The following is a 72,089-nucleotide window of genomic DNA, read 5'->3' on the forward strand; positions in this document are numbered from 1 at the left end:
CTCCGTTACAGAGGGACACATCAAGAAGCTGCACAGAGCCGGATACTTAGCCGCGAATATCGCGCATCGGCTGCCCACTGCGGGGCAGATCGTTCCTACCCCTGAACCTCATGAGAGGGTAATTTTCCTCCACCACTTCCTCCACGGAGTGGGGTTTCCCCTCCATCCATTCGTCTGTGTTCTCATGTTCTACTACGGGCTGGACTTCCATGATCTGGCCCCGAACTTCATCCTCAACATTTCGGCATTCATCGTCGTGTGTGAGGCTTTCCTCCGCATCCGGCCCCACTTCGGCCTGTGGTTAAAGACCTTCAATATCAAGCTGAAGGTGGTGGGAGGCCAACAAGCAGAATGCGGCGGAGCCATGGTGGGCAAGATGCCCAATGTTATATGGCTTGAAGGCTCCTTCGTGGAGACCATAAAGGGGTGGCAATCGGCGTGGTTCTACATCACGGAGCCGCGCGACACCAACTGGGTGGCTTCCCTAGAGTTTTGATCCGGAATCCCCACGCGGCTCACCTCCTGGAAAGAGAAGGGCATGTCCTGGGGTTCATCGGTGGAGCTGGACAGACTCCAGAAATGTATCCGGAATATGGCAGGCAAGAAGCTCAAGCTTGTCAACATAGTCCAGGTCATGCTCATCCGCCGGATCCTCCCGTGTCAACAATGGGATTTCAACTTGTGGGAGTTCGACCCGGCCCAGCTCCAGACTCTGAGAGAGCTCCTCGACATGACGCACAAGGATGTCTGGAGGGTGCTGTTCAAGGGCGCCGAGGTCCCTCCCTCTCTCACCGAGGACCGCGGGCTAAGCACGAAGCGCCTAGCGCATTCGGTGAGTTCTATACATCTGGTAGGATATTTATTCCCCTAGCTTAACCATGTGCGGGGTCTGAGCTCCATGCCTTTGAAAGGACAGGGTGGAGACATTGGGGCAGATTAACTGTCTGGCCCCTCTGCCCGAAGACACTGCGGACGCTCTCCTAACGGAGATGCTGACTCCGGCTCCTTACAAGGTGCCGGAGAAGACCAAGAAGGCCAAGGGAACCCGAAAGAGTTCCCGACGCCAGGTGTTATCGGACTCATCGTCCGATAACTCCGCGATGCACTCCTCCCCCGAAGACGAGGAGGAAGATGAAGATGCTCCCCCTCCAGTCGGGGGAGACAAGAAAAGGAAGGCCGTCCCAACCGGGGGGGGGGGCGAAGGGTCCAAGAAGGGAAGGACTCTCCTTCCGGACTACTCCACCACCGCCACCGAAGGCGAAGACGAGTGGCTGCTCAGGGCCAAGCCCCTGGCGAAGTCGTAAGTATTCGGATGCCAGAGTAACTCATAGCATACCTTTGTCGCATTGCTTCTCCTAACACCGCATTATGATTATGCAGACCGCCACGAGCTCGTATCGATGTATCTTCGTCGGACGGCTCCCTGGGCTCGTCGGATATGGATAGCGATCCACTTCCGACCGCCACCTCCCCTTGCCCTACGGACAACACCGAGGTATTGTCTCAAGAGGCACCGGGTCGAGGGGAGACAGTCCCGGAGGCGCTTCAAGGTGACCTTCCGGATTCTGGGAGCAGAGGGAGCAAGGCTCCCGAGGGCTCCGAGTTCGGCCCTTAGCCGAACACCGCGCCAGAACCTCCGGTGGTTCCGGACTTAGGCAGGCGGCCTCCTTCCAAAAGGGGCAAGACGCCTGTGCCGGTGACCTCTGTCCATCCAGAGGCACCGGACAGTCTGCTGGGAGCGCTTCGCGGTGCTTCCATCGATGAAGAGCACCGCACTATTATGAGTGCGGTGATCCAGAAGGTTCAGTCCGCCAAGAGCGGACTGACTGAAGCCTGTGCCACCCTTCTAACAGGCTTTGAGGTAAGTATTTGAAATATAGGAAAAATATTACCACATAGACAGTAGCCCTTGATGCTCTGTTCGGTGTTCACAAAGAAAAGCCGAACAGAGGATCAAACAATATCGCAGGAGTCTAATATAAATATGTCTATATGCGTATGCAGGCTTCGTTGCTGGCCTCTGCCGCACTAAATGCGGAGGTCGCCGCACTGAAGCAGGACCTCAAAGGGTCCAAGGAAGAGCTCGGCCTTGCCAAGAGGCAGCTCGGGGAGAACAAAGGTAAGTAGTACCTAGTCTATGGATATATATAAAAAGAATGCGATTGCAAAATGACAGGATCATCGTAAATTTGCCAGGGGCCACGACCGAGGTGGCGACCCTGAAGCAAGCGCTATCCGAGGCCGAAAACAAAGCGGCCAAGGAGCGCACCAAGCGGGAAAGGCAGGAGGCACGGGTGGGCGAGGTGCAGCAAGAGCTCCACGCTCTCGTGACGAAGCACGAGGCGTTGGAGCTTGACTTGAAGACGCGAGAGTCCGAGCTTGCCGCGGCCCTTGAGAGCGCAAAGAATGCCAAGGCCGAAGCCCAAAAGGCCCTCTAGGAGATTGATGCGATGAAGAAGATAGCGGCGGGTAAGGCATTCTATATGCAAAGCAAGCATGTGAAAGAAATTACTTGTTACTTACCCGAACCCGGAGCTCTCCATGAGCATTCGCAGATTTGCCCCGCAGCATGTCGGATGCCGCACAGTTTACCAGGCCGAGGAGGGAAGCTCAACGGAAAAGCTGTTCTGGTCTCAGTATACTGGGACCGAACACCCGATGCCTCTGAGAGACCAGCTGAAGCAACTGGTCGAGCTGCACAAGGCGGCCGAACAGGCCATGAAGGGCTTTATAGTACGGATGCGGCTTGGCGACGCCCTTCCCAACAGCTACTTCGGCCTGGTGAGGCGGCTTGTGGATGCCTACCCATGACTGGAAGTCATCAAGCGGTCCGTCTGCATCGAAGGTGCACGCCGGGCTTTCACCCATGTGAAGGTGCAATGGGCCAAGATGGACGCCGTGAAGCTGGTGAAGGAAGGGCCGCCGCAGGGCAAGGAGCATCGCCACCCCGAGATGTACTATGAGGGTGTCCTGAATGGTGCCCGTCTCGTAGCGGACGAGTGTGCAAAAGATGTAATATTTGAATGAACTTGCTCATGTAATCCTGTATTATGAAAAACTTGTTCATATGCGCTATGCAACGCTTGTCTGAATTTAAAATATTGCCTTCTGTTCGGCTGTTTATCAAATCTGAGAGATGGCTAGTCGTCGGCTTCTGCCCCCATGCCACGAGTGCTGGGGTGTTCGGGATAAACCTGAGCACTCTTGTTCCCATTGTTGGGTCCTTCGAGGGAGGTGCTCAGCACAACGAACAAGGCAATCGGACTATAATGCGTTATCACTCTCACTTAGCCATAGAATTCTATAATTTTAAATTTCGGCGAAGCCCCTAGTATTCGGAAGGCCGAATTTGGGGCGCGATACACGCCTTAAGCCGGACAGGGCTGACTCCTCGCTCTAAGCGGCATAAGTCTTTAGCGACTCGAAACCTCTCGAACAGCGACCAGTCTTTCGCCTTATCATGACAGTCAGTTTTAGCTTTCTCTACTGAGGTGCTTAGCCCAGCAAAACCGAGGCACAATCGTAGTAGTTCTCCCAGTGCTACCTTAGCCGATATAGCGGAACGTAAGGTACCAAAATATGGGAGCCGGGCAAACCCAACTATTGACCCAAGACATGATTCGGAGCTGATGCATATAATGCTATAAGTTCGGGGTGTCGCACTGTCAAAAGTGTTCGGACTTCTTACGCCGTATTATGGGGTATGCTTAAGCCCCAGATACGTCTCCGTCGTATCTACTTTTCCAAACACTTCTGCCCTTGTTTTTGACTCTAACTTGTATGATTTGAATGGAACTAACCCGGACTGACACTGTTTTCAGCAGAATTGCTATGGTGTTGTTTTATGTGCAGAAAACAAATATTCTCGGAATGACCTGAAACTCCACGGAACATCTTAGAAAAAACAATAAAAAAATCCTCGCCAAAGATGAAGACCAGGGGCCCACACCCTTCTCACGAGGGTGGGGGCGCCCCCCCCTAGGGCACGCCCCCTACCTCGTGGGCCCCCTGGATGCCCTCCGACACCAAATCCAGCTCTATATATTTGCTTTCGGAGAGAAAAAAATCAGAGAAAAGAAATCATCGCGTTTTACGATACGGAGCCGCCGCCAAGCCCTAATACCTCTCGGGAGGGCTGATCTGGAGTCCGTTCGGGGCTCCGGAGAGGGGGATTCGTCGCCGTCGTCATCATCAACCATCCTCCATCACCAATTTCATGATGCTCACCGCTGTGCGTGAGTAATTCCATTGTAGGCTTGCTGGACGGTGATGGGTTGGATGAGATTTATCATGTAATCGAGTTAGTTTTGTTAGGGTTTGATCCCTAGTATCCACTGTGTTCTGAGATTGATGTTGCTATGACTTTGCTATGCTTAATGCTTGTCACTAGGGCCCGAGTGCCATGATTTCAGATCTGAACCTATTATGTTTTCATGAATATATGTGAGTTCTTGATCCTATCTTGCAAGTCTATAGTCACCTACTATGTGTTATGATCCGGCAACCCCGAAGTGACAATAATCGGGACCACTCCCAGTGATGACCATAGTTTGAGGAGTTCATGTATTCACTATGTGCTAATGTTTGTTCCCGGTTCTCTATTAAAAGGAGGCCTTAATATCCCTTAGTTTCCAATAGGACCCCGCTTCCACGGGAGGGTAGGACAAAAGATGTCATGCAAGTTCTTTTCCATAAGCACGTATGACTATATACGGAATACATGCCTACATTACATTGATGAATTGGAGCTAGTTCTGTGTCACCCTATGTTATGACTGTTACATGATGAACCGCATCCGGCATAATTATCCATCACTGATCCGGTGCCTACGAGTTTTCCATATACTGGTTCTCGCTTATTTACTTTCCCGCTGCTACTGTTACAATCACTACAAAATACCAAAAACATTACTTTTGCTGTCTTTACTTTTGTTGCCGCTACCACCACTATCATATTACTTTGCTACTAAACACTTTGCTGCAGATACTAAGTTTCCAGGTGTGGTTGAATTGACAACTCAGCTGTTAATACTTGAGAATATTCTTTCACTCCCCTTGTGTCGAATCAATAAATTTGGGTTGAATACTCTACCCTCGAAAGCTGTTGCGATCCCCTATACTTGTGGGTTATCAAGACTAATTTCTGGCGCCGTTGCCGGGGAGCATAGCTCTATTCTTTGAGTCACTTGGGATTTATATCTGCTGAACACTATGAAGAACTTGAGAGATCCAAAAACCAAGATCTATCCCTCAACTACGAGGGGAGGTAAGGAACTGCCATCTAGCTCTGCACTTGATTCACCTTCTGTTATGAGTAAGTTTGCGACACCTACACCCGCTTCTGCTATTCGTTATGATATGTCGCATGTTATTGATGATGCCACTTCTGCTATGTATGATACTTATGATGAAACTACTTCTATGCCTGACACTACTGTGCCCCTTGCTGAATTTCTTGATGAACAAATTGCTAGGGCTAGAGAAAAAGAAATTATTGAATCTGAATATGATGATGATAGTGATGATGGAAATATGCTCGTTATTCCTGAGGGTTATCTTTTTGATATGGAATCTTCTACCGCTATTTTAGCTTGCAAGGATAGATATGAGCTTAAGAGGTTATTAGTTAAATGGAACAAAGAATCACTTAGAGATAAAATGAAACCTGACCCTGCTTTTGCTACTTCACCTATATGTGTTCCTGATAAGGATTATGAATTCTCTATTGATCCTGATATAATTACTTTGGTTGAATCTGATCCATTTTATGGCTATGAATCTAAAACTGTTGTGGCACATCTTACTAAGTTAAATGATATAGCTGCCCTGTTCACTAATGATGAGAGATCGCGTTACTTTTATATACTCAAAATATTTTCGTTCTCATTAAAGGGTGATGCTAAGATATGGTTTAATTCTCTTGATCCTGGTTGTGTGTATAGTCCCCAGGATATGATTTATTACTTCTTTGCTAAATATTTCCCTGCTCATAAGAAACAAGCTGCTTTGAGGGAAATATACAACTTTGTGCAGATTAAAGAGAGAGTCTCCCACAAGCTTGGGGGAGGCTTCTCAAGCTACTTAATGCTTTGCCTGATCATCCTCTTAAGAAACCTGAAATACTTGATATCTTTTATAATGGACTAACCGATGCTTCTAGAGATTACCTGGATAGTTGTGCTGGTTCTCTTTTCAGGGAAAGAACACCGGATGAAGCTAAAATTCTATTAAATAATATGTTGACAAATGAAAATAATTGGGCACGTCCTGAGCCAGCTCCTGCTCCAATTACTGAGCCTATTCCTAAACCAACTCCGAAGAAGAGAGGTGTTCTATTTCTCAGTCCCGAAGATATGCAAGAGGCAAAGAAATCTATGAAAGAAAAAGGTATTAAAGCTGAAGACATTAAGAATTTACCTCCTATTGAACAAATACATGGTCTTAATTCACCGCCTGTTGAAGAAACATATGATCTCAATTCTTTATTTATTGAAGAACCTCCTGATCCCGATATCCCGACACGGGTAGTAAAGGTAAATTCTCTCTATAGATATGATAAAGCTGAAGTCCCTCCTACTAAAATTGCTAGTCAGTGCTTGGATGAGTTTGATAACTTTATGTTTAAGCAAGACGACTTCAATGCTTATTTTGGTAGACAATTAATAGAAAATTCTTATATGATTAGACGCTTGGGTGATTATATGGCTAATATTAAAGGTGAACTTAACCTTGTTAGCAAACATGCTTCTATGGTTACCACTCAAGTAGAACAAGTACTTAAGGCTCAAAAAGAAGTGCTTGATGAAATGAATAGTAAGAAAAATGATTATGCTGTTAGAGTGGCTACTAGAACTGGTAGAATGACTCAGGAACCTTTGTATCCTGAAGGCCACCCTAAGAGAATCGAGCAAGATTCTCAAAGAAATAATATTGATGTTCCTAGTTCTTCTAAAAAGAAGAAAAAGAAAAATGATAGAACTGTGCAAACTTCTAGTGAACCTATTGTTGAACCACCTGATAATCCAAATGATATTTCTATGTCTGATGCTGAAACACAATCTGGTAATGAACATGAACCTAATGAAAATATTAATGATGATCTTCATGATGATGCTCAACCTAGTAATGACAATGATGTAGAAATTGAACCTGTTGTTGATCTTGATAACCCACAATCAAAGAATCAACGTTATGATAAAAGAGACTTTGTTGCTAGGAAACATGGTGAAGAAAGGGAACCTTGGGTTCAGAAACCCATGCCTTTTCCTCCGAAACCATCCAAGAAAAAGGATGATGAGGATTTTGAGCGCTTTGCTGAAATGATTAGGCCTATCTTTTTGCGTATGCGATTAACTGATGTTCTCAAAACAAATCCTTATGCTAAATATATGAAGGATATCATTACTAATAAAAGAAAGATACCGGAAGCTGAGATTTCCACCATGCTTGCTAATTATACTTCTAAGGGTGGAATACCAAAGAAACTTGGAGATCCCGGAGTACCTACTATACCTTGCTTCATTAAAATGAGTTATATTAAAACTGCTTTATGTGATCTTGGAGCTGGTGTTAGTGTTATGCCTCTCTCTTTATATCGTAGACTTGACTTGAATAAGCTGACACCTACTGAAATATCTTTGCAAATGGCTGATAAATCAACTGCTATACCTGTCGGTATCTATGAGGATGTGCCTGTTGTGGTTGCAAACGTTACTATTTTAACGGACTTTGTTATACTTGATATCCCGAGGATGATAGTATGTCTATTATTCTTGGAAGACCTTTTCTTAATACTGCAGGGGCTATTATTGATTGCAACAAAGGCAATGTCACTTTTCATGTTAATGGTAATGAGCATACGGTACACTTTCAGAGGAAACAACCTCAAGTTCATAGTATCAACTCTATTGGAAAAATCCCATCGATTATATTTGGAGGTTTTGAATTTCCTCTTCCTGCTGTCAAGAAGAAATATGATATACTTATTATTGGGGATGTGCATATCCCCATTGAGGTAACCTAGTGTTATTCGAAATTTCTCCGGTTTCATGCTAATCGAAATGAGTTTGTTAACAAGACTTGATCAACCTTGTTAGTGGATTCTTTTTGATGAGCATGAGATGGATGAAACTAAGAAGCACAAACTTTTGTACCCCACTTTTACTTTCTGTTATTTATATTAAATAAAGTAAAAATAGTATTTTTTTGTCTGTTTCCTGACTTATCCGTGCAATATAAAAAACCCCAAAATAAAAGTCCTCGGAATAACATGCCAATTTAATATGTTTTTTCGGGAATATTTGAGGATTTACTGTGCAAAAATTACCGCGAGAGGAGCTGCCACCTGGCCACGAGGGTGGTGGGCGCCCCCCCCAGGGCGCGCCCCCTGCCTCGTGGGCCCATGGTGGCCCTCCTCCACTTATCCCAGCACCCATCTTCTTCCTCTGTCTCACACAAACCCGAAAAACCAACTCAAGCACGAGTTCCAGCCACTTTTGCTGTGATTTTCGATCTCCTTGCTCAAAGCACCTCTCGCAAAACTGCTTGGGGAGATTGTTCCTTGGTATGTGACTCCTCCATTGGTCCAATTAGTTTTTGTTCTAGTGCTTTATTCTTTGCAAATTTGTGCTGCATATGTGACCATGTTCTTGAGCTTGCATGTCAAATTTATATGGTTCCAAGTAGTTCTAATGCTTGATATAGGCTCTAGGCACTTGTAGGAGTAGTTGCTATCAGTTTTATTGAAGTTGGTTCACTTTTGTTTGAAGTTACTAAGAATTTCAGATTATTTCAGAAAAATAATGAGGAGATTTTTGAGGGGCTCATCGAGCCAAAGCTCGAAGGAAAAGGCACCGAAGCCTAAGTATAATTTGCCACGCACCGCGGAGATTCGGGCGTGTGAATGGCCTTCTGATGATTTCTTGAGAGCAGCCGGTATCTATGAAGATTTTCATGAATTGGCTCACAATGCAGGCCTCACCGCTTTCCTCCACGACCAATGCAATCAGTATCTCTTACTCACAAATACTTTTGTGCAAAACTTTCATTTTCATTCTAGGAACTCACCACCTACGGTGGAGTTTCATTTATATGATGAGCATAAGGAGATGTCACTTTATGATTTCTGTCGGATTTCTTTAGTCCCTTTTGAGGGCAAGACAGAAGAACCACATCATGATGATGTGGCTAGGTTTATTGATACTATCACTGTAGGAGAAACTAGGAAGGTTTCTGATGCATGAATCACTAGCATACATTTTCCCGTTTTACGTTACTTTGCATTATTTGCTAGTCGTTGTTTAATTGGACGTGGAAATTGTGGAAACCTTAGCATCCCTGATATAATTATTCTGCACCATGGTTTATACAGTGATAAGACTTTTAGTATGGGCGGTATTATTGCTAGACGGTTAAGTATGAACCGTACGAAAGGCCCCATCTTTGGAGGCATCTATGCTACACGCCTAGCTGCACATTTTAACATACCTATTAGGCATGCTGAGAAGGAAGAAAAGGTGTTGCCCCATGTTTATCTAGATCATAAAAATATGGTGGCACATGATTTTATTGTTAAGAATAGGGAAGGAGAGCTTAAATATCAATTGTTCTTTAACAAACATCATCCTAAGACTATTATCTCGCCTGCTCCTTCTTTGTTTAATTTTGTAGGACCCTACCTCATTACGTGGGTTGCTGTCCAAGCTTACAAGAATCCTGCACCAGCCCCGGAACAGGAACCACAAGATGAGCCTCCACGACAATCTGTTTATTTTTGGGATCCAAAGATGACTGTCAGCCAGTGGCAGTCAGAGTCTTCTTCTTCATCACAGTATGATCCCAACTATTCTTCCTCATCACAGTACGACCCCAACAACTATTATTATGGATATCCGCCAGGCCAGCCATGGCCATAGACCAACTTAGGCCAAAATCCTAAGCTTGGGGGAGTACGTATTTCTCACCGACATTACATTTATGTTCACACACACTCATTGCTAAATGTCGGTGCTCATACTTTTTCATTGTAATATCCATGCTAGTTTATGTTCTTTTTCCTGCTTTCTTCTTGTGTGTTTGTTAAACCTTAAAAAGAAAAACCAAAAATATTAGTAGTAGTTTATTTTTCTGTTGTAGTAGTAATAATTAAAAAGAAAACCCAAAAGTATTTCCCGTTCTTCTTTTGCTTGTTGGGAGCTTTCCCGTGTAAATAGTTTTATTTCTTTTCTTTTCTTCGGGGGTCAGTAGGAGAAGACCATAATTAAATTGTTGAAGTGGCTCTTATATGCATTATTGTTAATTTAACCAAGAGCCCATATTGCCTTGTCTTCTCCTGTTTATTGAATGCTCACAGATTCTAGCTTAGTCCATTGCACGTACACTCTTATTATTATTCACACCATTCGGTTGTGCAAGTGAAAGGCAATTATGATGATATATGATGGGCTGACTGAGATGAGAAAAGCTGGTATGAACTCGACCTCTTTTGTTTTTGTAAATATGATGAGTCCTTCATTCTTGATTCAGCTTATTATGAATAAACATGTTTGCAATGACAATTAGAGATCATAGTTGCTTGTGCCATGCTTGATTAGCTATGAGTTATAATGATTTACCTTGTGTGCCAACATGCTATTGAGATGATTATGATGTGGTATGATGGGGTGGTATCCTCCTTTGAATGATTTAAGTGACTTGACTTGGCACATGTTCACGCATGTAGTTGAAACAAATCAACATAGCCTTCATGATATTTATGTTCATGGTGGATTATATCCTACTCATGCTTGCATCCAATGTTTATTAATTTTCATGCATGTACATGGCTGTTGTCGCTCTCTAGTTGGTTGCTTCCCAGTCTTTTGCTAGCCTTCACTTGTACTAAGCGGGAATACTGCTTGTGCATCCAATCCCTTAAACCCCAAAGTTATTCCAGATGAGTCCACCATACCTTCCTATATGCAGTATCTACCTGCCGTTCCATGTAAATTTGTATGTGCCAAACTCTAAACCTTCAAATAAACATTCTGTTTTGTATGCTCGAATAGCTCATGTATCAACCAAGGATATCCTTATCTTTCATGTTAGGCGGGTTATTCTCAAGAGGAGTGGACTCCACTCCTCACTCACAAGAAAATGGCTGGTCACCGGGATGCCCAGTCCCATGCTTCATGCAAACTAAATCAAAATTAATTGCAAACAAAACTCCCCCTGGGACCTGATGTATGTTGGAGGCACTCGTTGTTTTGAGCAAGCCATGGATTGATGCTTGTTGGTGGAGGGGGAGTATAAACTTTACCATTCTGTTTGGGAACCGCCTATAATGTGTTTAGCATGGAAGATATCGCCATCTCTTAGTTGTTACGTTGACAATGAAAGTATATCGCTCAAAATACAATTTATCTCTATTTCAAAACCGAGCTCTGGCACCTCTACAAATCCCTGCTTCCCTCTGCGAAGGGCCTATCCATTTACTTTTATGTTGAGTCATCACCCTCTTATTAAAAAGCACTAGCTGGAGAGCACAGCTGTCATTTGCATTCATCACTATTAATTTATATTGGGTATGACTATGATTGGATCTCTTTTACCATGAATTACAATGTCTAGTCAGTCCTTGATCTTTAAAGGTGCTCTGCATTTATGTCTTGCGGTCTCAGAAAGGGCTAGCGAGATACCACCTTGTTATATCATATTATGATTGTTTTGAGAAAGTGGTGTCATCCGAGATTTATTATTATGACTTGCTAGTTGATTATGCTATTGATATGAGTAATTATGAGACCTGAGAATTATTGCAAATGTGGCTAGTTATGATCTATGCTGAAAACTTGAATGCTGGCTTGACATAGTTACAACAACAAGAGCAAACAGAGTTTGTAAAAGTTTTTCTTTCTTTCTTTCAGTTTGTCAACTGAATTGCTTGAGGACAAGCAAGGGTTTAAGCTTGGGGGAGTTGATACGTCTCTGTCGTATCTACTTTTCCAAATACTTTTGCCCTTGTTTTGGACTCTAACTTGTATGATTTGAATGGAACTAACCCGGACTGACGCTGTTTTCAGCAGAATTGCCATGGTGTTGTTTTATGTGCAGAAAACAAATATTCTCGGAATGACCTGAAACTCCACGAAACATCTTAGAAAAAACAATAAAAAATCCTCACCAACGATGAAGACCAGGGGGCCCACACCCTTCTCATGAGGGTGGGGGCGCCCCCCCTATGGCGCGCCCCTACCTCGTGGGCCCCCTGGATGCCCTCCGACGCCAACTCCAACTCTATATATTTGCTTTTGGAGAGAAAAAAATCAGAGAGAATAAATCATCGCGTTTTACGATACGGAGCCGCCGCCAAGCCCTAAAACCTCTCAGGAGGGCTGATCTGGAGTCCGTTCGGGGCTCCGGAGAGGGGGATTCGTCGCCGTCGTCATCATCAACCATCCTCCATCACCACTTTCATGATGCTCACCGCCGTGCGTGAGTAATTCCATCAGAGGCTTGCTGGACGGTGATGGGTTGGATGAGATTTATCATGTAATCGAGTTAGTTTTGTTAGGGTTTGATCCCTAGTATCCACTATGTTCTGAGATTGATGTTGCTATGACTTTTCTATGCTTAATGCTTGTCACTAGGGCCCGAGTGCCATGATTTCAGATCTGAACCTATTATGTTTTCATGAATATATGTGAGTTCTTGATCCTATCTTGCAAGTCTATAGTCACCTACTATGTGTTATGATCCGGCAACACCGAAGTGACAATAATCGGGACCACTCCCAGTGATGACCATGTTTGAGGAGTTCATGTATTCACTATGTGCTAATGCTTTGTTCCCGGTTCTCTATTAAAAGGAGGCCTTAATATCCCTTAGTTTCCAATAGGACCCCGCTGCCATGGGAGGGTAGGACAAAAGATGTCATGCAAGTTCTTTTCCATAAGCATGTATGACTATATACGGAATACATGCCTACATTACATTGATGAATTGGAGCTAGTTCTGTGTCACCCAATGTTATGACTGTTACATGATGAACCGCATCCGGCATAATTATCCATCACTGATCCGGTGCCTACGAGTTTTCCATATACTGGTTCTCGCTTATTTACTTTTCCGCTGCTACTATTACAATCACTACAAAATACCAAAAACATTACTTTTGCAGTCTTTACTTTTGTTGCTGCTACCACCACTATCATATTACTGTGCTACTAAACACTTTGCTGCAGATACTAAGTTTCCAGGTGTGGTTGAATTGACAACTCAGCTGCTAATACTTGAGAATATTCTTTGGCCCCCCTTGTGTCGAATCAATAAATTTGGGTTGAATACTCTACCCTCGAAAGTTGTTGCGATCCCCTATACTTGTGGGTTATCAGCCCCTAGCGTATTGGCCGTACCAGAGTGTACGGGTGCTAGATGTTGTGAATGAACATATATATAAAAAGGAAGAATGCAATAATAGTCTTAATGCTATGCATTGTTTATTCAAAAAGGTGCACTAAAGCGGAATGATACAAGTAGTGCGATAAGCAAAAAGTAGGATTGTTTGACATGTCCATTCCAAGGGCAAGCTGAGGAATAGTATTAAAGCAAATATTTCACTCGTTGTCGTAATCCACTTGGGAGTCCCGTGGTGTGACGTAGCTTTCTGCCTCCTTGGTTGCTGCATCATGTGTTCGGCAATCATGCTGCCGGACAGGGTTTCCAGAGATTAAATTCCTGAAAGAGAAAAATAACAAAGCGGGAAGCCCCTAGTGCGGTTTAAGCCGCGACTTGGGGCGTGCCGCAGTCGTGCCCCCCTCCCCGCCTGTGCCCATGGTATTTTTAATGCATAATTATGTACGCGTGGCATGGATTTTGCCGTTTGGCTGGGACCGGGGTGGGGGCCGCATTGCTATGCGAGCTCGGAACATGCCAGGCGGTCTTGTTGCCGATTACTCCGGGCGCGCTTGAAGGTGTCCCGGTCCTTAATCGCCGAACTAGTGGATTGCCTTAAGAGGCTGCTTTGTGCTTCTGCTGCGAGGGCCGCAGTGTGCTCCTCCGTGCGGAGAGAGCGCTCTGTGTTCCCATTGACTGTGATGACCCCCCGAGGTCCTGGCATTTTGAGCTTGAGATATGCATAATGCGGTACCGCATTGAATCTTGCGAATGCGGTTCGCCCGAGCAGTGCATGGTAGCCACTACGGAACGGGACTATGTCGAAGATTAACTCTTCGCTTCGGAAGTTATCCGGGGTCCGAAGACCACTTCCAGTGTGACTGAGCCTGTGCAATGGGCCTCTACACCTGGTATGACGCCTTTAAAGGTCGTTTTTGTGGGTTTGATCCTTGAGGGGTCGATACCCATTTTGCGCACTGTGTCCTGATAAAGCAGGTTCAGGCTGCTGCCGCCATCCATAAGGACTCGAGTGAGGTGAAATCCGTCAATGATTGGGTCTAGGACCAATGCGGCGAATCCACATCCCAATCCTGCCGGACGTGGTTCGGCCAGGATCCTCCTGACAAGGAGAGAGACCTTAATGAGTTCAGTATGTCGCTGAAGAGCGAGTGCTGAAAAATATCCGCGGAGGTAAAATCCATGATCGGCGCCCAATCGGATTCAATAGGAACGGGCGCAGGCGGTTCGGAGTCCGTGGCCAGAGAGGGATCCGGCAGTTTGGTAACATGGCTCTCGTGAAGGGTAAGGTTGATATTCGGCTCGATCGCCGCTGAGGATACGGCCTCCGTGATGGGGTCTATCCACCCGTCCATGGATGGCGCAACTGGCTCCGAATTGAGGCTCAGAGCGGGTGCCGGTGTGATCTCCTGAATACAGTCTGATGGTAGAGCTAAATCGTACTCATCGTGACCGCGTGGCACACAAGGCAGGGGCTCGAATCCGTCGAAGATCAAGTCTTCGCGGATATCGGTCGTGTAGTTTAAGCTTCCAAACCTGACCTGGCGGCCAGGGGCGTAACTTTCGATCTGCTCCAGATGGCCAAGCGAGTTGGCCCGCAGTGCGAAGCCGCCGTACACAAAGATCTGTCCGGGGAGAAAAGTCTCACCCTGGACTGCATCGCTATCGATGATAGTAGGAACCATCAAGCCTAACGGCGACGACACAGAGGAACTCTCAATGAAAGCACCAATGTCGGTGTCAAAACCGGCGGATCTTGGGTAGGGGGTCCCGAACTGTGCGTCTAAGGCGAATGGTAACAGGAGGCAGGGGACACGATGTTTTACCCAGGTTTGGGCCCTCTTGATGGAGGTAAAACCCTACGTCATGCTTGATTATTCTTGATAATATGAGTAGTACAAGAGTTGATCTACCACGAGATCGGAGAGGCTAAACCCTAGAAGCTAGCCTATGGTATGATTGTATGTTGTCCTACGGACTAAAACCCTCCAGTTTATATAGACACCGGAGGGGGCTAGGGTTACACAAGGTCGGTTACAAAGGAGGAGATATGCATATCCATATTGCCTAGCTTGCCTTCCACGCCAAGTAGAGTCCCATCCGGACACGGGACGAAGTCTTCAATCTTGTGTCTTCATAGTCCAACAGTCTGGCCAAAGGATATAGTCCGGCTGTCCGGAGACCCCCTTATCCAGGACTCCCTCAACCGCCGAATCAAAGTATGACATGCTGGTAAGCAGTATGACTATTATCGCCCACAACTCTTTGTGTTCTACTCGTGCATATAACATCTATGCATAGACCTGGCTCGGATGCCACTGTTAGGGAACGTAGTATTTCAAAAAAATTGCCTACAATCATGCAAGATCTATCTAGGAGAAGCATAGCAACGAGCGGGGAGAGTGTGTCCACGTACCCTCGTAGACCAAAAGCAGAAGTGTTTAGTAACGTAGTTGATGTAGTCGAACGTCTTCACGATCCAATCGATCCAAGTACCGAACACACGGCACCTCCGCGATCTGCACAAGTTCAGCTTGGTGACGTCCCTCGAACTCTTGATCCAGTTGAGGCCGAGGGAGAGTTTCGTCAGCATGACGACGTGGTGACGGTGATGATGAAGTTACCGACGCAGGGCTTCGCCTAGCCACTACGATAATATGACCGGGGTGGAAAACTGTGGAGGGGGGCACCGCACACGGCTAAAGATCAACTTGTGTGTTTATGGGGTGCCCCCCTCCCATGTATATAAAGGAGGAAGGGAGGAGGCCGGCCGGCCCCTAGAGGCATGCCCAAGGGGAGAGTCCTACTCTAAGTAGGAATCGGCTCCCCCTTTCCTAGTCCAAGTAGGAGAAGAAGGAAGGAGAGGGAGAGGGAAAGAGGGGTCGCGCCCCCCTCCCCTAGTCCTATTCGGACTCCCCTTGGGGCGGGGCACGCACCACCTCCTGGCTGCTGCCCTCTCTCTCCCCTAAGGCCCACTAAGGGCCATTACTTCCCGAGGGGGTTCCGGTAACCCCTCCGGCACTCCGGTTTTATCCGAAACTATCCAGAACACTTCCGGTGTCCGAATAACATGGTCCAATATATCAATCTTTATGTCTCGACCATTTCGAGACTCCTCGTCATGTCTGTGATCTCATCCGGGACTCCGAACAACATTTGGTACATCAAATCACATAACTCATAATACAAATCGTCATCGAACATTAAGCGTGTGGACCCTATGGGTTCGAGAACTATGTAGACATGACCGAGACACATCTCTGTTCAATAACCAATAGCGGAACCTGGATGCTCATATTGGCTCCTACATATTCTATGAAGATCTTTATCGGTTAGAGCGCATAACAACATACGTTGTTCCCTTTGTCATCGGTATGTTACTTGCCTGAGATTCGATCGTCGGTATCACCATACCTAGTTCAATCTTGTTACCGGCAAGTCTCTTTACTCGTTCCATAATGCATCATCCCGCAACTAACTCATTAGTCACATTGCTTGCAAGGCTTATAGTGATGTGCATTACCGAGAGGGCCCAGAGATACCTCTCTGACAATCGGAGTGACAAATCCTAATCTCGATCTATGCCAACTCAACAAACACCATCGGAGACACCTGTAGAGCATCTTTATAATTACCCAGTTATGTTGTGACGTTTGATAGAACACTAAGTGTTCTCCGGTATTTGGGAGTTGCATAATCTCACAGTCATAGGAACATGTATAAGTCATGAAGAAAGCAATAGCAATAGACTAAACAATCATAGTGCTAAGCTAACGGATGGGTCTTGTCCATTACATCATTCTCTAATGATGTGATCCCGTTCATCAAATGACAACACATGTCTATGGCTAGGAAACTTAACCATCTTTAATTAACGAGCTAGTCTAGTAGAGGCATACTAGGCACACTCTGTTTGTCTATGTATTCACACATGTACTGAGTTTCTGGTTAATACAATTCTAGCATGAATAATAAACATTTATCATGATATAAGGAAATATAAATAACAACTTTATTATTGCCTCTAGGGCATATTTCCTTCAGTCTCGCCAACTATTGCTTCTACAACTATCGCTAACGCATAGTGATAAAGCAAAGCAATTACATGGCGTTTGCATTTCATACAATAAAGGGACAACCATAAGGCTCCTGCCAGTTGCCGATAACTTTTACAAAACATGGTCATCTCATACAATAACGTATATCACATCATGTCTTGACCATATCACATCACAACTTGCCCTGCAAAAACAAGTTAGACGTCCTCTACTTTGTTGTTGCATGTTTTACGTGGCTGCTACGGGCTTCTAGTAAGAACCGTTCTTACCTACACATCAAAACCACAATGGTGATTTATCATGTTTGCTGTTTTAACCTTCAACAAGGACCGGCCGCAGTCAAATCTGATTCAACTAAAGTTGGAGAAACAGACACCCGCCAGCCACCTTTATGCAAAACTAGTTGCATGTCGGTCGGTGGAACCGGTCTCATGAACGTGGTCATGTAATGTTGGTCCGGGGCGCTTCATCCAACAATACCGCCGAATCAAAATAAGACATTGGTGGTAAGCAGTATGACGATCACCGCCCACAACTCTTTGTGTTCTACTCGTGCATATCATCTATGCATAGACCTGGCTCGAATGCCATTGTTGGGGAACATAGCATGCAATTTCAAAATTATCCTATGATGACGCAAGATCTATCTAGGAGATGCATAGCAACAAGAGGGGGAGAGTGTGTCCACGTACCGTCGTAGAACGAAAGCGGAAGCGTTAGCTTAATGCGGTTGATGTAGTCGAACATCTTCTCGATTCAACCGATCAAGCACCGAACGTATGGTACCTCCGAGTTCTGCACACGTTCAGCTCGATGACGTCCCACGAACTCTTGATCCAGCAAAGTGTCGAGGGAGAGTTCCATCAGCATGATGGTGTGGTGACTATGATGGTGAAGTGATCCACGCAGGGCTTCGCCTAAGCACTAGTGAATATGACCGGAGGCGTAAACTATGGAGGGGGGCGCCGCACACGGCTAACAATGTTTGTTGTCTGTTCTAGCGGTGCCCCCCTTCATATATATAGGTTGGAGGAGAGGGGAGGCAGCCAAGGGGGCGCCCCAATAGGAGGAATCCTACTTGGGGTCCTCCCAATTCGGCCTCCCCCCTTTCCTATTCCTATTCAGAGTAGGAAGGGGAGAGGGGGAAGGGGGAATCCTATTCCCTTTTTCCTTTCCTCCTTCCCCTTTTCTACTCCAATTTGGCCAGCCCATATGGGAGGGGCGCACCAGCCCCTTAGGGGTCTGTCCCCCTCTTCGCCCATTAAGGCCCATGTAGTTGCCCGGGGGATGCCCGGAACCCCTTCAGTTGACCCGATATGCACCCGGTACCCTCGAAACACTTCCGGTGTCCAAATATCATCGTCCAATATATAAATCTTTACCTCTCGACCATTTCAAGACTCCTCGTCATGTCTGTGATCTCATCCGGGACTCCGAACAACATTCGGTCACCAAATCACATAACTCATACTCCCTCCATTCCAAAATATAGTGCGCCTGCGCTTCCCGAGGTCCAACTTTGACCATAAATTTAACCAACGAGACCAACTGCGGCGGGAGAAAAAAATTATATAATTGAAAACTTCTTTCGAATACGAATTCACTGATATAATTTTTGCTCCAGCCACAATTGGTCTTGGTAGTTAAATTTATGGTCAAAGTTGAAGCACGTGGATAGAGGAAGCATTACATTGTGGAATGGAGGGAGTATAATACAAAATCGTCATCGAACGTTAAGCGTGCGGACCCTACAGGTTCGAGTGTAGACATGATCGAGACACCTCTCCGGTCAATAACCAACGGCGGGACCTAGATGCTCATATTGGTTCCCACATATTCTACGAAGATCTTTATCGGTCGTACCACAATGACAACATACGTTATTTCCTTTGTCATCGGTATGTTACTTGCCCGAGATTTGATCGGTGGTATCTCCATACCTAGTTCAATCTCGTTACCAGCAAGTCTCTTTACTCATTCCGTAATGCATCATCCCGCAACTAACTCATTATTCACATTGCTTGCAAGGCTTATTATGATGTGCATTATCGAGAGGGCCCAGAGATACCTCTCCGATACTCGGAGTGACAAATCCTAATCTCGATCTATGCCAACCCAACAAACACCTTCGGAGATACCTGTAGAGCATCTTTATAATCACCCAGTTATGTTGTGACGTTTGATAGCACACAAGGTATTCCTCCGGTATCCGGGAGTTTCATAATCTCATATTCAAAGGAATATGTATATGACATGAAGAAAGCAATAGCAATAAAACTTAAAGATCATTATGCTAAGCTAACGGATGGGTCTTGTCCATCGCATCATTCTCCTAATGATGTGATCCCGTTCATCAAATGACAACACATGTCTATGGTTAGGAAACTTAACCATCTTTGATTAACGAGCTAGTCTAGTAGAGGCTTACTAGGGACACGGTGTTTTGTCTGTGTATCCACACATGTATCAAGTTTCCGGTTAATACAATTCTAGCATGAATAATAAACATTTATCATGATATAAGGAAATATAAAATAACAACTTTATTATTGCCTCTAGGGCATATTTCCTTCAGCTCCTACGGGCTTCTAGCAAGAACCGTTCTTACCTATGCATCAAAACCACAACGGTGATTTATCAAGTTTGCTGTTTTAACCTTCAACAAGGACCGGCCGCAGTCAAATTCGATTCAACTAAAGTTGGAGAAACAAACACCCGCTCGCCACCTTTATGCAAAACTAGTTGCATGTCTGTTGGTGGAACCGGTCTCATGAACATGGTCATGTAAGGTTGGTCTAGGCCGCTTCATCCAACAATACTGCCGAATCAAAATAAGAGGTTGGTGGTAAGCAATATGACGATCACTGCCCACAACTCTTTGTGTTCTACTCGTGCATATCATCTACGCATAGACCTGGCTCGGATGCCACTGTTGGGAAACATAGCATGCAATTTCAATATTTTCCTACACTCACGCAAGATCTATCTAGGAGATGCATAGCAACGAGAGGGGGAGAGCATCTTCATACCCTTGAAGATCGCAAAGCGGAAGCGTTTATCAACGTGGTTGATGTACGTACACCTTCACGATCCATCCCGATCAAGTACCGAAAGTACGACACCTCCGCGTTCAGCACACGTTCATCTCGATGACGTCCTCGCCTTCTTGATCCAGCAAGACGGGCGAAGTAGTAGATGAGTTTCGGCAGCACGACGGCGTGATGACGGTATTGGTGAAGAACAATCTCCACAGGGCTTCGCCAAGCACTACGGAAACTATGACGGAAGATAAACTAGAGGGGACGGGGTTGCCGACACACGGCTTGGTGATTCTTGATGTGTTCCAGCTGCTAGCCCTGCCCCTCTATTTATATGTTGAGCCCTGGGGTCGAAACTTGGAGTAAAAGCCTTCTCAAAGTCGGTTTTGCCCGCAAGGAAGAGCCCTTCTCGGACTTCTAGGACCAGACCCTTGGCATCTGGCCTAGACGCCATGGGCCTCGGCGTCTGGCCCAGGGCCAGATGCCAGGGTCTCCGGCGTTTGGCCCCCTGGCCTCCGCAAAACTCCTTTTGCACCGACCTAAAGCCCCGTGGGCTTCACCACTTGGACGAACCATATCGTCCTATATATCAATCTTTACCTCCGGACCATTTTGGAGCTCCTCGTCATATCTGTGATCTCATCCGAGACTCCGAACAACATTCGGTCACCAACATACATAACTCATACAATACTATATTGTCAACGAACGTTAAGCGTGCGGACCCTACGGGTTCGAGAACTATGTAGACATGACCGAGACACCTCTCTAGTCAATAACCAATAGTGGAACCTGGATGCCCATATTGGCTCCTACATATTCTATTAAGATCTTTATCGGTCGATGTTGGGTTGCGTAGCAGAAATTCAAAATTTTCTACGCGTGACCAAGATCAATCTATGGAGTAATCTAGAACCGAGGGGAAGGAGAGTGCATCTACATACCTTTGTAGATCTCTAAGCGGAAGCGTTCAAGTGAACGGGGTTGATGGAGTCGTACTCATCGTGATCCAAATCATCCATGATCCTAGTGCCGAACGGACGGCACCTCCGCGTTCAACACACGTACAGCCCGGTGACGTCTCCTACGCCTTGATCCAGCAAGGGGAGAAGGAGAGGTTGGGGAAGACTCCATCCATCAGCAGCACAACGGCGTGGTGGTGGTGAAGGAGCGCGGGACTCCAGCAGGGCTTCGCCAAGCACTACGAGAGACGAGGAGGAAGAGGGGTAGGGCTGCGCCAACAGGGAGATTGAATCGTGTGTATGGCAGCCCAAAACCCCCACTATATATAGGGGAAAGGGAGGGGTTGCGCCCCCACCTAGGGTTCCCTCCCTAGGGGTGGCGGCAGCCCCCAGATCCCATCTGGGAGGCGGCCAAGGGGGAGAGAGAGGGGGGCGCACCTAGGGTGGGCTTTAGGGCCCATCTGCGCCTAGGGTTTGCCCCCTCTCCTCTTGAGGACGCCTTGGGCCTTGGTGCGAGGCGCCCCAGCCCACCTAGGGGCTGGTCCCTTACCACTATTGGCCCATGTAAGCCTCCGGGGCTGGTGGCCCCACCTGGTGGACCCCCGGACCCCTCCGGTGGTCCCGGTACACTACCGGTGATGCCCGGAACACTTCCGGTGGCCAAAACCATACTTCCTATATATCAATCTTTACCTCCGGACCATTCTGGAACTCCTCATGACGTCCGGGATCTCATCTGGGACTCCGAACCAGATTGGGTAACTGCGTACATACTTTCCCTTTAACCCTAGCGTCATCGAACCTTAAGTGTGTAGACCCTACGGGTTCGGGAACCATGCAGACATGACCGAGACAACTCTCCGGCCAATAACCAACAGCGGGATCTGGATACCCATGTTGGCTCCCACATGTTCCACGATGATCTCATCGGATGAACCACGATGTCAAGGATTCAATCAATCCCGTATACAATTCCCTTTGTCCATCGGTATGATACTTGCCCGAGATTCGATCGTCGGTATCCCGATACCTTGTTCAATCTCGTTACCGGCAAGTCTCTTTACTCGTTCCGTAACACATCATCCTATGATCAACTCCTTGATCACATTATGCACATTATGATGATGTCCTACTGAGTGGGCCCAGAGATACCTCTCCGTTTACACGGAGTGACAAATCCCAGTCTCGATTCATGCCAACCCAACAGACACTTTTGGAGATACCTGTAGTGTACCTTTATAGCCACCCAGTTACGTTGTGACATTTGGCACACCCAAAGCACTCCTACGGTATCCGGGAGTTGCACAATCTCATGGTCTAAGGAAATGATACTTGACATTAGAAAAGCTTTAGCATACGAACTACACGATCTTTGTGCTAGGCTTAGGATTGGGTCTTGTCCATCACATCATTCTCCTAATGATGTGATCCCGTTGTCAACGACATCCAATGTCCATGGTTAGGAAACCGTAACCATCTATTGATCAACGAGCTAGTCAACTAGAGGCTTACTAGGGACATGGTGTTGTCTATGTATCCACACATGTATCTGAGTTTCCTATCGATACAATTCTAGTTTGGATAATAAACGATTATCATGAATATATAATAATAACCAATTTATTATTGCCTCTAGGGCATATTTCCAACAGTCTCCCACTTGCACTAGAGTCAATAATCTAGTTCACATCACCATGTGATTAACACTCACAGGTCACATCGCCATGTGACCAACATCCAAGAGTCTACTAGACTCAATGATCTAGTTCACATCACTATGTGATAAACACTCAAAGAGTTCTGGGTATGATCATGTTATGCTTGTGAAAGAGGTTGTAGTCAACGGGTCTTGCCATATTCAGATCCCTATGTATTTCGCAAAACTTTATATCGTAGATGCTGCTACCACGTTCCACTTGGAGCTATTCCAAATTGTTGCTCCATTATACGTATCCGGTATCTCTACTCAGAGCTATCCGGATAGGTGTTAAGCTTGCATCGACGTAACTCTTTACGCCGAACTCTTTATCACCTCCATAACTGAGAAACATTTCCTTATTCCTCTAAGGATAATTTTGACCGCTATCTGGTGATCTACTCCTAGATCACCTTTGTACCCTCTTGCCAGACATGTGGCAAGGCACACATCAGGTGCGGTACTCAACATGGCATACCGTATAGAGCCTATGAAAAAAGCATAGGGGACAACCTTCGTCCTTCCTCTTTCTTATGCCGTGGTCAATCTTTGAGTCTTACTCAACTTCACACCTTACAACTCAGGTAAGAACCCCTTCTTTGACTGATCTATTTTGAACTCCTTCAAAAACATGTCAAGGTGTGCATTTTTTGAAAGTATCATCAGGCGTCTTGATCTATCTCTATAGATCTTGATGCCCAATATGTAAGCAGCTTTATCCAGGTCTTCCTTTGAAAAACACTCTTCAAACAACCGTTTATGCTTTCCAGAAATTCTACATTATTTCAGATAAACAATATGTCATCCACATATACTTATCAGAAATATTGTAGTGCTCCCACTCACTTTCTTGTAAATACAAGTTTCTAGCAAACATTGTATAAACCTAAAAGCTTTGATCACTCCATCAAAACATATATTCCGATTCCGAGATGCTTGCTCTAGTCCATAGAAGGATTGCTGGAGCCAGCATACCTTTTAGCATCCTTAGGATCGAAAAAACCTTTTATTGTATCACATACAACTTTTCTTATGAAAACTGGTAAGAAAACTTGTTCTGACATCCATCTGTAAGATTTCATAATCGAAAAATACAGCTAATGCTATCATGATTCCGACGAACTTAAGCATCGCTACGGGTGAGAAATTCTCATCGTAGTCAACTCCTTGAACTTGTGAAAAGACTCTTTCCCACAAGTCGAGCTTCATAGACGGTAACATTACCGCCCACGTCCGTCTTCTTCTTAAAGATCCATTTATCTCAATGGCTTGCCGATCATCGGGCAAGTCCACCAAAGTCCATACTTTGTTCTTATATATGAATCCTATCTCGGATTTCATGGCTTCTAACCATTTGTCGGAATACGGGCCCACCATCGCTTCTCCATAGATCGTAGGTTCATTGTTGTCTAACAACATGATGTCTAAGACAGGATTACCATACCACTTAGGAGTAGTACATATCCTTGTCGACCTACGAGGTTCGATAGCAACTTGATCCAAAGCTTCATGATCACTATCATTAACTTCCTGTTCAACAGACATAGGTGCCACAGAAAACATCTTTCTATGTTGCGTCACTCTCCGGTTGAAGTAAAGGTTCGACAACCTCATCAAGTTCTATCTTCCTCCCACTCAATTCTTTCGAGAGAAACTCCTTCTCGAGAAAGGACCTGTTCTTAACGACAAACAATTTGCCCTTGGATCTGAGATAGAAGGTATACCCAACTGTCACCCTTGGGTATCCTATGAAGATGTGTTTGTCCTCTTTGGGTTCGAGCTTCTCCGGCTGAAGCCTTAAGCATCGCAGCCCCAAACATTAAGAAACGACAACTTTGGTTTCTCGCCAAACCATATTCTTACGACGTCGTCTCAACGGACTTAAATGGTGTCCTATATAAAGTGAATGCAGCTGTCTCTAACGCATAACCTCAAAGTGAAAACGGTAGATTGATAAGAGACATCATAGATCGCATCATATCTCATAAGGTTCGATTACGACGTCCGGACACACCATAACCCAGTGGTGTTCCAGGTGGCTTCAACTGTGAAACAATTCCACAATGTCTTAAGTGTTTGCCAAACTCATAACTCAGATATTCTCATTGATCAGATCATAGGAATTTGATCTTCTTGTTATGATGATTCTTAACTTCACTCTGAAATCGCTTGAACTTTCCAAACGTTTCAGACTTGTGCTTCATCAAGTAAATATACCTATATCTACTCAAATCGTTAGTGAAGATGAGAAAATAGCGATATCCACCGCACGCTTCAATTCTCATTGGATCACACGCATCAGCATGTATGATTTCCAACAAGTCACTTGCCCGTTTCATTGTACCTGAAAGCGGGGTCTTAGTCATCCTGCCCATGAGGCATGGCTCGCATGTGTCAAGCGATTCAAAATCAAGTGACTCCAAACATCCATCGACATGGAGTTTCTTCATGCATCTTACGCCAATATGACCTAAGCGGCAGTGCCACGAGAAAGTGGTACTATCATTATTAACTCTACATCTTTTGGCGTGAACATGTGTATTACCACGACCGAGATTCAATGAACCATTCACATAGGGTGCATGACCATGAAAGGTATCACTCATGTAAACAGAATAACCATTATTCTCTAACTTAAATGAATGACCGTATTGCAATGAACATCATCTAATCATATTCATGCTCAACGTAGACACCTGATAACATTTATCTAGGTTCAATACTAATCCCGAAGGCAGATGGAGCGTGCGATGGTGATCTCATCAACTTTGGAAACACTTCCAACACACATCGTCACCTCGCCCTTAGCCAGTCTCCGTGTAGTCCGTAGCTTTTGCTTCAAGTCACCAGTAATAGCAACTGAACTGGTATCCAATACCCAGGTGCTACCAGGAGTACTAGCGAGGTACACATTAATAACACGTATATACTTTGTTGAAGTTGCCAGCCTTCTTATCTACCATGCATTTGGGGTAATTCCGCTACCAGTGACCGTTCCCCTTACAATAGAAGCACTTAGTCTCGGGTTTGGGTTCAACCTCGGGTTCCTTCACTAGAGCGGCAACTGGTTTGCCATCCATGAAGTTTCCCTTCTAGCCCTTGCCCTTCTTGAAACCAGTGGTCTTGTTAAACCATCAACACTTGATGCTCCTTCTTGATTTCTACCTTTTGCGGTCTTAAGCACCGCGAACAGCTCCGGGATCAACTCCATCCCTTGCATGTCATAGTTCATCACGAAGATCTAGTAACTTAGTGATAGTGGCTAGAGAACTCTATCAATCACTATCTTATCTGGAAGTTTAACTCCCACTTGATTTAAGTGATTGTAGCACCTAGACATTCTGAGCACATGCTCACTAGCTGAGCTATTCTCCTCCATCTTGTTGGCAAAAGAACTTGTCAGAGGTCTCACACCTCTCAACACGGGCATGAGCCTGAAATCCCAATTTCAGCTCTTGGAACATCTCATATGTTCTTATGGCGTTCAAAACGTCATTGGAATCCCGATTCTAAGCCGTAAAGTATGGTGCACTAAACTATCAAGTAGTCATCAGGATGTGTCTGTCAGGTGTTCACAACATCCACAGACGACGTTGTAGGGGTTTGCACATCGAGCGGTGCATCAAAGACGTAAGCCTTCTGTGTAGCAGTGAGGACACTCCTCGGACTACGGACCTAGTCCGCATCAGTGCTTACAATATCTTTCAACTTGGTCTTTCTCTAGGAACGTATTGAAACAGGGAGCTACAACGTGAGCTATTTATCTACAACATATTTGCAAAGACAATTTAGACTATGTTCATGATAATTGAGTTCATTTAATGAACTCCCACTCAGATAGACATCCCTCTAGTCATCTAAGTGAAACATGATCCGAGTCAACTAGGCCGTGTCCGATCATCACGTGAGACGGACTAGTCAACATCGGTGAACATCTTCATGTTGATCGTATCTTCTATACGACTCATGCTCGACCTTTCGGTCTTCCGTGTTCCGAGGCCATGTCTGTACATGCTAGGCTCGTCAAGTCAACCTAAGTGTTTTTGCTGTGTAAATCTGGCTTACACCCGTTGTATTCGAACGTTAGAATCTATCACACCCGATCATCACGTGGTGCTTCGAAACAACGAACCTTCGCAACGGTGCACAGTTAGGGGGAACACCTTTCTTGAAATTTTAGTGAGGGATCATCTTATTTAAGCTACCGTCGTTCTAAGCAAATAAGATGTAAAACATGATAAACATCACATGCAATCAAATAGTGACATGATATGGCCAATATCATTTTGCTCCTTTTGATCTCCATCTTCGGGGCTCCATGATCATCGTTGTCACCGGCATGACACCATGATCTCCATCATCATGATCTCCATCATCGTGTCTTCTTGAAGTTGTCTCGTCATCTATTACTTCTACTACTATGGCTAACGCTTTAGCAATAAAGTAAAGTAATTACATGACGTTTATGTTGACACGCAGGTCATAAATAAATTAAGACAACTCCTATGGCTCCTGCCGGTTGTCATACTCATCGACATGCAAGTCGTGATTCCTATTACAAGAACATGATCAATCTCATACATCACATATATCATTCATCACATCCTTTTGGCCATATCACATCACAAGGCATATGCTGCAAAAACAAGTTAGACGTCCTCTAATTGTTGTTGCAAGTTTTTACGTGGCTGCTATAGGTTTCTAGCAAGAACGTTTCTTACCTACGCGAAAACCACAACGTGATATGCCAATTTCTATTTACCCTTCATAAGGACCCTTTTCATCGAATCCGATCCGACTAAAGTGGGAGAGACAGACACCCGCTAGCCACCTTATGCAACTAGTGCATGTCAGTCGGTGGAACCAGTCTCACGTAAGAGTACGTGTAAGGTCGGTCCGGGCCGCTTCATCCCACGATGCCGCCGAATCAAGATAAGACTAGTAACGACAAGTAAATTGACAATATCGACGCCCACAACTGCTTTGTGTTCTACTCGTGCATAGAAACTACACATAGACCTAGCTCATGATGCCATTGTTGGGTTGCGTAGCAGAAATTCAAAATTTTCTACGCATCACCAAGATCAATCTATGGAGTAATCTAGCAACGAGGGGAAGGAGAGTGCATCTACATACCTTTGTAGATCGCTAAGCGGAAGCGTTCAAGTGAACGGGGTTGATGGAGTCATACTCGTCGTGATCCAAATCACCGATGATCCTAGTGCCGAACGGACGGCACCTCCGCGTTCAACACATGTACAGCCCGGTGACATCTCCTACGCCTTGATCCAGCAAGGGGAGAAGGAGAGGTTGGGTAAGACTCCATCCAGCAGCAGCACAACGGCGTGGTGGTGGTGAAGGAGCGCGGGACTCCAGCAGGGCTTCGCCAAGCACTACGAGAGACGAGGAGGAAGAGGGGTAGGGCTGCGCCAACAGGGAGATTGAATCGTGTGTATGGCAGCCCAAAACCCCCACTATATACAGGGGAAAGGGAGGGGCTGCGCCCCCACCTAGGGTTCCCTCCCTAGGGGTGGCGGCAGCCCCCAGATCCCATCTAGGAGGCGGCCAAGGGGGGGAGAGATGGGGGCGCACCTAGGATGGGCTTTAGGGCCCATCTGCGCCTAGGGTTTGCCCCCTCTCCTCTTGAGGACGCCTTGGGCCTTGGTGGGAGGCGCCCCAGCCCACCTAGGGGCTGGTCCCTTCCCACTATTGGCCCATGTAAGCCTCCGGGGCTGGTGGCCCCACCTGGTGGACCCCCGGACCCCTCCGGTGGTCCCGGTACACTACCGGTGATGCCCGGAACACTTCCGGTGCCCAAAACCATACTTCCTATATATCAATCTTTACCTCCGGACCATTCCGGAACTCCTCGTGACGTTCGGGATCTCATCCGGGACTCCGAACAACATTCGGTAACCACGTACATACTTTCCCTATAACCCTAGCGTCATCGAACCTTAAGTGTGTAGACCCTACGGGTTCGGGAACCATGCATACATGACCGAGACAACTCTCTGGCCAATAACCAACAACGGGATCTGGATACCCATGTTGGCTCCCACATGTTCCACGATGATCTCATCGGATGAACCACGATGTCAAGGATTCAATCAATCTCGTATACAATTCCCTTTGTCCATCGGTATGATACTTGCCCGAGATTCGATCGTCGGTATCCCGATACCTTGTTCAATCTCGTTACCGGCAAGTCTCTTTACTCGTTCCGTAACACATCATCCCGTGATCAACTCCTTGATCACATTATGCACATTATGATGATGTCCTACCGAGTGGGCCCGGAGATACCTCTCCATTTACACGGAGTGACAAATCCCAGTCTTGATTCGTGCCAACCCAACAGAAACTTTCAGAGATACCTGTAGTGTACCTTTATAGCCACCCAGTTATGTTGTGACGTTTGGCACACCAAAAGCACTCCTACGGTATCCGGGAGTTGCACAATCTCATGGTCTAAGGAAATGATACTTTACATTAGAAAAGCTTTAGCATACGAACTACACAATCTTTGTGCTAGGCTTAGGATTGGATCTTGTCCATCACATCATTCTCCTAATGATGTGATCCCGTTATCAACGACATCCAATGTCCATGGTTAGGAAACCATAACCATCTATTGATCAACGAGCTAGTCAACTAGAGGCTTACTAGGGACATGGTGTTGTCTATGTATCCACACATGTATCCGAGTTTCCTATCGATACAATTCTAGCATGGATAATAAACGATTATCATGAACAATGAAATATATTATAATAACCAATTTATTATTGCCTCTAGGGCATATTTCCAACAGTCAAAACCTTGTGACAACATACATTATTCCCTTTGTCATTGGTATGTTACTTGCCCGAGATCCGATCGTCAGTATCTTCATACCTAGTTCAATCTCGTTACCGGGAAGTCTTCTTACTCATTTCGTAATACATCATCCTGCAACTAACTCATTAGTCACTTTGCTTGCAAGGCTTCTTATGATGTGCATTACCGAGAGGGCCCAGAGATACCTCTCCGATACTCTGAGTGACAAATCCTAATCTCGATTCACGCCAACCCAACAAGACACCTTCGGAGATACCTGTAGAGCATCTTTATAATCACCCAATTATGTTGTGACGTTTGATAGCACACAAGGCATTCCTCGAGTATCCGGGAGTTGCATGATCTCATAGTCAAAGAATATGTATTTGACATACATGAAAGCAATAGCAATATAACTGAACGATCAACATGCTAAGCTAACAGATGGGTCTTGTCCATCACATTATTCTCCTAATGATGTGATCCCATTATCAAATGACAGCTCATGTCCATGGTTAGGAAACCTTAACCATCTTTGATCAGCGACCTAGTCAAGTAGAGGCTCACTAGGGACTCAGTGTTTTGTCTATGTATTCACACATGTATTAAGGTTTTCGGTCAATACAATTCTAGCATGAATAATAAACATTTATCACGAATAAAGAAATATAAAATAACAACTTTATTATTGTCTCTAGGGCATATTTCCTTCAGCCTAGTGTATGCAAGTTATCACGTCTGTGCTACATAAGTAACCATAATGTTTACATAGGCAAATTCCAGGCATAAAAATGACTTATTCCAACTTTCTCCCGCATGCAAATGCACTAAAAGTGCAGAAAAACTAATGTCATCGTAGATTATCTTTATTTTGAAATTTTAAAATATTTTGTAGCTCAAACCGCTTGTTTGATCCAAAATCTGTTCTCACATAAAAATGTTGCGACGAGACATTCGAAACTAGATACCATGCTGGCATGTTTCGTAAACTCTTTTTTGGATCAAAAGTTATCATGCCTGGGCTAAATAAGTTATCAATTCTGCTATGCGTATATTACCATGTTATTTACACACATCCAACCGGAGTACGTTTTCAACATGTTTTTTCATGGATCAAAGTTATCGTGGTGTTTGTACCAAAGTTATCAGGACTGGGAGCCTATATTATCATGCTATTTACACAAAAAGTTATCAGAGTATGTTTTAAACAACTTTTTTTTCACGGGTCAAATTTATCATGGCGTTTGTACCTAAGTTATCAGGTCCGGGGAGCCTATATTACCATGTTATTTATACAGATGTTATCGGAGTATGTTTGCAAACAATTTTTTTACATGTGTCAAAGTTATCGTGATGTTTGTAGTTAAGTTATCAAGTCCGGGGGCGTATATTATCATGTTATTTACATGAAAAGTTATCAGTGGTATGTTTTCAACAATTTTTTTTCATGGGTCAAAGTTCTTGTGGTGTTTGTACCCAAGTTATCAGGACCGGGAGCCTATATTATCATGCTATTTATGCAAAAAGTTATCAGAGTAAGTTTTCAACAACTTTTTTCATGGGGTGAAGTTATCATGGTGTTTGTACCTAAGTTATCAGGTCTGGGATCCTATATTACCACGTTATTTACACAGATGTTACCGGAGTATATTTTCAACTACATTTTTCCACGGGTCAAAGTTATCGTGGTGTTTATACCTGAGTTATCAAGTCTAGGAGCGTATATTATCATGCTATTTTCATTGAAGTTATTGGGGGTTTGTTCTCAACAACTATTATTTCCTGGTCAAAGTTACATCGGTGTTTGGTATAGATGTTATCAGGTCTGCGTTGTGTATATTATCAGAATATTTACGCCGAAATTATCAGGGGTTGTTTCAACATATTTTTTCTTCGGATAAAAGTTATCACGGTGCGCAAATTATATGGCCTGCGACGGGTTATGTTTCAATAAAAAATTATTCCCAGGTAGAAAATCTTCTTATAAGAAAGTGGTCTCACATGTTGAACACATAAGACAGAACTGAAGTTTGAATTTTACAAGAAGTGTAATACTTAGGGAAGTTGGTTAGTGTGTTGTGCGACGCAAAGTTGAGAAAAGAAATCAGGAAAAATAACATGTTTTGCTGACATGAAGGTGAAGAAGATGAAATACAAGCTTATCATACATTAACCAACAGTTTCCAGTGGCAAGTTGGTTAGCGCGTTTGCGCTACAACGATGGGACGAGGGAGATCCAGATTGTTCGGATCTATTAACAAATCTAGAACGTTTGGAAAATACAAATTTCGTTCAAAAAATACTTTACATAAAAATATTTGAAAAAAATGTTAACCAGTCAATTGAAAAACATTAAATGTGTACAAAGAAAACATTTCTCATGTACACGAAAAATGTATACAAAAATTATACAATGTGTATGAACAAGTTGATCGTGTATTTAAAAAAATTGGAACAAAAAATTGGAAAAAAATGTTAAACAAGTATTTGAAGAATGTTAATCAAGAATTTGGAAAATGTTAAATACATATATAAAAAAGGTGACCATTTATTCAAAAAATTATTAACATGTATTTATGAAATGTTAATCAAGCATTTAATCTTGTATTTAAAAAATAATCTTGTATTGTATTAAGAAAATAATCTTGTATTGTATTAAGAAAATAATCTTGTATTGTATTAAAAAAATGTTATACTTGTGTTAAAAAAGTTAAGCAAGAATTTTAAAATATTAAATGTATATATAATTTTATTTTGACCATGTATTCAGAAATATTTAAACATGCATTTGAAAAAAATGTTAATCAACCGTTTGAAAAAAAAAAGTTAATAAACCATTTGAAAAATGGTAAATGTGTATAGAAAAAATGTTGACCATTTTTTTTTTACTTTTGTACTGTATTAAAAAGGCTAAACTTGTATTTAAAAAGGTTCATCAACCATTTAAAAAATGTTAAATGTATATATAGAAAATGTTGACCATGTATTAAAACAAAGTTAATCTTGCTTTTGAATTTTTTTAATCAAGCATTTGGAAAATGTTAAATGTGTATAGAAAAATGTTGATCATGTATTAAAAAATAGTTAATCTTGCTTTGAATTTTTTAATAAAGCATTTAGAAAATGTCAAATGTGTAAAGAAAAATGTTTACCATGTATTAAATAATAGTTAATCTTGCTTTTTGAATTTTTATAAGCAAGCATTTGGAAAATGTTAACTGTGTATAGAAAAATGTTGACCATGTATTAAAAAATATTTAATCATGAATTGGAAAAAAATTAATCAAGCATTTGAAAAATATTAAATGTGTATAGAAAAAATGTTGACATGCATGAAAGATATATTAAGCAAGCATTTGAAATGTTGAAAATATGTATAGTTTTTTTGAACATGTATTTAATATTTTAATATTTTGTTTGATAATTTAATAAAATATTTCAAAAATGGTAAAACATGTATAGAAAAGATCTTGACCATGTAATGTATTGAAAAACAGAGAAAGTAGAAAAAAAGAAGAAAACCGATGAAACACAAGAAAGAAACAAAAGAAATATGAAGAAAGAAAGCACAAAAAAAACCTATTAGAAACAAGAAAGAAACAAAGAGAGACGATGAAAAAAAAGACAGAAATGCAAAAACAGTGAAAGGCACACTCTGTATAAGAGTGTATAGCATGTGCGCTTATTATGGTCCAGGTTAGTTAGTTTGCTCTCTTTTTTTGTAAGAAACAACCAAGAGGGCCCGAGTCCACCTTAGTGCGCTATTCGCTGATGGCTTTAATATTTATCTTTCAGTTGCATCGCCAGTTCGCCAGAGCAGGCAGTTAACAAGCGTTCCTTCGGGAGCCTCGCAACGATCAGTGTCATTTGACGCGCTCTCAGCTATTCGCCACGTGTCGCGCTCTGGACACTCTTTTCGGATTTTATTTTTTTTATTTTTTTGCACGCGTTTTCGCCTTTTTATACGGTTTTTTATGGGTTTTTTCGATGTTTTGGTTTTTCCTCGGGCTTCCTTAGCTTTTCAACAAAAAAAGTTTGAAATTTTTTGGGGCGAAAAAACGCCTTTTCTTTTTTTTCTTTCGAGAGAGTCATGGTTTTTCTTCCGCGAGAGGCACGGTTGTGCTTTAGTAAGAGTCACGGCCGTGCCTTTTGGAAACGAAAAAAACACGTTTTCTGTTTTTTTTCTTTCACGAGTCACGATTTTGCTTCCGCGAGAGGCATGGTTGTGCTTTCGCGAGAGTCATGGTCGTGCCTCTCGAAAACGAAAAAAACACATTTTCTGTTTTTTTCCTTCCACGAGAGTTACGGTTTTGCTTCTACGAGAGACACGGTTGTGATTTCGCGAGAGGAACGGGCGTGCCTCTTTCGAAAAAGAAAAAAAAACTTGTGTTTCCGGTTCGATTTTTTCGTCCGATTTTTTTGTGAAAAAAAGTTCGTCAAAACCTATCAACATGGGATCTAATTTTGAAGATCTCGACACGACAAATCCAACGGTGAAAACGGTTCGAGATTTGGACGCATGGTTTAAAAGATAAAACGTTTTGAATAAACGGATCTATGAAAAAAGGGAAAACTCAGAGGTCGCGACAAGTGGCGCGCTGCATGTGCGCCACTTGTCACGACCAGAAAAGATGGGATGTTCTTTGCAAAGAATATTCCTTAATTAGTGATTTCGCCAGTTCGCCACCTTTTTTCCTCGGATATTCTAAAGAAAAAAGAGAAAACTTTTTTTCCTCGGATTTGAGCTTTTCAAAAAGCAGCAAGTTAGCGTTAGTACTACACACTGTAGGAACCTTTTGTTTCTTTTAGCTTGCGTAGGAATCTTTGTTGACCTTGGCAGAAAACGACCGGGCATGGCACATCCAATCCTGCTGCTAAACCGTGCACGACTCCGTCAATCTTTCGTGCACGAAGCAAGCGATCGAGATAACACTAGGTGGCGACGTACGTAATTGCGATCCCTCCCAGCAGACGGCACCATCAGGAATGTAAAGAGACGGCCACATCAGGCTTTAATCCTGACGACGAGTCGGCCACTAACCTTGCCTGCAACCCACGGCATATTAAGATCAGGACCCGTAAAAAGTTTGCAAGTGAACGTCTGATCTGCCCGGCGCGAATCTCCAAGCAAAACGTGCACGTACGCCCTCGGCTTTGTCCCCCGGAAAACGACCTGTCGAGAGGAGCTCCACGTAGACGTCGCCGTCGCCTCCTTTGGGACATCGCCGTCGCCGTCAGACCCTTCTCCTAGCTGCCGCTGCGTCACAGCTTGGAGCCTTGGACGCGGACGAAACCGTCGCCCACACGAGTCGCCATCGTGTGGCGAATATCAAAGCCGCCGCCGCTTCACGTGTGCCCGGCGGTGGAGGGACGGCCGTCTGATCCAACCAGGATGATCTTTTTTCGGTGTTATTACTCACGTCCACAGGTGTGATAATATAGTCGCGACACATGCGCAAATCGGGGTCAAATTTGATGCCATTTTTAAAAAGAAAATCGGGGTCAAAGTAGTAAAAGTTGTCTTGGCTTGCTCGAACCATGGTGGGATCTTCTGGGTGCTGGAGCTCTGCAGCGGAGCCTCCACCCAAACGTGCGCTGCTGCTTTAATTATTACTTTTGCAGCTCAATGATGCTTTGCACGTGTTTCGGGCATTGACCGTCTCAAGATGCACATGACACTCCAGATTTCAAGAAATTATATGCATTACGTATTGCTAGTGATTACATGGCCATTGACCATTCACCTGGTTTGTTAGGGGATGTTTGACTTAAAAGTCCTAGGACTTTTTCTAATTCCAGTGACTAATTAAAAAGGATTCTTTAATAGAGTTTTTTTTTCTAGTCCGTGTAAAAAAGTTTCTCCTGTTTGGTTTCTAGGGATTTTTTAGGGACTTTTTCTAGTCTCTGGGACTAAAAAGTCCCTGAACCAAACACCCCTTTATTTTCACTCTAATTTAGGGTCTTATTTTGGTCATAATTGTAACCAATAAAATATAAGTTATACATAGCAAAAAAACATTATCGGAAACTATGTTCAAATACGAATCAAATGATATAAGTTTTGATGACATGTATTAACATATTCTAGTTAAATCTATAATTAAAATTTGACACAACCTCCAAAGAAGATCAATAAACTAGGACGTTAGTAGGAGTAGTAATTTGCAAAAAAAAAGTATTACTAGTGATTTTTCGTTCGCAGCTTTACTATTTTTGGTCCTCGTATTTTTTTGCGGGGTATTTTTGGTGCTCATTGTACATGGTACTCCTTGTAGGTTGTTCGTGCCTGCATGGAATATGCAAAAATGCAGTTTGTGAAGTGTATAAACCAAAGGCGTCTTGCCCTTACTTTCTAGTCGCGTGTTGACGATCGGGTGATTCTCATGCAAGCGTGCACAACACTCTCAACTCTCATGATATATGGTCTTCATGTCAATGATTGTCTCGTCTTTCTTTCGGTGAATCTTTAAAAATAAAATACAATTAACATCACATCGCAAGTCCATTGGAAGGAGATCAAGTTATCAGCATTGCAATCATGGAGCATCCATGATAAAACAAAACAAGGTTTCGTGGGAAGCCAAAAAGGTGACAGCGTGGAAGGACCACGCATGTCCACCGCAGAGAGGACGTTGCCGCATGCTTCATAGGCAGCAACTGCTGGTCCACGTCAATCAGGCAAATCCACTCTGTAAAAAGAACAAGTGAAAGTGCTTTTTTATTATTATAAAAGAATGCATATCTTGCCATGCACAAAGAGTTCGAAGAAGAAGAAGCCATTTGATCTCTTGCAAAAATTAAATGAAATGTTTGATCATACGAAAGAAAATGCACTTTCAATTGGGCAGATCCGCATATGGTCACCTTTCCTTGGAGATTAATGCTTTAATGGCTGATAGGGAGTTTATTCCATACAATTTACACAAAGATCAAAATAGAGTTGTAGATTGGTTGGCTAGATATAGTCGAACTGAGTGTACCACATTTGTGTGGTTACTTAGAGGGGCCCACATACTGAGGATTTCTTACAACACGATTGTTACTTGATAATTTTGGAATAAACCCCCCTTTACCACGCAAAAAGAGTCATTGTTTGACAAGACCGCCTTAACGGACAGTCCTTTTCAACAATGTGTGTCGAGTCTGTGTTGTTTGTCAGATTGGTCGGTAGTGTCTTGTCTTTGGGACAGTGTAATATTGGTCTTCTCTTAGCGTTTGCGAGTTGGTGGCGGGCTTAGGTTCGTCGCCCTTGATGCGTGTGTGGGAGGTTGTTCGGCGCAAATGCCCTGCTCTGGGTTGTGGACGAGGTCGGCGACGGGGACGCCTTTGGGCGCCGCTTCCTGGTGGGGGCATCATTTTGAGATTACTGCCCATCCCCTAGCTCGATGGCGGTGTTGTGTGTCTCTCTCTTCTTGAATGCATCCTCTCATAGCAGATAGGATGAGAAAACTGGTGGCAGCTTGCTTAACGTGGTTTTGAGGGGCGGCTGCTCTCCTTGCTTTGATATGGCGTCGAGTTTTGGCAAAGATGATGGTGTCTATTTGTAGGGGCATGGCGGGACTTCATTAACCAGTCCTTTCCAATGTGTTCGACGAATTTCCTCTTCTATCTTGCTGTGTGGTCACGGATTCGAAGCTGCACGAGAGGAGCCTAAGCGGCGACGATGACATGCAATCGGTGGTTTTTGAGGGAAGACTTCGTCGATGGGGCCCTACATTTTTGTCTGAGTGAAACCGCCTTCCAAGTTCGAGTTGTCTTGTTCCTATTACCGGGGGGCATTTGTTTGGCATAGATCGATGCACATTTCATGAAGTTGTTGCAGCAAGGGCACTATTGCTTGTTGTTTGCGATGAAGTCAAAGTCACTCGCTCGGGGAGGAGTGGTTGCGATGACATGTGCAATCAACCTCGACGACGGTCCTCTCCTGGACGACATGTATGTGTTTTGTATTAATAGTCAGGCCGAGTGGGTGGTGCCCTTTTTGGCCATTTATAATAGGTTTACGTCAGCTTTTCTCGTAAAAAAACATGACAATTATCTTCATCTTAATGAATGAGATAATGTAAATCTTTTGTCATCGTTTAAAAAGTAATAATCTTGATCTTTAGTTCATTTTTAAGTAATGTATTTTTTCTTTCAACTTAATTAATTGAGTGAGACAATTTGTCTTAAAGTTATATAATAAATGTTCACGTACATTGGAATGAAGGAGATACGAGATACATCGAAGGGAATGGTAAGAAGTGATATAACGACGCAGCAAGAAAAAAGAAAGAAAAAACATGACAAGTATCTTCTTCTTAATGAATGAGATAATGTAAATCTTTTGTCTCTGTTTAAAAACAATAATAATTTTGATCTCTAATTAATTTTTTAAGTAATGAAAAATTTCTTTCAGCTTAATTAATTGAGTGAGACAATTTGCCTCAAAGTAATGTAATAAATGTTGACATACATTGGAATGAAGAAGACATGAGATACATTGAAGGGAATGATAAGAACTGATACAACGGCGCAACAAGAAAAAAAATGAAGTCCTAATTTTCCACTAAGCTAAGTCCATTCGCAAACCATGCACGAGAATGTCCTCTTTTGCAGTACAACATAATCTTCTTTGTGTTGTTTAAATTTTCCTCTTCATTAGTTGCCCACACTGTTTGCTACTCATTTCCTGCAATATCCATTTTGTCCCTAGTGACTGCACCTGCAAAACAACGGGCTATAAATATGTTCCCATAAAACTTCATAAACATTTAATTTCTAAAAATCCTTAATAACTACCTCGGGAAATTCAGCATCATTTCGAAATGCAACAAAAGTATTTGGTCGCGAAGTTATCAACCCATGCCATCTGAAGCAACATTGTTTCTTGGACTAGATACACCCAAAAAGGTAAATTGGCTGTTTAGTTGGCTTTGCTAGCCTGCTTGTCGAGTTTCAACAACTTCTCTCTCCTTCATAAATATTCAGACAAAATAGTCTCTCGATAATTTGTCGGTGTGCGGTCAACCGACAAAAATCTCGACTACAAAAAACAAGATTGACTTTGCAGTCTTGTATTCCGGGGCAAAAATGCCAAAGTGCCGATGGTTGGTTCACAGATGCACTAAATTCCTTTTCTCAAAATCAAATGTAATCTAAAAAACGAACAAAAGAAAAAAGATGCACTAAAAATCCATTGGTACATTTTCTCCAAAAAAGAGAGAGAACTTTTTTCAAAACAAAAACCACAAAAACGCCCACCAACCAAAACAAAACGCCCGAAATACAACAGCAACGCGCCCGCGTCAGACCCACGCGCGCACGCCCCCACTGCCACGCGGGCCCCACCCACGCCCTTCCACGCACTTGCGTCGCGGCTCGCGCAGACACGGCGATACGTAGGCAGGCAGGCCCCCTCTCCCCGCACGAGCGAAAAGGCCACAGCAACGGTCACAGATTGGGCTCCCCTCTCGTCGTCTCTCCCTCTCGCCAACGCCAGCCAAATCTTCGCTTCCCAAAGCTCTCCCCTCCCTCCCTCCCCCCGTCGCTTCCCCATCACGCCTGCTCCACGCGGCGGCCGCGATTGAGCCCGCCGCCGCCGCCGCCGCCGAGCGCGCGACGACATGGGCGCCGCCGACAACAACGCCGTACGTTTCTTCCCCGCCACTCCGGAAAGACCGCGCCCTGTTTAATTCCGGGCGATACGCCGCCGGCTGTCTCTGAGTTTGCTTGCTTCCGTGTTGTTCGCGTGTTTGCAGGCGCCGCGGCATGGGCAGCAGCCGGATGGGGCCCGAGGGCGGGCGCCGGCGCCGGAGCAGAGGGAGGTGAAGGTGGTGGTCGTGGACGGGCCGGCGCCGGCCGTGTCGAGGCTGCAGGCGCAGCGGCCCGTGGCGCCGCTGCAGGTGACCACGCAGGCGCCGCCGCCGCCCATGTCGGTGGCCTCCGGCGGCGAGGACCCGCCGCCCGCGGCGGCCTACCCGCCGCTCATGCAGCAGACCCCACCACAGGTACTCCTCCTCCCCCCAAATCCCAACCACTAAAATGCCCAATTGACCGCTCGTTCCGCCCATCAAATTTCCAATTCGATTTTCTGTCAAATTATCTCGCACAAACAGTTAATAGATAGATGGACTCCGGTCTTTCTAGGGCATGTGCGCTTGTGTGTAGTGCGATCGACAGTCGGTCGTCCCAGCTAGGCCCCTAGTCCCAACCCAGCAGTCCGGTTGGTACGCGAGTACTCCCACAATAATTTCCCTTGCCACTCTTGGGTTGGCATTGCAATGTGCACAGGCACGGCCCCGTACCCCTCACCTACTTGACATTTTCGCGTAACAAATTGCGCATTTGGGTTGAATTATGCAGTGCTGCATTGACACCATCTTTCTTTTTTTCCAAACAAAAGTCTTAGTTGTGTGCTTATGGTTGTACTCCTATAATACACCAGTTTGATACCGACAGTTGCACTTGATTTCTCATCAGAACACTGTTTTTTATTTGAAAGGCGGCTGATGGCATGTTGCAGGTTGAGATATTTCGATTAGTGTGTTATCGCTGTAGAAGCACAGCAACAACCAAATAATTCATCACCGATTGGAGCAGTTCTTTGCAAGCTCAAATGCCCATCCTCCTGCCTAGAGCGAGTGAGTACAAGAGGATGGATAATGGAGGAGAGGGGGTTGTAGTGTTTGAGACGATTTGTTTTTGCTAATCAAAGCGGTAGTACTGCCTAACGTATCACTTTAGTTAATCTACTCACGGGTAACTTAAGCGGTAAAAGGCCTCTTAAAATATCCACGCAGAATGTACCACGAATCGAATCGAATCGAATCGAATCTTGGTAGTAGTATGATCTGGATTAAAAATATCGAATATTCCATAGGCGCCCAACCTCCTACCCGTTAGCAGCTAATGACTTTACTAATCCAATTGGTCTCGAGTTAACTGGTTGTTTAATTTGTTGCAGCCACTGGCGTCGTTGAACTCGCGCGTGTACACCAACCAGATCACGCTGTGCCTCTTCCTGCTGCAGCTGGCGGCGGCGGGGCTCGCCGTCGGCTTCTTCGTGTACCGGGCCGTCAAGGACATCGTGCAGGACCCGCGCTCCCGCAATGCGCGGCGCGAGCAGAGCCTGCTCCGCCAGTGGCTGCCCCCCGTGGAGGGCGCCGTGGCGCTCAGCATCCTACTGGCCTTCGCGTGGCAGAAGGCGGTGCGCGCGTGGCCGCGCGCCATGGTGACCGTCATCCTCTGGTCGGCCTTCGGCGTCACGCTCGCCGTCGGCTCCCTGCTCATGTGCTTCTCCATGCCGGCCACTGTGGGGCTCGGTGTGGCCTTGGTGGTCTTCTCCATCGGCACCGGGCTGTACGCGTGCTGGGTGACCCGTCGCGTCGGGTTCACGGCGCGGGTGTTCGAGAAGGCGGTGCAGCCCGTGGACAAGTTCCGGGGGCTCAACGGCCCGGCGTGCCTCATGGTGGCCGCCGGGTTCGTGTGGATCTCCGTGTGGTGCGTGGCGGTCATCGGTGCCGTCAACTTCCGGTTCCCTGGCCTCACCATCCTGGCGCTGGTGGTGAGCCTGGCGTGGACCGCCGAGGTGATGCGCAACGTGGCGAACCTGACGGCCAGCCGGGTGATCGCGCTCTACTACCTCCGCGGCATGCAGTCCAGCGTGCAGTTCAGCTTCCAGCGCGCGCTGTCGTACAACCTCGGCAGCGCCTGCCTCGGCTCGCTCTTCGTGCCCACCATCGAGGCGCTCCGCATCCTCGCCCGCGGGCTCAACCTGCTGGAGGGCGAGGACGAGTTCATGTTCTCCTGCGCGCACTGCTGCCTCAACGTCATGAACGCCGTCTTCGAGTTCGGCAACAGCTGGGCATTCGTCCATGTAAGCCTTCAGTCCGCTTCCAATCATCTTCATCCTCTGTGCTGACAAGCTTAGTTGTGAGACTAACGGTGGATGAACCTCATGGCGCAGATCGCGGCATACGGGAGGGGGTTCGTGCAGGCGTCTCGGAGCACGTGGAGGCAGTTCGAGGGGCAGCCGGGGATGCCGGCGCTGGCGGACGCGGACATCACGAGCTCGGTGTGCTTCCTGACGGGGGTGACGAGCGGCGCGCTGTGCGTGGCACTGGCGGGGTCGTGGACGTTCGTGACGCACAGGCACTACACGGCCACGGTGTCGCTCATGGCGTTCTACGTGGGGTACCTGATGACCCGGATCGGCATGGCGCTGCCGCAGGCGTGCGTGGGCTGCTACTACGTGTGCTACGCCGAGAACCCCCGCTCCCGGCTCTTCGAGGACAGCCCCATAGGGGAGCGGCTGAACAAGATGAAGGAGGACGGGGAGGACGCGGTCGGGGTCGCGCCCACCCCGCGGTTCCCGCACCAGCACGTCAGCGCCGCCTGACCCCGGCCGCCGCCGCCGCCGTGTACAGGCAAGAACATGTTAGCCCAAGAACCGGATCGTGCGATGTCATTCCATGGCTGCCGGTGCTGGCCGAGTTGACCGGCGGCGGCGGACTTGCATTGGCGTCGCGTGAAAGCAAGGCAAGTGGGGAAGGATGATCGGAGAAGGGATCTCGTACGACCCATGCAGCGGATCGTAGTACTCACGCTGTCGAGGAGCACGAGTTGATGTTCTCCTCTTGTGTCTGAAATAGTAGGGGCGACTCTTTTTGACGTTTCTGTAAATTCCTCCATTTTTTGGCATGTGTTTTCACCCGTTGTTAGTGGTAGCAGAAGCCTGAGCATTTCTTCTTTTAGGTGTATTTATTCGTCTAGCAAAAACTGTCACCGTGATTGCAAGGATGACATGTGAATATTTTCTTGTAACATCATCTTTCTAGCGTTTTCATCAGATGGCAAGTGGCGGTGTTGGCAGATCTTTGTTGTGAGTATCTGAAATTCTGAACCGAACATGATGAGAAACTGGACCGGGATAGTAGCTGAGCCTGAGGGGCGTAGAGCATGTGAAGTTATGAACAGAGCATGGTAATGCACCCACCAGTATGGTGACTGGTGAGTGGCATTAACGATTCTGCGCAGGTTCGTTCACGCAATAATGATGCGTGGAACCGAACACAGCGGCATGGTACAGAGGCATGTTGCAACGTGCAGAGAGGAAAAGCCGCCAAGAGGAGACGGCCTCCTTGTCACAGGGATTGGAAAGCCGATGTGACCAAATGTACAAGTCATCAAAGTATGCCCCTGGTTTCACGTAGGGTCAGAACACAGGCATCGCATCGGTTAATCAAGGTTACACCTACCATTCCTGAAACCATCAACTTGAGGAGATTGTGTTTTAAGGTCCGGTCTATCAATACAAGCTGTTGGTTGCTGTTTGACGCGACGATGGCCTCTACTCTATTAGAGACTAACTAATTGTACTCAGTGTAGGCTGCTATATGTCGTCCATCACCTTCAGGCAAAGAAAGGTACTAGTAGGAAACTGGAAGAGAAGGTACGTGCGCGCACGACCGCAACTGCGTCACCCTGTTTTGTCCGTTGCATTTGTCACATTGTTCTCAACTAGTGGTGCGCCCCTCCCCCTCGTGACGCTGACACACGCACGAGGCAGTTTCCTTCCGGTTCATTCCCTTCAGGAGACCAACGGAAAATCGCATCGATTATTCAGTCATTCTTCAAAATTTATTCAGTCAAAAAAAAAACTTCCTAAAAAATTATTCAGTCATTGACCGAGGTCTGACTAAACTACCCTACGTAGCACTTCCATTCTGCCTGCGCATCGCATGCATCGATCCTGCTCGATCGCCGGTTTGCTTGAGTGTACGTGATCTACCGGGTCCCTTTATTCTCTTTTCCGGGCCGATAATAATAATCTTACGGTTTGGCCTGGTCAGCTGTATGCAATTCCTAGACCAGGAGAATGTGATTTCGCAATACATACTGGAGTGGAGTATATCCACAAAGGCCAAGTATCACTGTATATCAGTGAAAAAACCACAAATAACTTGTCTTGTAGGCCTCGGATCTACAACAAATTAACACCACTTACACGCACATTCGTTAGTTACCCCGTTTCAAAAGCAGATAACCCTCTTCTCTCGAGGCAAAGCTGGCTTGCAGGTTAAGATAATAAATAAATAACTTCAGTTAACTACTTTTTTTTGTTGGGAAACTTCAGTTAGCTACTTGCACAGTTAACTGAAGGGAAATGCGAAGCATCAGCGAAAATCTACAAACTCCTCTCTTAGGACGCCGGATCTACAGCAGACGGCAAGCATGGACCGAAGGTGGGATATCTAAGTAGCAAGTACTTGGACGCCAGTTAGCAGCTAACCCACTCCACTCTCTTCACAAAAGCAGATAACCCTTTTTTCTCGAGGCAACCTTGCAGGTTTTGACCGACAAACTCATCTTCAGTTAGTAACTTGGAGTGGAGATATACTACTAGTACTACGTACGTACGTAGAGCTACGGCACACCTTTGCGCCCAAGTACGTCCTCGATCCTAGCTAATTAAGCTAGCTCACTGCTCACCATGCTTGTATCTACGAGCATCCATGTACATACACTTGGAAGGTGATATGTCGATCGACCACACACAAGAAACCAACACAACAATGTAGTAGCCGTTGCACACAGGCCGGGCACACCGAGCAACTGTCAAACAGCTCCTACTATTCGTCCCCAAACTAAGAAGATGGTGGGAGAAACACACAAACCGGCCGGAGATTATTACAGACATAATGTATATGTCTAGGTGCGGTCAACACATAGCTAGAGAAATTCCTGATCTAGAGTAGTACAGTACCGTGCCTGCTGCTAGCTAATGCATACATAACATGCCATCCCTTGCTGCTAATTAAGTTCATTACAACTAGCCCAGCTCAGATCGAACGACAACGACCAAACACACGCAAAGCAACACAACATAGTACTACGTACTAGCTTGCACACCTTCCAGGGTTTTGGAGCCTGGACCCGATCTTGACATGCGATCGAGGTAGCAATAGCATGCGCCTCAGACCTCCGCGCCGCCTGCGCCTTCCGCCTGGCGGGTTGCAGAAAGCCCGGACCTTGGCCACGATGAACTTGCCGATGCAGAAGAGGATCCCCCCGTGAGCACGAGGAAAGGATGAACACCACACCGGCAAAAAAGCCATAAAAAAACCCCTTCTCGTACGGCGTCATGCCTAGCTTAACAAGGCCAGGAGATGGGGCAGGTGAGTGGAGAGTGTGATCCATGGGTGCGGAGGTGAACTTGAACATGACCAGGCCCGGGTGGGAGGAAGGAGATGGAGGGGTTATAAAGACAGCCGTCTCTCTCTCTCTCTCTCTCTCTCTCTCTCTCTCTCTCTCTCTCACACACACACACACAAGCACACACACACACACACAGGCGCTCACGCGGGAGCTCTAGTCCAGTCCATGTCCGTGTCCATGGCTGTGCAGGCAGGCAGGCATGTCCGCATGCGGTTGAGCCCTTCTCAAATGAGGAAAACGCGGCCAGCTAAGAGCATCTCCAACAGCCGCGCTAAACTAGCGCCGCGCCGTAAATTAGGCTGTTTTAGCGCGCGCGCAACGCGGCGGGTCGCTCCAGCGGGCGTGCAAAAAGCGCGCGCGCGCTATATCGGGTTGGGCGCGCGGTCGAAAACACTTAGCCGTGCGGTGTATTTGGGGCGCCCGCTGCAGCGCGCGGCACACTCCAGCGCTCGTGCCCGCACTTCCTCTCCCACTTCCACCCCCCGTCCGGCCGCGCCGCCGTCGCCGCCCGCGCCCCCCGGCGACTGTTCAGGCTTCCCCGGCCTATCCCCGCGCGCCCGCGCTTCCGCCCCATCCCCTCCTAGTCCCGCTGGCGCTCGCGCGCCTCCGTCGTCCGAGGAACAGCGCTCGCTGCCGCGCCGCGCCCGCAAGGTGTTTGAAAAAACGCCTACAAGGTATGTATTGCTCAAACTTCATGAATTTGATGCATGTTTTGAATTGTAGTTTTTATAGTATAGTATTGAACATTGTAGATGAGTTCGTCGTATGATTCTTCCGAAGAAGAATTTGATATGGAAGAGGAGGAGGATCTTGCAATGATCCTAGCTATGCATATAAAAAAACCGAAGCACGGTGGTTCGGTTATGGGTCGGCAGAAAATTTGGAGGGATAGGATCGATGCCCACAACAGATTGATCAGGCATTATTTTGCGGAGGATCCCATATACCCCGAGTCGTATTTTCGTCGCCGGTTTAGGATGAGCACCGAGTTGTTCAGGCGCATTGCAGAGAAACTAGCGAGCCATGATCGTTTTTTTCAGCAAAGGAGGAATGCCGCCGGAGAGCTCGGGCATAGCACCTTTCAGAAGGTGACAGCCGCTTTGCGTATGTTGGCATACGGTATACCGGCTGATCTTGTTGATGATCACTTGGCTATGGGTGAGAGCCAAGCCATCATGTGTGTCAAGCGCTTTGCAGTGGGAATTGTGCAAGTGTTTGGCGAGGAGTATTTGAGATCTCCCAATGCTGAAGACGTCGCAAGGCTATTGGCGATGAACAAAGCTCGCGGTTTTCCTGGCATGCTTGGCTCAATAGATTGCATGCATTGGAGTTGGAAGAATTGTTCAAAGGCATGGCATGGGCAATTCCAAGGCCAAAAAAAGGGTTCCACTATAATCCTTGAAGCGGTGGCCGATCAGGAGACTTGGATTTGGCATGCATTCTTTGGAATGCCTGGATCTTTGAATGACATCAATGTTGTCAACCGGTCACCACTGATGAATAAGATTGCAAACGGTGAGTTGCCACCGGTGCGGTTTGTAGCAAATGGCCGTACGTACAACTATGGCTATTATCTAGCGGATGGCATCTATCCAAAGTGGCAAACCTTCGTGAAGCCGTTGAAAAAGCCGGAAGGTAAGAAAAATCTTGACTTCCACAATGCTCATGCGGCGGCTAGAAAAGATGTGGAGAGAGCATTTGGGATTTTGCAAGCCCAATTTGCTATTGTGAGAGGACCGGCTAGATTTTGGGATCAAAAAATGCTTTGGTACATCATGCATGCTTGTGTGATCATGCACAATATGATCATCGAGAATGAGCGTGGCCAAGATTTAGACTACTCACAGTATGAGCTCTTGGGATATCCCGTGCGAGTGCGACGGAGGGCTGAAAGGGTAGCCCGTTTTATTGCCTCCTATCATGCCATTCGGCGTCCCGCAACGCACAATAAACTTCAGAATGATTTGATTGAAGAGTGGTGGGCATGGCATGGACGATAAAGAGCATGATGATATCTGTATTCGACATTGTATTGTTCATGAACTATTTGTTGTGTTTATTGCATTTGTTGTACTGAACGATAAACTATTTGTTTGAGTTGTAATGATAACAAAATTGAACTATTTATTGTTGATTTATTTTGTTTGTTTGATCAGTTTTGCTCATAATACATGTATATGTGGTTTGTGCGGCGCGCTGTATTTTTGCGCTCCGTTGGAGCGGCGCGCGCGCTGCATTATAACGCGGCTGTTGGAGCCAACGCAGGCGGGCGCGCTAAACCAGGCGAAGCGCGCGCGGCAAACAAGTTTTTTGCACGCGGCGCTTAGCGCGGCTGTTGGAGATGCTCTAAGGTAACCTGCATTGATGCAGCAGCACATGTGATCCATCCATCGAGATAGGTAGCCAGGGGCGTCATTTTCACCTCCAGGGAGTAGCATGCTGAATTGCTGATGCACCGGCGACCTCTGCTGCAAAGTAAATTAAACCAGTGCATCCCATGCACCCACGGGCTACATCGATCGATCATATATTTCTATCTGTGTGCTGCTCGCATTAACGGGCGTACGGGGCTAGCTCATGGTACATTCGCTCATCCACAAAGTCCACGCGTACATTAGACGGGGCGCCATTTTTGCACTGAGAAAAGCTAGATAAAGCTCACTAGAGATAATCCAGGACAAAGCTTGAGGCGCCATCGATCGGTCTTGGCATACGTGGTGGCCTGGAGACGGAAAGCAGGTTGAGGATGGATGGAGCATGAAGAAGAGCTGGTTTTGCAGTGTTGAAAGGGAGGTGAGATTCATCGGGTGACTCCACTGCAGGGGCATGGTCATGGACCACGCGTCACCTTTCATGTATCAGGAAACGCGCGTAAAAGGCTCTGCGCTTGTAATTTGGCCCGGACTAGCAACCTGTGGAAAAATGGACACGGTGAATTGAAGCATACATGTGAGATAGCAGGCGGTAGGAGCCCATGCCCGCCCAGCCCGTCATGCTTGCTAGTAGACCTGATTCAAAACCGTGGGAGCCAACAGATTAAGAGCAACACACGCCGCATGGTCGATGCCGTTGGATGAATCTGTATATATGTAAATAAAATGCTGAAAGACTATCACTAGTAGAAAACAGGGCTTTGGTCACAGGGCAATATTCACATTAGTTTCGGTTCAGTCACGAACCGGGACTAATGTGAGCATTGGTCCCGGTTCGTGCGGCTAAGGCATTAGTCCCGGTTCACCTGAGCCCTTTAGTCTCGATTTGAGACACGACCCGAGACTAAAGGGTGCGATGCCCTTTAGTCCCGGTTTGTGTCTCAAATCGGAACTAAAGAGATGAGCACCCTTTAGTCCCGGTTCGTGTCTCAAACCGGGACTAAAGGTCCCATTTCCAAACTCTACCCCCCTAGATCGCCTTTTTTGTTTTGAAAAAAATCAAAAGAAAATGATAAAAACTTCAAAAAATAAAATCCTTCGAGAGGTAGTTATATTACTACATCTACTAGTTAGGAAAATTTAAAAACTTAAATTTGGACATGTTTTGTAAAAAATGTAGGGAAAATGTAAAACGGCTATAACTTTTGCATACGATATAGGAAAAAACGTATAATATATCAAAATCTTCAGAACGAAAATCCGCTTCCGATTTTGACGGCCTACGGCCTGTTTGCAAATTTTTAGAATCTTCAAATTCTAAAAGGAAAAAAAAGTTATGCTCAAATTTCAGTTTTTTTGTATTTTCGTTAAATCTGGTCAAACTACTTATTCAAGAAGTATTAGTGTTATTAAATAATTATTCAAGAATATTACTGTTACTAAATAATTATTTTAGTTTTTTTTAATTTTTGTCAAATCTGGTCAAATTGTGGTCTAACAATGGTCAAACTACTTATTCAAGAAATATTAGTGTTACTAAATAATTATTTCGTTTTTTTTTGAATTTTGGTCAAATCTGGCTAAACTGTGGTCAAAATATTTATTCAAGAAATATTAGTGTTACTAAATAATTATTGTTTTGTACAATAATACTAGTTTTAAACTTAAACAGTGAAATGTGTGACTTCATGCTCAAGCTAAACTCTCGAGGGTTAATATGATTGACATCTTATTATTGTCAGGAAAACAACAAGTGCAGACTTGGAAACGAAGGAGAATAGAACCCGAAAATTAAGCGTGCTCGGGCTGGAGTAGTGAGAGGGATGGGTGACCGGTCGGTAAGTTAGATGATTTGAAATGATGAGGGATGATTAGAGATTAGATATTAAGTTGAGCAGTGATGAGGGGTGGGTGATTGGAGTAAATTATAAAATAATTCAGAAATTTAAAAATCGAGAAAAAATTTCAAAAAGAAAAATTTACCTTTAGTCCCGGTCAACCGAGACTAAAGGTGGAGCGCGAAGCAGAACGAACGAGACGGTGTGCCCGTCTGCTCACAGTCTTCACAAGGCATGCAATTTTTGGGAGCAACAGTTCTTCGAGTTAGGAGTTCGGTCCACACATCTTAATTTATAACGATAAATCTAAAAAAATCCGACGTTAGACTTTTAGCCATCTCGGGAGAACATGATGCATGGTTGTCATTGGGTTAGCGCATGAATCTTGAAGCGGGGGACAGCAAACACGTCAGCATACAAGACCACTGTGTCTTGTACTCTTGCTCATCCTTACTCCCACCATGCTTCTTTAAACCCCCGTCCCAATTTTCCTAACGCCGCCCCATCTCATTTCCTCCCTCCCTGCTCACCGCCATGGCAAGGGCGGCCAGGACGCGCACTCTGGGTGGGATCGGTGCGCACACACGTAGCTCACGGGACGGGCTACGAGCACGACCAACAAAGAACATTTGCCGACGCAAGTCGTGCTCGTGCTGGAACCAAGTGTTCCAGTGCGGCGAGTCCACGTCATACCTGTGGTCGGCGAGGAGGTGGCGCAGGATACGAGCTCGCCTACGATTGATCTTGAGCGATCCAGACTGAGATGCCAACCATTGGGGGGGGGGGGGTGGGCATCGAACAACGGCGGCGGGGTGCCGGTCCCCCAGTAGCGCCGGTATATGTCCACCTTCACATACGGCCGAAAGCGTGGAGGGGCTGCCGGAGGTGAGATGGAGAATTTCGGCGGCGATGTGGAGTACACGGTCGCGCTGCGTGAAGACGCGGAGGACAACCCCGCCTCGTGGTTGTGCTTGGCCTTCTCATCGGGCACCCACTTCCACATGCCCATTGTGGCAGTCGGCGGGGAGCAAGGGCCGAGTTTGGATTTGGATCCTGCTTGGGAGTTTTTTTTTACATTCAACACCTCCTTTATTAATTGACTACAATTGTAGCATCAGAAACCAGAAGAGGAACAACAGCCATCGGGGCTGCTTCCATCCATACATTAGGAGGAGTGAATCTAGCTAATTCGTGGGCTACTTTATTGTTCTCTCTATAACAATGTTCAAAAACAATATTATTGAAATCTAAGGAAATGAAAAAACAATCATCAAAGATCGCGCTGACCACCGAAGATGAGTATCCCTCTTTGAGTGCTGAGATAACCTCCACGCTGTCTGAATTCACTTCAATTTTGTTGCACCCAACTGTACGGGCGAGGTTGAGTCCAAACCTAACTGCAATGGCCTCTGCAGTGGAAGCATCATAGCATATTTCCAGTTTTTCATTCGCGGCAGCTATGAATTTACCATTATGGTCTCTGATGACAGCACCGACAGAACCTTCAAGTGAATCGGGACCAAATCCCACATCCACGTTTAGTTTGGCGTAATCCGTCCTTGGTCTTGTCTAGCCACCCACGCGAATTTTCGGCTTTGAGGAACACGCATCAGTAAAGTTTGCTGCCAAGGCTCGAACAACAAGGTTGATCTGTGCCGCAGATTGTGAAACATCTCCATGTGCAATCTTCCTCCTTTCCCACCACAAAAACCAATAGCATGTAGCAACAGTTTCTCTCAGTTTTGGCAGACCTAGCACATGGACATGATTGTCTGGTAAGCTGAGAAGAAATTCCGACACTACCTCGCCGGACACACTAATCTGTAGTCCATTCTTTATCACATCCAGCACTCCCAGGAGTTTCCATACCTGCACCGCAACAGGGCATTCAAAAAGAAGGTGGCGGATGCTCTCCGGTCCTTGATTGCATACTGGGCAGTGTGGCTTGATCTTGATATGTCTATCAGCAAGAATGGAACGGCATGGAATAGCACTAAGAAGTACTCTCCAGACAAAAAATTTAATCTTTGATGGGCAACTCAGACTCCACACCAAATCCCAAGCAGGTGTTGGCGCGGATGAGCACTCCATGTCCTGCAGATTGTGGCCAAACTTTGCTTCCCACACGGTATGATATGCTGATTTCACTGTGAACACTCCTGTTTTAGTGAAGCTCCATGCTACAAAATCTGTCATTTCATGTACTGGAAGTGGGATTGCAAGAATTCTCTGAGCATCAACACTACAAAAAGTTTGGTTCACAAGCAGCGAATCCCAGTCACCTGACACTAGATCAATAAGTTCTGACACCCGCGAGAGGTGATGATTTCCTCTACTAGATATAACTTTCCTGGATGGTGATTGTGGGATCCAACTATCCTCCCATATCTTAATTTTTTGTCCATCACCCACCCTCCAAATGTGTCCATGTTGGGGATCGTAGCAGAAATTTAAAATTTTCTACGCATCACCAAGATCAATCTATGGAGTCATCTAGCAACGAGAGGGAGAGGAGTGCATCTACATACCCTTGTAGATCGCGAGCGGAAGCGTTCAAGAGAACGGGGTTGATGGAGTCGTACTCGTCGTGATCCAAATCACTGAAGATCCTAGCGTCGAACGGACGGCACCTCCGCGTTCAACACACGTACGGAGCGATGACGTCTCCCGCGCCTTGATCCAGCAAGGAGGAGGGAGAGGAAAAGGAAGAGGGCTCCAACAGCAGCACGACGGCGTGGTGGTGGTGGAGCTGTAGTACTCCAGCAGGGCTTCGCCAAGCTCTTGCGGAGGAGGAGAGGTGTTGGGGAAGGGAGGGGCTGCGCCTTGGATGGTGTGTGTAGCCCTCCCCTTGCCCCTCTATATATAGGGGAAGGAGGAAGGGGGCCGACCCCCTCTAGATGAGATCTAGAGGGGGGGGGGCAAGGGGAGGGAGCTTGCCCCCCAAGCAAGGGGGGCGCCCCCTTTAGGGTTCCCCCCCCCCCAACCCTAGGCGCATGGGCCCAAGGGGGGATGCGCCTAGCCCATGTAGGGCTGGTTCCCTTTCCTCTACAGCCCATTAGGCCCTCCGAGAGAGGTGGCCCCTCCAGGTGGACCCCCGTAACCCCTTCGGTGGCCCCGGTACAATACCGATATGCCTCCGAACCTTTCCGGTGACCGTATGACAACTTCCTACATATAAATCTTCACCTCCGGACCATTTCGGAACTCCTTGTGACATCCGGGATCTCATCCGGGACTCCGAACAACATTCATTAATCACATACAAGTCTTCCTAATAACCCTAGCGTCATCGAACCTTAAGTGTGTAGACCCTACGGGTTCGGGAACCATGCAGACATGACCGAGACAACTCTTCGGTCAATAACCAACAGCGGGATCTGGATCTGGATACCCATGTTGGCTCCCACATGTTCCACGATGATCTCATCGGATGAACCACAATGTCGAGGATTCAAGCAACCCCGTATACAATTCCCTTTGTCAATCGGTACGTTACTTGCCCGAGATTCGATCGTCGGTATCCCAATACCTTGTTCAATATCGTTACCGGCAAGTCACTTTACTCATTACGTAATGCATGATCCCGTGACCAACTACTTAGTCACACTGAGCTTATTATGATGATGCATTACCGAGTGGGCCCAGAGATACCTCTCCGTCATACGGAGTGACAAATCCCAGTCTTGATTCATGCCAACCCAACAGACACTTTCGGAGATACCTGTACTGCACCTTTATAATCACCCAGTTACGTTGTGACATTTGGTACACCCAAAGCACTCCTACGGTATCCGGGAGTTGCACAATCTCATGGTCTAAGGAAATGATACTTGACATTCAGAAAAGCTCTAGCAGACGAACTACACGATCTTGTGCTATGCTTAGGATTGGGTCTTGTCCATCACATCATTCTCCTAATGATGTGATCCCGTTATCAATGACATCCAATGTCCATGGTCAGGAAACCGTAACCATCTATTGATCAACGAGCTAGTCAACTAGAGGCTCACTAGGGACATGTTGTGGTCTATGTATTCACACATGTTTTATGATTTCCGGATAACACAACTATAGCATGAACAATAGACAATTATCATGAACAAGGAAATATAATAATAACCATTTTATTATGTCGCGACCGACTTTCCGGGAAATAAATTTCCAGAAAAGACCGTCGTGCTCATCAGCCCCAGGATTACTGTTAGCTGATGAGGCTCCAACTTGATACAGAAATTCCAAGCAACATACAAAATATGCAGTACAAGACCATTCTGGCCTGTGAGTACAACAAATGGTTTCTAGTGGTTGATGGCGGAAGCGGTTTGTGGATCATCAGTGTCTATGGGACTCCAATTCCCACAGGAACAGCTGACCAGGTTAACTCCTATCTTCGCGAGGCTGCTATCTCCATTGCTTAGGTTCCGGGCTGTCATCGCGTCACTCCTCTCCGTGCAGGAAAATCTGGCCAAGACAATAGCCAGGGACAAGCCAGTGAGTACTTTGAATGTACTCGCAAACATTATGAACACAGGTATAATATAACAATGATATGCCGAAAATATTTTTTATGCTCATGACGTCAGTCACAATAGATGAATGAAACTCTGATGCGTGCAAGCAAGTTATTCATAAAACTGCAATAACATGGTAGTATAAAAACTTATGAAAACAAATAACAAGCAATGCCACAGTCGGGCGTCTGAGCGACGCCACATAAAGGGCTTTAAAAGAAATGCCATAGTCGGGCGTCTGAGCGACACCACATAAAGGGCTTTAAAAGAAATGCCACAGTCGGGCGTCTGAGCGACGCCACATAAAGGGCTTTAAAAGAAATGCCACAGTCGGGCGTCTGAGCGACGCCACATAAAGGGCTTTAAAAGAAATGCCACAGTCGGGCGTCTGAGCGACACCACATAAAGGGCTTTAAAAGAAATAATCATAATGAATATCCCGGAGGTAGAACCATCCCAGAGATACTCGGTAATAATATCACGGGTTAGTCAATAATAATAATAATCATCGATATCACAAGTCACGAGTAGTAATTCCATTTCTGGTTAACCGTTTCACCTCCGAAGACCGACACTAAGACCGACACCTGACCCATCCCAGACTGTAATCCTTAACCATGGACACGGCTATTCGAATAGGTTTATTCTCTGCAGAGGGTGTACTCTTTACCCACGAGTAACGGATTTCTTTAGTCCATCGGGACTAATTCCGTCTACGGTCTTTTTGTTGAAAACACACCTAACTTGCACACACCAGCTTATCACACACGTGCCTGGAATCACCCACGACACCTGTTAAGCAAACTCTAAGTGGGGAGGCTACAACCTCACGTAGCATGGGATCAAATTTATATCGCGCGCTCTAAGGGGTGGCCTCCCCTCTCGGTCCCAACCGGAAACACCCATGCTCCCGGACCAGGTGGCCTGCCTACCAGTTACAACCGGTATCTTCCACCATGGCCTCTCTGTACGGTGTGTGCTAGAAAGAGGTTGACAACTTACTGAACCGTACTCTACTTGCTGTAGAGACGAGTGGTAGTACGAAACAAGTATGGGGGTTACTGGAACAAGACTTGATCTACGGTCGACTCAGGAGGTTCAAGTATTCCCTGCATGATTAGTATAACAAATATATTTCATCAAACAGAGTCACCACTCATATCACCCTACCATGCCATACCAGACAGAACCGTCCCGACGGAGACCGGCGACAAACTCATACCTACCCAAGGCAGAGGTTTTCCCGGGTTCCTGCCGGTATGCATGTCAAGCTCATGAGGGTGATTATCATCACAAGTGTGTCCATTACCAACAGCATGGAAATCAGTAACACCCATGCATATGATCATATCACATGAAATAACAAGTCCTTCGAAATGCGGTGGAGTTATAAATGCATCAATGATCACTCCAAAAAATTATTATGCCGGGGTTCAGAATGCTTGCCTTCAATGTGTGGAAAGGCAGGGTGCTTTCCAAACTTTTGAAAGTTTCTTCTCTCTCCCAAAAATCCTATTTGAAAATATATTTGAATTAACACATATTTCAAAAACATAACCAAAAAGTTGTTTGAATTTTTTTAATAAATCTTAAAATAAACTAGATCAAATTTGAAGAAGGTAGGAAAAAGAATCAACTCATTTGGACTTATATTTAAAAAGTTATAGCCAGTCAAAGATTTGGTCAAAATCTGTTTTTAAATAAAATAGAAAAAGAAAACGTTTCAGATAGAAATACGCCTTCGGTACAGAGGAGGCGTACTTGAGGCTTTACGCCTCCACTTAACCACGCGGACGGCGCGGGGTGTCACTGACAGTGGGCCTGCCTGGCCCACTGGTCAGGTTTGACCAGTCACCGCGCGTCGTCTCCCTCCTTTGCCCGAGCGGAGCGGGGCTCCGGCGATCGTCGCCGGCGTTTGGCTGCTCCTCGCGGGCCCCCGAGGGTGGGGATGGATCCGCAAGGTTGAGGCAATCCTCCCGGTAGTCGCTGGGTCGGCGGGGACGGCGTGAGCTGTCGGCGGCGAGCTCCTCGGCGGAGGGAAGCTTCGGGGAAAAGTGGTTTCGGGGTGGCGGTGGTTCTTGATCGAAATGGAGTAGGGGGAAGGTTTACGGGAGGATGAGGGGGTTCTTGGTGGAGAGAACGGAGGTGGGAGGCCCTGGTGGTGCCGAATTGGCCGGGGCAGTGGTGGCGGCTGCCGTTGCCGGAGATGGGGATGAAGACCTTCCCCGAGTCGATTGGCTGCCATGGGAGGACTAGGGGAGCACTCTAAGGCTTCCTGCGTGCCCGGGGTGGCTCGGGACCTCCTCTTATAGCCCGTCGAGGTCGGTTCCGCGGCGGCCGGATAAGCTCTCCGGCGAACCGCCTCGCTGTAGCTTGCAGGGCAACGTGGCGCGGCTGGGGATGACGATAAGAGCTAGTGGACGAGAGGGCACTGCTCCAGGGGCCAGGTGGCGAGCCGGGGTGGCTTGGGCGGCGCTGCACGGCGCAGGGCTGTCGGGCGGCGGTGGCGGCTAGTGTTTGGCCTGCCGGGCGCGGCGGGGGCTGCTTGGCGCGTTGCTGCGAGGAGGGGAGCGCGTGGCGTGGTGCTGCAGAGCGGGCCAAAGCCGTGGGGGCCAGCGTGTCGGCTCGGGCGCGCGGCTGCAATACGCGCGCTCTGGGCGCGTCCAGTGCACGCACACCAGGTGTTCGACACAATGTCGAGGCATGCTACAGGTCGCAGGTGAGGATGGGATTTACCAGATCGAGGTTAGGAGCAACGGGGAGTCTAGTGGACATGCTGGTTTGATCAGAGGTGCAAGTTCACAGTGCAATGCCACAATCATGCCAGAACTGGTCATGCTCTCCAGGTGTTTGGCAAAATGCCACATGCACTTAGGCAGGTCTTGGGGTGGCCAAAAACTCCAGATGGGGGTCTCTTTAGATGCAAAAGAGAGTGGTGAGGTTAGTTGGACAAAAGGGGAAACTTGCTAGTGCAAGTTTTACAAAACTTCAATTCTGGACAGGAAATAAATAGCATTATTCCATGAACTAAAAGTGATCTAAATGGTGCATGCTCCTGGACTTAAGGGTTTAACATGGGGGACTACAAGTAGGAGAAATAATTAAGGGTATATGAGCAACTAAAATGGTGGTTGCTGCACAAATCCTCAAGTTGGTCCAGAATGGAAATGAGGTTGATTCACTCAAATTTTTCAAAGAACATAATTAGATTTTTGCACAAAGAGGGATAACAGGCTCCTACTGACCTCCCTTAATTTTGGTAGAAGTTTTAAAGAAATATTTAAATAGGTTGCTGTAAAAAAATGCACTCTGGACCAGAGAAGAAAAATTGAGAGTAGGGCTCAAAATATTTCATGAATGAAATATATTTTTGCATAAAAGTTATTTAAAATCATCACATGACATCTCCAAATTTTTATGGGAATTTTAAGTGAATTTATCAAATGGTTGTAGTTCAAATATGGCCATTTAACCTAGAAAACCTTTTTCAAGAAAATAAAGAGCAAGCAACTTATTTATTTAATTAGTTATACTGATAAAAGGAAAGTTTTTCTTGAGAGGTTAAATAAGTCCAATAACAAATTTGAAAAGTTTTCTCTTTGGGAAAACTCATCATAACAGGGAAGGAAATGATTTAAAAAAAATCAAAATGGAGCTCAGAAATCCAAAGTTTTAAATCCTGGCAAAAATTTTAATTTAATAAAACAAGGCCAAATTTTTGGGGTGTCACATATTTCCAACAGTCTCCCACTTGCACTAGAGTCAATAATCTAGTTACATTGTGATGAATCGAACACCCATAGAGTTCTGGTGTTGATCATGTTTTGCTCGAGGAAGAGGTTTAGTCAATGGATCTGCGACATTCAGGTCCGTATGCACTTTACAAATATCTATGTCTCCATTTTGAACATTTTCACGAATGGAGTTGAAGCGATGCTTGATATGCCTGGTCTTTCTGTGAAACCTGAGCTCCTTGGCAAGTGCAATAGCTCCAGTGTTGTCACAGAAAAGAGTCATCGGGCCCGACGCATTGGGAATAACTCCTAGGTCGGTAATGAACTCCTTCACCCAGGTTGCTTCTTGTGCTGCCTCCGAGGCGCCATGTACTCCGCTTCACATGTAGATCCCGCCACGACGCTTTGCTTGCAACTGCACCAGCTGACTGCCCCACCATTCAAAATATACATGTATCCGGTTTGTGACTTGGAGTCATCCAGATCTGTGTCGAAGCTAGCATCGACGTAACCCTTTACGACGAGCTATTCGTCACCTCCATAAACGAGAAACATATCCTTAGTCCTTTTCAGGTACTTCAGGATATTCTTGACCGCTGTCCAGTGTTCCATGCCGGGATTACTTTGGTACCTTCCTACCAAACTTACGGCAAGGTTTACATCAGGTCTGGTACACAACATGGCATACATAATAGACCCTATGGCCGAGGCACATGGGACGACATTCATCTTTTCTCTATCTTCTGCCATGGTCGGGCATTGAGCCGTGCTCAATCTCGTACCTTGCAACACAGGCAAGAATCCCTTCTTTGACTGATCCATATTGAACTTCTTCAATATCTTATAAAGGTACGTACTCTATGAAAGACCAATGAGGCGTCTCGATCTATCTCTATAGATCTTGATGCCTAATATACAAGCAGCTTCTCCAAGATCCTTCATTGAAAAACACTTGTTCAAGTAGGCCTTTATGCTTTCCAAGAATTCTATATCATTTTCCATCAATAGTATGTCATCCACATATAATATGAGAAATGCTACAGAGTTCCCACTCATTTTCTTGTAAACACAGGCTTCTCCATAAGTTTGTGTAAACCCAAACGCTTTGATCATCTTATCAAATCGAATGTTCCAACTCCGAGATGCTTGCAGCAACCCATAGATTGAGCGTTGGAGCTTGCACACCTTGTCAGCATTCTTAGGATCGACAAAACCTTCCGGCTGCATCATATACAATTCTTCCTTAAGGAAACCATTAAGGAATGCCGTTTTGACGTCCATTTGCCATATCTCATAATCATAGAATGCGGCAATTGCTAACATGATTCGAACGGACTTCAGCTTCGCTACGGGTGAGAAAGTCTCATCGTAGTCAACCCCTTGAACTTGTCGATAACCCTTAGCGACAAGCCGAGCCTTATAGATGGTCACATTACCATCCGCGTCTATCTTCTTCTTAAAGATCCATTTATTTTCTATGGCTCGCCGATCATCGAGCAAGTCAGTCAAAGTCCATACTTCGTTTTCATACATGGATCCTATCTCGGATTTCATGGCTTCCAGCCATTTGTCGTAATCTGGGCCCGCCATCACTTCTTCATAGTTCGAAGGTTCACCATTGTCCAACAACATGATTTCCAGGACAGGGTTGTCGTACCACTCTAGTGCGGAACGTGTCCTTGTGGACCTACGAAGTTCAGTAGCAACTTGATCTGAAGTTTCATGATCATCATCATTAACTTCCTCTCTAGTCGGTGCAGACACCTCAGGAACATTTTCCTGAGCTGCGCCACTCTCCGGTTCAAGAGGCAATACTTCATCAAGTTCTACTTTCCTCCCACTTACTTCTTTCGAGAGAAACTCTTTCTCTAGAAAGGACCCATTCTTGGCAACAAAGATCTTGCCTTCGGATCTAAGGTAGAAGGTATACCCAATAGTTTCTTTAGGGTATCCTATGAAGACGCATTTTTCCGATTTGGGTTCGAGCTTTTCAGGTTGAAGTTTCTTTACATAAGCATCGCATCCCAAACTTTTAGAAACGACAGCTTAGGTTTCTTCCCAAACCATAATTCATACGGTGTCGTCTCAACGGATTTCGACGGAGCCCTATTTAAAGTGAATGCGGCAGTCTCTAAAGCATAGCCGCAAAATGACAGCGGTAGATCGGTAAGAGACATCATAGATTGCACCATATCTAATAGAGTGCGATTACGACGTTCGGACACACCATTATGCTGAGGTGTTCCAGGCGGCGTGAGTTGTGAAACTATTCCACATTTCCTTAAGTGTGTGTCAAATTCGTGACTCAAATATTCTCCCCCACGATCTGATAGTAAGAACTTGATTTTCCTGTCATGTTGATTCTCAACCTCACTCTGAAATTCTTTGAACTTTTCAAAGGTCTCAGACTTGTGTTTTATTAAGTAGACATACCCATATCTACTCAAGTCATCAGTGAGGGTGAGAACATAACGATAGCCACCGAGAGCCTCAACACTCATTGGACCGCACACATCAGTATGTATGATTTCCAATAAGTTGGTTGCTCGCTTCATTGTTCCGGAGAACGGAGTCTTGGTCATTTTGCCCATGAGGCATGGTTCGCACGTGTCAAATGATTCATAATCAAGAGACTCCAAAAGTCCATCTGCATGGAGCTTCTTCATGCGTTTGACACCAATGTGACCAAGGCGGCAGTGCCACAAGTATGTGAGACTATCATTATCAACCTTACATATTTTGGTATTCACACTATGAATATATGTAACATCACGTTAGAGATTAAATAAGAATAAACCATTGACCAACGGAGCATGACCATAAAACATATCTCTCATATAAATAGAACAACCATTATTCTTGGATTTAAATGAGTAGCCATCTCATATTAAACGAGATCCTGATACAATGTTCATGCTCAAAGCTGGCACTAAATAACAATTATTGAGGTTTAAAACTAATCCTGTAGGTAAATGTAGAGGTAGCGTGCCCATGGCGATCACATCGACCTTGGAACCATTCCCGACGCGCATCGTCACCTCGTCCTTCGCCAGTCTCCGCTTATTCCGCAGCTCCTGTTTTGAGTTACAAATATGAGCAACCGCACCGGTATCAAATACCCAGGAGCTACTACGAGTACTGGTAAGGTACACATCAATATGTATATCACATATACCTTTGGTGTTGCCAGCCTTCTTATCCGCTAAGTATTTGGGGCAGTTCCGCTTCTAGTGACCACTTCCCTTGCAATAAAAACACTCAGTCTCGAGCTTGGGTCCATTCTTTGGCTTCTTCCCGGTAGCTTGCTTACCGGGCGCGGCAACTCCCTTGTCGTCCTTCTTGAAGTTCTTTTTACCCTTGCCTTTCTTGAACTTAGTGGTTTTATTCACTATCAACACTTGATGTTCCTTTTTGATTTCCACCTCCGCTGATTTCAGCATTGAATATACCTCAGGAATGGTCTTTTCCATCCCCTGCATATTGAAGTTCATCACAAAGCTCTTGTAGCTAGGTGGGAGCGACTAAAGGATTCTGTCAACGACCGCATCATCCGGGAGATTAACTCCCAGCTGAGACAAGCGTTTGTGCAACCCACACATTTTGAGTATGTGCTTACTGACGGAACTATTCTCCTCCATCTTACAACTGTAGAACTTGTCGGAGACTTCGTATCTCTCGATCCGGGCATGAACTTGGAAAACCATTTTCAGCTCTTGGAACATCTCATATGCTCCGTGTTGCTCAAAACGCTTCTGGAGCCCCGGTTCTAAGCTGTAAAGCATGCCGCACTGAACCAGGGAGTAATCATCAACATGGGACTGCCAAGCGTTCATAACGTCTTGGTTTGCTGGGGGTGGTGCTTCACCTAGCGGTGCTTCAAGGACATATGATTTCTTGCCAGCTATGAGGATGATCCTCAAGTTCCGGACCCAGTCTGTATAGCTGCTACCATCGTCTTTCAGCTTGGTTTTCTCTAGGAACGCGTTGAAGTTGAGGACAACATTAGCATGGGCCATTTGATCTACAAGGCATATTGTAAAGATTTTAGACTAAGTTCATGATAATTAAGTTCATCTAATCAAATTATTTAATGAATTCCCACTCAGATAGAAATTCCTCTAGTCATCTAAGTGATACATGATCCGATTCAACTAGGCCGTGTCCGATCATCATGTGAGACGGACTAGTCATCATCGGTGAACATCTTCATGTTGATCGTATCTTCCATACGACTCATGTTCGACCTTTCGGTCTTCCGTGTTCCGACGCCATGTCTGCACATGCTAGGCTCGTCAAGTCAACCTAAGTGTTTTGCGTGTGTAAATCTGGCTTACACCCGTTGTATGCGAACGTTAGAACCTATCACACCCGATCATCACGTGGTGCTTCGGAACAACGGACTTTAGCAATGGTGCACAGTTAGGGAAAACACTTTCTTGAAATTATTGCGAGGGATCATCTTATTTATGCTACTGTCGTTCTAAGCAAATAAGATGTAAAACATGATAAACATCACATGCAATCAAATAGTGACATGATATGGCCAATATCATTTTGCTCCTTTTGATCTCCATCTTTGGGGCGCCATGATCATCATCGTCACCGGCATGACACAATGATCTCCATCATCATGATCTCCATCATCGTGTCTTTATGAAGTTGTCTCGTCAACTATTACTTCTACTACTATGGCTAACGTTTAGCGATAAAGTAAAGTAATTACATGACGTGTATGTTGAAACGCACGTCATAAATAAATTAAGACAACTCCTATGGCTCCTGCCGGTTGTCATACTCATCGACATGCAAGTCGTGATTCCTATTACAAGAACATGATCAATCTCATACATCACATATATCATTCATCACATCCTTTTGGCCATATCACATCACACGGCATATGTTGCAAAAACAAGTTAGACGTCCTCTAATTGTTGTTGCAAATTTTTTACGTGACTGCTATAGGTTTCTAGCAAGAATGTTTCTTACCTACGCCAAAAACCACAACGTGATATGCCAATTTCTATTTACCCTTCATAAGGACCCTTTTCATCGAATCCGATCCGACTAAAGTGGGAGAGAGAGACCCCCGCTAGCCACCTTATGCAACTAGTGCATGTCAGTCGGTGGAACCAGTCTCACGTAAGCGTACGTGTAAGGTCGGTCCGGGCCGCTTCATCCCACGATGCCGCCGAATCAAGATAAGACTAGTAACAGCAAGTAAATTGACAAAATCGACGCCCACAACAACTTGTGTTCTACTCGTGCATAGAAACTACGCATAGACCTAGCTCATGATGCCACTGTTGGGGATCGTAGCAGAAATTTAATATTTTCTACGCATCACCAAGATCAATCTATGGAGTCATCTAGCAATGAGAGGGAGAGGAGTGCATCTACATACCCTTGTAGATCGCGAGCGGAAGTGTTCAAGAGAACGTGGTTGATGGAGTCGTACTCGTCGTGATCCAAATCACCAAAGATCCTAGCGCCGAACGGACGGCACCCCGCGTTCAACACACGTACGGAGTGAGGACGTCTCCCACGCCTTGATCCAGCAAGGAGGAGGGAGAGGTTGAGGAAGAGGAATCCAACAGCAGCACGACGGCGTGGTGGTGGTGGAGCTGCAATACTTCGGCAGGGCTTCGCCAAGCTCTTGCGGAGGAGGAGAGGTGTTGGGGAAGGGAGGGGCTGCACCTTGGATGGTGTGGGCAGCCCTCCCCTTGCCCCTCTATATATAGGGGAAGGAGGAAGGGGGCCGGCCCCCTCTAGATCTGGTGTGTGCAGCCCTCCCCTTGCCCCTCTATATATAGGGGAAGGAGGAAGGGGGCTGGCCCCCTCTAGATGAGATCTAGAGGGGGGCGGCGGCCAAGGGGAGGGGGCTTGCCCCCCAAGCAAGGGGGGCGCCCCCTTTAGGGTTTCCCCCCAACCCTAGGCGCATGGGCCCAAGGGGGGGATGCGCCCAGCCCATGTAGGGCTGGTTCCCTTTCCTCTACAGCCCATTAGGCCCTCCGAGAGAGGTGGCCCCTCCCGGTGGACCCCCGGAACCCTTTTGGTGGCCCCGGTACAATACCGATATGCTCCTGAACCTTTCCGGTGACCATATGACAACTTCCTACATATAAATCTTCACCTCCGGACCATTCCGGAACTCCTCGTGACGTCCAGGATCTCATCCGGGACTTCGAACAACATTCGGTAATCACATACAAGTCTTCCTAATAACCCTAGCATCATCGAACCTTAAGTGTGTAGACCCTATGGGTTCGGGAACCATGCAGACATGACCGAGACAACTCTCCGGTCAATAACCAACAGCGAGATCTGGATCTGGATACCCATGTTGGCTCCCACATGGTCCACGATGATCTCATCTGATGAACCACGATGTCGAGGATTCAAGCAATCCCGTATACAATTCCCTTTGTCAATCGGTACGTTACTTGCCCGAGATTCGATCGTCGGTATCCCAATACCTCGTTCAATCTCGTTTCCGGCAAGTCACTTTACTCGTTACGTAATGCATGATCCCGTGACCAACTACTTAGTCACACTGACCTCATTATGATGATGCATTACCGAGTGGGCCCAGAGATACCTCTCCGTCATACGGAGTGACAAATCCCAGTCTTGATTCATGCCAACCCAACAGACACTTTCGGAGATATCTGTAGTGCACCTTTGTAATCATCCAATTACGTTGTGACGTTTGGTACGCCCAAATCACTCCTACGGTATCCGGGAGTTGCACAATCTCATGGTCTAAGGAAATGATACTTGACATTCAGAAAAGCTCTAGCAGACGAACTACACGATCTTGTGCTATGCTTAGGATTGGGTATTGTCCATCACATCATTCTCCTAATGATGTGATCCCGTTATCAATGACATCCAATGTCCATGGTCGGGAAACCGTAACCATCTATTGATCAACAAACTAGTCAACTAGAGGCTCACTAGGGACATGTTGTGGTCTATGTATTCACCCATGTATTACAATTTCTGGATAACACAATTATAGCATGAACAATAGACAATTATTATGAATGACGAAATATAATAATAACCATTTTATTATTGCCTCTAGGGCATATTTCCAACACACCCACCCTCCAAATGTGTCCATGTTTCAAAGTTTCCACTCCTGCCATTATGCTTTGCCACGTATAAGAAGCCTTCTTCTTCAACCTAGCATTCATAAGGTCATCATTAGGATAATACTTTGCTTTAAGAATCTTTGCACAGAGAGATTCAGGATCATCAATAAGCCGCCATGCTTGTTTAGCCAATAACGCCAAATTAAAACAATGGATGTCTCTAAACCCCATTCCTCCTCTGCTCTTTGGGATGCACATCTTCCACCAAGTAAACCAATGCATTCTCTTGTGTGACGCATCATCACCCCACCAGTAACGCGAGATCACATCTCTAATTCCTTTGCAGATTTTCTTAGGAATTTTAAACACAGACATCGCGTACGTTGGTATGGCTTGTGCAACAGCTTTGATAAGCACTTCCTTACCTCCAGCAGACGAACATTTTTCCTTCCACCCTGACAATTTCAAGATCAATCGATCAATTAATTATTGAAAACTCTCAGTTTTGTCCAATCCTAGGGTTGTGGGCAACCACAAATATTTGTCATTCAGAGCCTCCGTCATGATATTAAGAATAATGCAGACTTGAGACTTGATGTTTGCATCCGTACTAGGACTGAAAAATACTGGATTTATCCACACTCACCAACTGGCCAGAAGAACCACAATAAGAATCCAGAACAGATTTCAAACTTATTGCATTCGACACATTAGCTTTCATCAGAATTAAGGAGTCATCCGCAAACAAGAGATTTGTAACAGAGGGTGCATCTCGACAAACCTTAATCCCCACAATCTCACTTGATTGCTCTACATGGTTCAGTAGTGCTGTCAGTCCCTCAGTAACTAGCAAAAATAAGTAGGGTGATAATGGGTCACCCTGGCGAAGGCCACGCGAAGGTTTGATAGTATCTGTTTCAACCGAATTGTATCTTACTCTGTACTCCAATGATACACAAACCATGATCATATTAACCCAATCAGCCCTGAATCCTAGTTTTAATAGCATTGCCTCCAAGAAAACCCACTCAACACGATCATAGGCTTTATGCATATCCAATTTTACCGCACACCATCGCTTTTTACCTTTTTTCTTCTGTTTAATTGCATGGAGACTCTCGTAGGCTATTAAGACATTGTCAGTGATGAGCCTCCCTGGAACAAAGGCACTCTGTGTGGGACCAATGATTTCTGGGAGCAAAATTTTCAGTCTTGTAGCAATCATCTTTGAAATAGTTTTATAGACCACATCGCACAAGCTAATATGTCTGAACTATGTAACTTTCTCAGGTGTGTTTACCTTGGGGATCATAACAATAGTTGTGTCATTCCATCCTGGTGGCATCACCTGTGAGTTAACTGCAGTAAGAACTTCCATCACAAGATCTTCCCCTAGCATTGGCCAAAACCTCTTATAAAAAACTGCATGCAATCCATCCGGCCCGGGAGCTTTAAGGTCACCAATCGAGAGTGTTTGGGAGTTGGCTTCCTAAGTGGGTCATATTTAAGCTGGTCGGCCTGGGGGGTGGGGGTTGCAATTCAAGAGACGTGTCATGTAGTACGTCGTTCATCGTCTTCAGGCAAAGAAAGGTAGGAGGAAGCTGGAGAGCTGCGCGCACGACCGCAACTGCGCTGCACAAGCTTTTTGGTTCCGTTGCATTTGTCATGTTGTGCTCAACTGACGGTGCGCCACCTCCCTCTCCCTCTCCCTCCCCCTTGTGACGCTGACGCACGCACGACGCCGTTCTTGGTGCCGACCGATTTTTCTTCAGGAGAGGAGACCAACGGAAAATTGCACTCGATTGGGGCGTTGACCGGAGTCAAACTAAACTACTCGACCTTGAGCTTGCTTTCCTTCGTACGTGTTGATTTTCATTTGGTTTGTTCCACCATGGCCGTACCTGTACGTAGTCTTGTAACCCAGCTTATATATTCATGCGTGATACTACTAGAGATGTGCGCGCGCATGATAGCTTTGCTTAACCCGGCGGTGCGCCACACCTTTTTCCCCCGGGTAATATATCGTACGGGCTGGCCTGGCTAGCTAGCTGCAATTTGTAGACTAGGAGAGTGTGATTCGAAAATTCCGCAATGTAGGAGTATATATACGAAGGCCAAGTATCACAGCATAGTGAAAGAAAAATCTACAAACTTGTCTTTTGTTTTTGTAGGCCACGGATCTACAACAAATTATCTCCCACTACACTCTGTTTAGAAAAGCAGATAACCTTTTTTTCTCAAGGCAAAGCTTGCAGGTTTCAACCAAAGAACTCAACACTTCAATTAACTTGGAATGGAGATATTACTAGCTAGTGTACGTGCTCCTAGCTAATTAACCTAGCTCCATCCTTGCATCTACGAGCATGCAAATAACCACATAACAGCGCACAGGGCACACCGAGCAACTGTCAAACAGCTCCTGCATGCCATGCATTCGTCGCCAAATTAAGAAGATCGAGGGAGAAACACACGAAGCGGCGGGAGATTATTACAAACATAATACTAGGAGTAGATGCCTGCTGCGGCCAACACATAGCTAGAGAAACTCTAGATCTAGAGTAGTACAGTACCATGCCTGCTGCTAATGCATACGCAGTACATACCGTGCCATCCCTTGCTGCTAATACATAGCTCAGATCGAACCACCAAACACAGGCAACGCAGCACTACATATATACTACAGCAGCTTGCACACCTTGAACCATGATCTTGACGTGCGATGGAGGTGGCACGCACCTCAGACGGCCGCGCCGCCTGCGCCTTCCGGCTGGCCGCCAGCCCCGTGGTTGCCGCCGTCGCCTCGGCAAGCCTGAACCACCCTCACAAAGATCTTGACGATGCAGAGGAGGATCACCCCCGTGAGCACGACAGCAGGGATGAACAGCACACAGGCAAAAAAGCCATCCCAAAAACCTTTCTCGTACGGCGTCATCGCTAGAGGAGGAGGTGGAGATGAGTGGAGAGTGCGACACAGAGCTGAACTTGAACAAAGACCAGGCCGGGGTGGGAGAAAGGAGATGGAGGGGTATAAAGACAGCGGGCTATCTCTCTCTCTCTCTCTCTCTCTCACACACACACACACACACACACACACACACACACACACACACACACACACACACACACACACAAGCCAGGATGGAGGATGGTTTTGCAGAGTGGCAAGGGAAGATGAGATTCATCGGGTGACCGGAGCAGACATGGTCATGGACCACGTTTCGTGTATCCGGAAAGCCGCGTAAAAGCCTCAGAGGTTGTAGTTTAGCTCAGACTAGCAAGCTGTGAAAAAGAAAGAGGAAACTGCAGTAAATAAACTCAGTGAAGCATGCATGTGAGATACCACACGGTGCGAGCCCATGCCGCCGGCTGCCGAGCCTGGCATGCTTTGCTACAGCTGATTCAAAACCGTGGGAGCCAACAAAGAGAAAAACGCGTTGCACAATCGAGACATGTCGCTGATAAGTTGGCCAACCACTGTGTCTTCCTCATCTTTACTGCTTGGGATTACACGCGCGTTCCGGCAAAGCAGAACGAGGCAGTGTGCCCATCTGCTCAGTCTTCACAAGGCATGCAGTTTTTGGGAGTTCGGTCCATCACATCTAATTAACGATAAAGCTAAAAAATCTGATGTCAGATTTTTAGCCATCTTAGGAGCGTGCTGCTTGTCATTGGATTAGCGCACGAATCTTGAAGTGGGGGACAATAAACACGTTAGCATAGAAAAACGTTCGTTGAAATTGAGCGGCGGCACAAACACAGTCTTCTCTCCCGATGCTTTTTTGAATCCCCATCCCCATTTTTCCTGACACTGCCCCATCTCGCTTCTTCCATCCCTGCTCGCCGGCGCGGCGAGGGCGGCCTCGCCTTCTCCAGGGTCACCGTCCATTTCTCTAGTCCCCCTGCTCATCGGTACACTAAAGGTGGCCTCACCTTCGCAGGGGCACGAGCGCGGCAAGCCCGCTCAAGCCGAGGAAACGTACAAATGACCGCGCATGCCCCAGTTGAGGAAGTGGACGATAGCTTGAAGCGGGGGACAACAAACACGTCAGCACGGAGAAACGTTTGCTGAAATTGAGCGGTGACACAAACGCAATATACTTCTCTGAATCCTCATCCCCATTTTCCCGACGCTGCCAATCTCGCTTCCTCCCTCTTGCTCGCCGGCACGGCGAGGGCGGCCTCGCCTTCTCCAGGATCGCCGCCCATTTCTCTAGCCCCCTGCTCACTGGTGCAGTGAGGGCGGCCTCACCTTCGCAAGGGGCGTGAGCGCGGCGAACCCGGTCGATCTGAGGAAACGTACAATGACCGCATGTGCCCCAATTGGAGGAGGTGGACGGGAGGCCACGATGCTAGCCCCCGAGATGCAACGACTCAAGGACCTCGCCAGCACCAAGTCGATGTGCGGCAAGATCCCATCGAGCATGTTAGGGGCAACGAGGCTGAGGAGGGGAGCTGGAGCGCGATACCTTGGCCTCCCCTATCTATCCACCGCCTTAGGAAGATCGACCTCCTATATCTCGTGGACAAGGTTGCAGGGAAGCGTCCCTTGGCAGGTGTTGGAAATATGCCCTAGAGGCAATAATAAATTAGTTATTATTATATTTCCTTGTTCATGATATTCGTTTATTATCCATGCTAGAATTGTATTGATAGGAAACTCAGATACATGTGTGGATACATAGACAACACCATGTCCCTAGTAAGCCTCTAGTTGACTAGCTCGTTGATCAATAGATGGTTACGGTTTCCTGACCATGGACATTGGATGTCATTGATAACGGGATCACATCATTAGAAGAATGATGTGATGGACAAGACCCAATCCTAAGCATAGCACAAGATAATGTAGTTCGCATGCTAAAGCTTTTCTAATGTCAAGTATCATTTCCTTAGACCATGAGATTGTGCAACTCCCGGATACCGTAGGAATACTTTGGGTGTGCCAAACGTCACAACGTAACTGTGTGGCTATAAAGGTGCACTACGGGTATCTCCGAAAGTGTCTGTTGGGTTGGCACGAATCGAGACTGGGATTTGTCACTCCGTGTGACGGAGAGGTATCTCTGGGCCCACTCGGTAGGACATCATCATAATGTGCACAATGTGATCAAGGAGTTGATCACGGGATGATGTGTTACGAAACGAGTAAAGAGACTTGCGGGTAACGAGATTGAACAAGGTATCGGGATACCGACGATCGAATCTCGGGCAAGTACAATACCGCTAGACAAAGGGAATTGTATACGAGATTGATCGAATCGTCGACATCGTGGTTCATCCGATGAGATCATCGTGGAACATGTGGGAACCAACATGGGTATCCAGATCCCGCTGTTAGTTATTGATCGGAGGACGTCTCGGTCATGTCTGCATGGTTCCCGAACCCGTAGGGTCTACACACTTAAGGTTCGATGACGCTAGGGTTATAAAGGAAGTTTGTATGTGGTTACCGAATGTTGTTCGGAGTCCCGGATGAGATCCCGGACGTCACGAGGAGTTCCGGAATGGTCCGGAGGTAAAGATTTATATATGGGAAGTCCTGTTTTGGTCACCGGAAAAGTTTCGGGTTTTATCGGTAACGTACCGGGACCACCAGGAGGGTCCCGGGGGTCCACCAAGTGGGGCCACCGGCCCCGGAGGGCTGCATGGGCCAAGTGTTGGAGGGGACCAGCCCCAGGTGGGCTGGTGTGCCCTCCCACAAGGGCCCAAGGCACCTAAGGGGAGGAAGGGGGCAAACCCTAAGGGCAGATGGGCCTTAGGGCCCATGCCTGGTGCGCCTCCCTCTCCCCCTCCCCTTGGCCACCCCACCAGATGGGATCTGGGCTGGCCGCTGCCCCTAGGGTGGAACCCTAGGTGGGGGCGCAGCCCCCCCTCTCCCCCTATATATAGTGGATGCAAAGGAGCACCCCATAGACGAAGTTTCTTCTCTTGTTGGCGCAACCCTACCTCTCTTTCTCCTCATATCTCGCGGTGCTTGGCGAAGCCCTGCTGGATCACCATGCTCCTCCACCACCACCACGCCGTTGTGCTGCTGCTGGATGGAGTCTTCCTCAACCTCTCCCTCTCTCCTTGCTGGATCAAGGCATGGGAGACGTCACCGGGCTGTACGTGTGTTGAACGCGGAGGTGCCGCCCGTTCGGCACTAGGATCTCCGGTGATTTGGATCACGACGAGTACGACTCATTCAACCTCGTTCTCTTGAACGCTTCCGCTTAGCGATCTACAAGGGTATGTAGATGCACTCTCCTTCCCCTCGTTGCTGGTTTCTCCATAGATAGATCTTGGTGACACGTAGGAAAATTTTAAATTTCTGCTACGTTCCTCAATAGTGGCATCATGAGCTAGGTCTATGCGTAGTTTCTATGCACGAGTAGAACACAAAGTAGTTGTGGGCATTGATTTTGTTCAATATGCTTACCGTTACTAGTCCAATCTTGATTCGGCGGCATTGTGGGATGAAGCGGCCCGGACCGACCTTACACGTACTCTTACGTGAGACTGGTTCCACCGACTGACATGCACTAGTTGCATAAGGTGGCTAGCGGGTGTCTGTCTCTCCCACTTTTGTCGGATCGGATTCGATGAAAAGGGTCCTTATGAAGGGTAAATAGCAATTGGCATATCACGTTGTGGTTTTTGCGTAGGTAAGAAACGTTCTTGCTAGAAACCCATAGCAGCCACGTAAAACATGCAAACAACAATTAGAGGGCGTCTAACTTGTTTTTGCAGGGTATGCTATGTGATGTGATATGGCCAAAAAGAATGTGATGAATGATATGTGATATATGAGATTGATCATGTTCTTGTAATAGGAATCACGACTTGCATGTCGATGAGTATGACAACCGGCAGGAGCCATAGGAGTTGTCTTTATTTATTATATGACCTGCGTGTCATTGAACAACGCCATGTAATTACTTTACTTTATTGTTAACCGGTAGCCATAGTAGTAGAAGTAATAAGTTGGCGAGACAACTTCATGAAGACACAATGATGGAGATCATGGTGTCATGCCGGTGACGATGATGATCATGGAGCCCTGAAGATGGAGATCAAAAGGAGCAATATGATATTATCCATATCATGTCATTATTTGATTGCATGTGATGTTTATCATGTTTATACATCTTATTTGCTTAGAACGATGGTAGCTTAAATAAGATGATCCCTCACTAAAATTTCAAGAGAAGTGTTCTCCCTAACTGTGCACCATTGCGAAAGTTCGTCGTTTCGAAGCACCACGTGGTGATGGGGTGTGATAGATTCTTACGTTCGAATACAACGGGTGTTGACGAGCCTAGCATGTACAGACATGGCCTCGGAACACATGCGAAACACTTAGGTTAACTTGACGAGCCTAGCATGTACAGACATGGC

The 72,089-nt window shown here is 46.0% G+C and overlaps 1 protein-coding gene across 1 annotated transcript; it reads left to right on the forward strand.

The window, feature by feature from the left end:
- Positions 1 to 39,386: 39,386 nt before the first annotated feature.
- Positions 39,387 to 42,771, forward strand: LOC123187686 (CTL-like protein DDB_G0274487). The gene is made up of 4 exons (XM_044599606.1): positions 39,387 to 39,591; positions 39,703 to 39,951; positions 40,908 to 41,819; positions 41,910 to 42,771. Exons 1-4 carry the CDS (start codon positions 39,568 to 39,570, stop codon positions 42,339 to 42,341), a joined length of 1,617 nt encoding a protein of 538 aa, XP_044455541.1. The 5' UTR covers positions 39,387 to 39,567; the 3' UTR covers positions 42,342 to 42,771.
- Positions 42,772 to 72,089: the final 29,318 nt, after the last annotated feature.

The sequence above is a fragment of the Triticum aestivum genome, chromosome 2A (genome assembly GCF_018294505.1).
Source record: "Triticum aestivum cultivar Chinese Spring chromosome 2A, IWGSC CS RefSeq v2.1, whole genome shotgun sequence".
Lineage (NCBI taxonomy): Eukaryota > Viridiplantae > Streptophyta > Magnoliopsida > Poales > Poaceae > Triticum > Triticum aestivum.

Excerpts from the sequence above, each read along its gene's own strand:
- LOC123187686 (XM_044599606.1), top strand. The coding sequence starts at position 39,568 with ATGGGCGCCGCCGACAACAACGCC. Across the intron at positions 39,952-40,907 it reads TGCAGCAGACCCCACCACAG|CCACTGGCGTCGTTGAACTC; the intron begins GTACTCCTCCTC and ends AATTTGTTGCAG. Across the intron at positions 41,820-41,909 it reads ACAGCTGGGCATTCGTCCAT|ATCGCGGCATACGGGAGGGG; the intron begins GTAAGCCTTCAG and ends CTCATGGCGCAG.